The 72,089-nt window shown below is 43.2% G+C and overlaps 1 protein-coding gene and 1 long non-coding RNA gene across 2 annotated transcripts in view; both read right to left on the reverse strand.

Annotated features, from left to right (window-relative positions):
• Nucleotides 1-3,219: 3,219 nt before the first annotated feature.
• PXDC1 (PX domain containing 1) lies at nucleotides 3,220-26,160 on the reverse strand. Its single transcript, XM_035317587.1, has 5 exons — nucleotides 25,599-26,160; nucleotides 14,522-14,613; nucleotides 14,159-14,276; nucleotides 10,427-10,538; nucleotides 3,220-4,892 (listed from the first exon to the last, which is right to left on the reverse strand). The coding sequence occupies exons 1-5, from the start codon at nucleotides 25,852-25,854 to the stop codon at nucleotides 4,775-4,777; spliced, it is 696 nt and encodes a 231-aa protein (XP_035173478.1). The 5' UTR covers nucleotides 25,855-26,160; the 3' UTR covers nucleotides 3,220-4,774.
• Nucleotides 26,161-35,919: 9,759 nt separating this feature from the next.
• LOC118161880 overlaps nucleotides 35,920-72,089 on the reverse strand; it is an 88,634-nt gene continuing 52,464 nt past the window's right edge. Inside the window, exons 7-8 of the long non-coding RNA XR_004748206.1 lie at nucleotides 36,914-36,979; nucleotides 35,920-36,376 (exon numbers count right to left, since the gene is read on the reverse strand). This is a non-coding gene — a long non-coding RNA (uncharacterized LOC118161880). The remainder of the gene's footprint in view (nucleotides 36,377-36,913; nucleotides 36,980-72,089) is intronic.

Below are 72,089 nucleotides of genomic sequence, written 5' to 3' on the forward strand. Positions count from 1 at the left end.
TTGTTTACAAATTGACGAGAGAGTTTTATTTCAGCTACACTTTTCTTAAGTGATGACAGACTAGTTTTTGGAACGCAGTACTGCAGCAAGAACTGAATTCTGCACCATAAACCATGTCTGGATACTCGTTTAACCATTTGTTGCAATGGAAAAAAATAAGCACACTTCCAAAACATGCAGGACAAAAATCCTGACATCTAGCATCAGGGCCCTCCCCTAGGCTTCCCGCATGGCCCAAGCCCTCACACTGGCCCTAGGCCCATCAGCCCCTGCCCCATGGGTGCAGCAGCAGGGTTGGGCTCCAGATCCCCCCTGTCCAGGAATGATCCCTGGGCAGCCTGGCCCTGTCCCCAAGGAGGTGCTGGCGCTGCCCCGGTGCCCCTGGCTGCCCTGCTCCTGGTAGGGCAGCGGGATGGGGCCAGCCTGCCAGGCACCGCCATGGCCCACGTAGAGAGCCCTCACCTTCAGGATGAGAAATAGGAAATGCAGGAAGGAAAAGAAAGAATACCAAATGTGTTCAAAAAGGGATAAACAGTTACCGCACAGCATATGCTAAGTATTTTAGTAAAGGACTGCAAGGAATGTTTCTGCAGGATGATTATTAAACTGTTCTCCTAGCACTAGCTGCAAACAAACCCCAACGTGTTAGGTATGAGATCTTCCCCCAGGTACAAAACCTGGCATTAGTTCAGGCCTTGTAGCCCCTTTCCTACACCCACAACATGAGGGAAAACCTCTGCAGAGCAGCTGTAACTTCTCAGTCCCAGCAGCCAAGAAAGTCCAACATACACAGCTGATTTGGTGAGAAGTTTCTTGCCACTTACTGGGAATGTCACCGCACCCCAACACTAGGTTTGTACTTCAGTGACAAACTTTTGCCCATGTGTTTGAACTTGCAGAACCTCCAGAGGCTCATTTATATACAACCATATAAATTGGCAGTGTTGCCCTGCAGACAAATGTAATGTTAACTCACCACGACCATGGCCACAAGCCCTGTAAACTCCATCTTACTCCTTTTCATCAGGACCGCCCCATGGAAGTGATCACTTCCCATCCAGCTACTGGGAATCAGGGATGGGTAAAGCCTGCCTGTGCTCCAAGACCCCCCTGCCCTTGCTTGGGAATCAGCTCAAGTCCCTACCGTCCCTGGCTGAGAAGCAAGGCAGAAGCTCTGGTGCAACCACCCAGCCATGAGCTCCACAGACACAGCCCATGTGGATGTCAGGTGGCAATGAGCTCCTTCTGGCTGATGAGATCCATGAAGGAGTGACAGCAGCACAGTGACAATCAGCCCTGGACAGAAATTAAGGAACAGCTAAGCATAGATGTCAGGATGAATTCCTGTTTCTCAAGACTTTTTTTTTTTTTTTATCCTGCCAGAGAAGAAACTGCAAGACAAGAATCTTTCAGCCACCAAGGTGAAAGAAGAAGCAGCAAAGAAAGTGTTTGCTTTTTTTTTTTTTTTTTTTTTTTTCACCTCTGAGATAAATTCTCTTCTGTGAGGGATTGTACTGTGACACAAATCCGCTGACTTAAATATTCTCCAAAAGGGCTCTGTAAAATGGAAAAAAAATCCACATAAACCCTCCACAGCTGCCCCAACAAACACTTGCAAGGATATTTTGTGACCTAGAAGAGTCATTCCAAAAGAAGAACCACATTTTACCCAGACAGTAAGTACCCAGGACTGTACTTTTATTTGCTCCTGAATACTTGATGGCTCAGCTGAGGCAGGTCCCACGGGCCCAGGTCTCTTCTCACACTTGTGTAATGCCAAGGACATTACCTGGAAAGCCAAAAGGAGTGGCTCAAGCACCACACTAAGGCCTGGCAGGACACAACAGAACATAGGTGTCTTCTCTACCGGGGCCAATTGTAGGTGAACTGTGTGTCAGTCCGGCCCCATAGAGTATCAGAGTATTTTAAGACATAAGCTGAAGGACAGCTGGCCCAGAATAGAATCCTATAGAAATGCAGAAAGCTCTAAAGACTGTACCATAAATACACAAGTAATACACAGTAATGTCTTAGTAATCTTTTAACAAAACCTTGGGCACACATAATCGGCATCTTGGACTGGAAAGGCAAATTTATTTTTATTCCTCAAAGACAATATTGGTTCTACTTCATCACTGATCTATTTTGAACCTATGCATTGCCCATATGCATAATTCACACTCTGAACTTTTCCCAGTTGTAGAGAACTGGTCCGCAGGAGAAAATTGCAGTGGTTTAACCAAATTAGTGTTGTTTCTTCTTTTGTTATTTATATTGCTTTGATTTACCAAATAGCTAAATTTTAGATAAGTGAACTCAATTAGGTAATCACCTCTGGAAAATAATTGATCAAAATGTCTTTTGAAAAATACAAGTTAAACAGTGCAACTTCTGTTCATAAAGAAGTTCCTTTGCCTTACACTTCCCCTTCCTTGAACACTTCAATGTCCATGCAGCTTAGATGTTTTTCATGAGCAATGTGGTTTTACCTTCTAAAAATTAGCAATACTTTATTTTTATAACATATAACTTAACTACTTACCTTTTTCAAAGCACTTTATCACCGCGTTAAAAATTCATAGGAACATTCAAATGAACCAGGGGACAATACTGCATCAAAAGCCAATGACACTGCGGGGCTCTAAAAAACATTACTCTAGGAAAAACTCAGGCATAGGGTAACAACGCAGAATTACCCAAAGCACCATGGTAGGCTGAGAGCTGGGCCAGGAACTGTAATCAAATATTCCAACATATTTATTTACTAGATACTAACCCACTATGCTTAACTGAAAGCACTGAGAGAAGAGTTAAAAATAATGAGATTAAAAACAAACTAAAGCCCACAATTTGAATTCAAGAGGCTGCGTAGAAAGCCTTTGCATGAGTGAGGACATACACCTTTCTGTTCTAGAAGTGTTATGCACAAGAATCTGCTTTATCTTGAAAAAGTGTGAGTGCCAGGCGATTTCCCTTATAGTTGTGGTAAACTTAGTGGTATTGAGCAACATTAATCTATACGCAAGATCAACAGTTATGCTAAGAGGTTGCACATGAGTATGTGCCATTTCAGCATTATGGACAATTCATGGAGCAGCATAGAAAGAGTTCCCAAAACTCAGCATTTTTCCAAAACTACTAGAGAAAGAATGAAAATTTGGCATGACTGCAAGAGAGTCCCCAGAGAACAAGAAGGGGAGGAAAAAAAAGTAGCCACCATTTAAAGCTGCAGAAATTTTACTGAAGGCGAGTTATATTTTATTTCATTAAAATATATTTTGAAAACATACTGTGTAAAAGAATTAGGGTTCTCAATAATTTATTATTTACATTAGCAAATGCTGTTTGACTGTTATTCTACAGATAGAAATGAAAAGTCTGCAGAGGAATTGTACCAACTTCTTCAGGACCACACAAGCCCCATTACAAGGAAACACATCCAAAACACACTCCTCCCCATTTCAATCCTTTCAAATTCACGTTTGCAATTAGATCACAAAGCCCAGTGACAGGTCATGCTGGCGAGTGTTGAGCGCTGACAATGAGAGCTGGGAGTTCACAGCACTCCGCAAGAGAGATCCCTGAAGAGATTTTAACCTTGCACTACTCAGTAGCCAAGATGCTGCAGAGTCCAATCCCGCTCTTGCTCCCACTGTCTTAATGCCACTGAAACCAAGAGCATTATGTGACAAGGCCAGCACCAGGCTCCCAGGCATATTCCAGAAAGCTAGACAGACTCCTTGAGCCTCACCAGCCCAGGAGAGGGTGTATTTCCTACCACTGTAGACACACTGTAGCTTATCATTCTTCTTCAGTCCAAAGACGTTATAAATCTCATTGGCTTCCTCCCCATCCTCTGGGGAGAAATATGCATAGGAAATTATCTCTCTGATGTAAACAACTGTAAGCACCATTCACATTTTCTGGTCCACATGACAAAATTCGTATCCAAGTGCCTGTCATAGCCTTGACCATTCTTAGCAGGGCAGCTCAGCTTTCCCATCAGCTTTCCAGATCTCTGACATCATCCAGGTACCCAAACATTATGTGCAGTCCATTGCAATGCCAGCTGCTGTCTGCTTTACTCCTGGAAAGAGGGAAAGAGCAGTCATCTCTTCAGGGATTTTATAAAAACCCACGATTAAAAGAAGTAAAAGCAGTCAGCTCATGTGTCCTGTATCCTGGAGGCACTCAATGGTATTTCTGACATCTCATGTAAGGCACCAGTCATCCAGTAGCTGAGCAAAAAGTGACCTGCAAAGCCTCCATTTAGCAACCAAGGAGGGAACTGACAAAAATTCAGCCGGTTTGCTTGCCTTCTCACTTACATAGCATAAAAAGTGTGGTCGAGACATCTGGGGAAGTTTCTGGTGGAATCCTGAAAGAGGAAGCCTCAACTTGCACTGCAAGCCAAGGAGCACGGGTGACAGCACACCACAGCACAGCACAAGTTTTAATGGCTGTATCAGTCACAGTTGCTACAGACATTGCAGAGATTTCCTCAAGGCCCAGGAAGCCTCTGCTGCCTTGCTTTCAAGGAAAACGAGTTTGTTGTCAGCAGCGAAGCAGTTACCTCCTTACAAGATGTCTCTGCAAGACACACTGGAAGGCCAGACTCCAAAGCCTGCTTTGTGGTGTACTTGCTGCAACTTCTCTGCTGTTGGTCTTGTCTGCACAGCCATATTCACAGAGCTGCAATACTGGAGAGAGCAGAGAATTCACCTACGGACAAAGAGATCAGCTGGATGCTGGCTGACTGCAACACTGAACAGCCTCAGTCCAGAATATCAGTCTCAAATGGGACCAAGTGGTAGTATGTCAAGTTGGTGACATAAGCTGTTGGATCATCGCTGTCTTCTAGCTCTGAGGTAAAGTCACTCACACTCTCAAATCTAAGGAGAAATCAAAACAAAACAGAAGGCATTAAGTGATTAATATTTATTTTAAAAAGTCAAAGGAATATCAAGAAAAGTACTGGGAGAAAGGAAAGCTAGAATATCTGAAGACTGATCCCTAGAAATTTTGAGAAAAGACATTTGTGAGGAGGTCATTTAGAATAAGGGCTGCAGGCAAGAATGCCTCTGCTGGCATCTCACGTTAAATTTCTGAGTAAATATAATGCACGGACTTCCTTTACACCTGAGTAGCGTTACCGTGATAGTCATTCTAATGCTGGTTTGCAGCTTTACCTTTGCGAAGCTCAGCTTGCAAGGCACAGATCTAGAGTCCCAACCCTTTTCTGAATGAAATCATCATGCTCGCTCTCTCTCGGCAGCTTGAAATTCAAACTTACTCTAGAAGCTGTCAAACAAGGTCCATGAAGATCAACCATGAACCATAAAGTTACAGTTTCTGTGACATCAGCTTATGTATCATTCTGCTAATGTGGAGAGACCAGAAATGGCATCTTCTGCCACTTATGTAAACCCAGATCCAGCACTTACTAAAGAGGGTTGAGACAGAAATAGAAACCATTGCTCTCCATGTCTTTAATTACAAAGAAAACCTGCTTCTTTGTAACCTGTGGAAATGAATGGGCAAAAGAGCTTGCTTTCAGTAAAACAGGATGGCTATTCCCTTCTAAAACTGTCCCAAAGCACAGCTACCCAGCACACTAGGAGAGCAAGTTCCACATCTCTTTGGACAGCAGTCTTCAGTGGAAGGGACTTTTATCACTCCTCTCCCGTATGACACTGACCCTTCACAGCATTTGTCATGATACCTGAACTTATGACATCCGGTGACCATGTTGAGTTGAAGGTGGCCTGGATCTAAAACATTATTAATTGATTTTAATTTCCTAGGTCTCCTCTCCTACTAATGAATGAATGATTTCATGGGATGTAGCCTTTCTTATCAGGCAATTCTGAATACCTTTGAAATTGGATTTTTACAAGTCTAGAAGAGCTTTCACTGTGGTGTGGGAAGAGCTCCATAGAAAGTGCTCAGAACTTATCCCATCCACCTCCTCTTAAACACAGCCCCGTGTTGATGAATCGGCCACAGGACAGTGAGAACCGTGGTGCACACACAAATCATCTCCTCCTCTCTGATTTTCAAATCTAGTTGTGATGAAGGAAGGAAGCAGCAAGTGAACTCTGGTCTGAGTCATGAAACTGAGGTCCACATTCTTCCATTTTGTTCTCAGACCATTTGGCCGCAACATGAAATGCCTCTGTTCCCACACAAAAGCTGAACAGAAACTGCCTTTGTATCCAGACTGAACTTGTACCTATGAAGTGAAAGCCTATGAGTCCCTTCTCTCCATTAGGCTTTTCTATGAGGCCCAATGTTTAAGACAAATAGGAAACAATGACTAGAGCGTCCTTCCCACAGAGCCTTGCTGTCCTTCCCATGGCATGAGATTTAGATTTTGACAAGCAGAGGATATCTGAATACAGAGATTCCCAACTTTGGTTTCACTTGCCTTGGTATTTTCCTTCTCACTTCCTACCTCCTGTGTTACAACTCGAATTTCTGCAAAGATCACTCACCACCTCATGCCTACTGTCAACCAGAAGGCATCAACTTGTTAAAACCTACACTTTCCTCAGTGACACACATTCCAGTTCCAAGGAGGCTGTGATTTCTGCACTAAGAAAACATTTTACTTCTTCCCCGATACCCTAGCAGTTAAGGGCAAGTCACTTCAGACCAAGGATTAAATCTCATCTTAGGTCAGGCAAGGGACCTGAAGAACTGTCAAATGCCTTTTTCGTAAACTCTCTCTTTAGTATTTTGAAAGAACATGCATTCATTCAATACAGAGTGAGAAAACGGAAACTGAAAAACTGCACAAGATGGAAAAATAATTTATAATCTAGCTCTGATTATAGAGTGTGCCTGGTCATTCTCAACTCTTAAGGATGAGGACCACAACTTTTTGAACAGAAAAACATGCATTTTCTCCTGCAGTGCAGTCACTATGCTCTTTACTTACAAGGACATAAAAATGACACTGAACATTGAAGGTTTGTATGTTCACTCCTCTACTCACACCAGGCTGTTTGCTTGCCTTCATGTGTGTGAAGGTGTGCAGAAGAAATTTGACCTATTTTCCTACTTTTCCTATTTCACAGGTGACGTTGCGTTATCTTACAGACCACCAGTGATCCAGAAACAACAGGTTATAAAACACCAGTGAGGCAGACAGAATGACAAAGCCAGAAGAGGAGGCAAGAAGGCTATTCGTATTCTCCTTTCCTTCTCTTATTAATTACAGAAAAGTAGACTATTACAACTGGAAGACCCCACAGATTTTGTGGTTCATCAACCTCACCAATAAGGTACTGCAAGCAGCACACAAGGTACAAAGCTGTGGCATTCACATGCTGTGGGAAGGCAGAAAGGATTCCTTGCTGCTGGAAAGGAAACATGGGCACAGAGTTCTGCAAAGCTCTGCTCTGCAGTGCTCATTGGAATCCAAACCCAGGAAACCAGGGCTACAGCTAGCTGCTGCGTAAGACACGCAACTATCAACATTTTTTTCCCAGTATGAAGTTTACAAAATACTAACTCTGCAAAGTGTTGAGCAATGAGATCTCCTAATGGCCAAACTGCTGTCCTGGTCTTGCTGTTTGTTCTTCCAAGTACCTTGATAGACACACTGTCCTTCACAAGGCCTACGCCTTGTGCTGTAAGACAGCCTCCTTTGGTGGTTTAGCTCCAGTTAATGCACTAGTGCTACTGCCCACATTCATCAGGAAGAAGTGGGAAACGAGGTATGTAGAAGCTAATACATCTCATTAACTCACAGGAGTAACCCCAGTGTAAATAAGGTGTGAGACAACAGTCCAGCTCCTCTCACCACCTTACATTCAAGCAGTACCTGAACAGAACTCCATCTAAGACTAAAAAACACAGGGACAGCATTTTCTTTTCCTGACAAGAGTAGGACTTTGCTTTCCTGGAAGCATTCTGTCTTTAACTTGAGCAGCTCCACCTACTTTTGCATTGCCACCCATGAAAGCCTCTCCAATGGACAGGAAGATGCTTATGATGACAGCAGCACCATCCTGAAAATACACAGCTATTACTGGAGTGAGTTTGCCAGAAAGACAGCATGTCCAGCTCCAAAGCCTTTGCTGCCTGCTGCTGGCTGGAAAGACAGAAGTGCAAACAGTCCTCGCAGAGAGTAACAAAATCAGAGTTTGTACGTGCTTCTTTACCACCTTTTCTTTGAGGTCTGCAGAGTACTACTGTAAGAAGCTTATATAAAAGGACTGTTTATAGGACACAGAGACCAAACGCACTGGGTTTGCCCCATTTTGCAACAGTATGGTATCCTGGCAACTAAAAAAAGAGAAAATGATGGCAGCAGAAAGTGAGTACCTCAGAACAACAGAGTAAGCAACTCCAACTTGCAAAAACACTAGTTTCTTCCACAAGTTTTGGCCTTTCCAGCTGATGGGCTGCTTGGTAGGTAGCACTGTAGGCAGTCCAACAGCTGACCAGTGCAGCAGGGCCTCAGCAAACAAACGCTACCTGATGAAGATCCAAGTGCTTCTATCCAAAAAATACACGTTTGCTTTGCAAAATGTCTGATTCAAGCACATCAGCAGCCAAAACCCACATGGAGTTTAATGTCGCTGAAAGGAAAATGTTCCCATTTGAGGATATACAATTCCACAAGGAATTAACTAATTTCAGAATAGAAAATATGGGTCCCATAAATCCAATTTTACAGAGACCAAAGGGGAACTGAATAGGATTCCAGAAGATTTTAAAAATTCCTTTCTGGGCTACTAACTTACACTTAAAGAAACAACACAGAAAACCTTTTCTTAAAAAAAAAAAAAATCATAATCATTTTTTACAAAAGAGCTGTTTACACAAGTGTCATTATTTCCTAACTACTACTACCCAGCTTCAATATACAGCTACAGGAAGAGCAAATTTAAGGTACCATGCACAACAGACATCTAAAATTTAATAACTTCTTCATTTCTGATTTAACTTCCTTCAGGAAGTTAAGATACAAATCCACAAAGGTAGGCTGATATCCTGGATTTGTTTCTTCTATTTCTGGGAAAACAAACAGATCATCCAGTTGTTACTGTATTTTAGTATTTAGTATTATATACTGGCTTTAGTATCTTCTGACTTTCTATATAGAACAAACAATGATATGACAAGTAGATAACAGCAGTTTCCAAACCCAAACTAGTAAGTTTTGCTTGGTCCAGAACACATTTTTAAAATCAAGACTTTTTTTTAATAAAAACATTTTGAAATAGTAAAAATGGAAAGACTTTTGCTGCCTTTGGTAATCTGCTCCAATTATTTATCACTCTCAGCACTAAAACAAGATCCACTCTGAACCGTCAACATTAATTTCCAGAAACTGGCCACACAGAATTATCTCCAGATATCATTTCAACCTCATTAATATAAGCTTATGAGCTTAAATGCTGTTAGCAAGGTCTAGGTTCAATACTATAAGTGATAAAACCCTGGTTCTTATAAAAGTTAATAGAACTGCTTCAAAAAAATTACAGTGGAGCCAGAGATACATTTCAGCCCCTGACAAAATCTCGTCAAGCTCTAAACTCTTCTGCAGACTGGCAACGATCACATTTCAAATGTGGCAAGACAGAGCCTTGTATTCAAAGATAAAGCCTCTGTAAGGCTTTTAGCACTCTGTTTCCATCATTTTGACTGCTCTAATGAAAATGTAGGTCAATGTTTCTCATTAAAAATATTTAAAAGCTTCATTACCTGCAGCTCATTGAAATATCAATCACTTCCCATGACAGAAATTTCTAGGAGCTGGTTGCCATCGGTACCCATCTGTCAGTATAGTCACTGACTTTATACGTACATGAAAACCTTCCTGGTTACTGGTCTCTGACCCCAAAATACCTACATACATTAACAAGTAGAATTTACAAATAAGGTTAATCTAACTTCACCCCTTCCTAATGAAATACACATTTCACCAACTCAGAGCGTGTGGCAGCACCTAAGCAGCTGCTCAGCTTCCTTTTTTCAGGGATGTGTTCCCCCTCCTCTGAGGATGGTGTTTTGCTTCCCAAATATCTGGGATATTTAATCAGTAAGGATTCTTCAGCTTCCAAACCTGGGCTCAAGTCAGCTCCTTCACAGTCATGCAAGAAAGAAAATGCTCCTCTGTTTTCACCTGTCAGGGACCCTGTGACAGTCACAGCTTCCTTCATACATAGAGGATTGAGCTCCTTGGGGTCAATAATTTTCAGACAGCCATTTTACACATTTTAATGTAAAGAGCTGTGAAGCCTTAGCAACCATGCCCAGTAATCTTTAACCAGTCAGAAAGGAAACTGCACCAGTCTTGCTCCTATGCAGAAAATATCATTTTGCTGGCAAAAGGGTAGGGAAATAGAAACAACCAAAAACTGAGAGTTTATTTGAAGCTTGACAGCATGACTCATGGACAAACCACACTTACAAGTGTTCTGCTGAGTCTACGTCCAGGTGCTTTTCTTTTCCATTGGGTATACTGTGGTCGATGACTATTGTTTCAGTGTTTGCTAAACAAAATCCATTTGATCGCATGATTTCTGTCAGGGGAAGAAAGAAAAACAAGATGAGAGTCCAAAAAAAAAAAAAAACGGAAGGTGGAAAACAACTGCATGTCATATGTAGTTGACATGATTATGAAATGGGATATGCACGTGACATTGAAAATCTGCACAGGAAAGCAGAAACAAAGAGCTTGTTTCATAGCTTCTTACACCTACAAACTGCCAGCGCCAGCACTTAAGTAATTTTATTCATGTAATCAACTCCTGACACAGAGCATTTGAAGCAAGACCCAGTTTCAGTCCCACTAATGCCAGTAGCAAAATTTGCATCATTTTTAGAAGAATGGCAGCCCATCTATATAGTTGCAATCTACCACTTCTCGTAAGGATATTTTTTTAAGTCTTGTAAAACAATACCATCAACACCATCTTCTATACTGCCTGCAGCTCTGCTTACTTGTTTCTTACTGTGTGAAAAGCTCCAGTCCAGAACAGCTAACATTTACAACTAATTCCACTGACTTACCACCAAGGATAGAGCTTGTAACTAAGGAGTAGTATTTGACGCCAATGAGAAGTTAATCCACGCCTGTATGACATGGCAAGGCAAACTAGACAAATCACAGGGATTTTTCTTCTGGTCACACAATCTTAGATGAAGCTAAGGCCACCACAAAAGGAACATGCTTCTCTATTTAAATCAGCACTGGCTTAAGCAGGGTGACTGATCATTTGCTTACAAAGTAAGTGGACTCTGTTATATCCTTGTGTTATCAACACAAGCAAAATGAAATTCTTCTGTGGCAGAAAATATGGCAGGGAGAAAAGATATGTATAGGGAATAATGCCTAAGACCTTGCCTCAAAAAGACCAACTTCACCTACACAGTTCAAGCAATGAGCAGGAGAGGAGAGCAGAGAGAGAAGAGAGAGAATTTTTAGGTGTACATTTGCATACTACATAAAGTTAAAGCCAGAACACGCTTCCATATTTTTCTTGAGAAAGTAATCTTTGACTTTCAGCCTGTATTTTATTGCAACCCACTTCAGCAGAATATGTTTGGGGTGAAAAGCATCAGAATCACCCTACAGTCATGACTCATCTCGAACCAACATCATACTGCAGAATAAAATTTACATCATAAATTCAAATTCAACTTTCACCAAAGGATGGGGGCTTTCTCTCTTCCCCATCACCTACCACTCTGAACTGGACCACGCGAGGGACAGCTTTTTTGTTCAGAGAGCACAAAATGTGTTTGCCTGCTTTTCTGAGTCTGCAGCCATGCAGAAAGCTGCACTACGGCCAACATGAATACCACAGTGTTTTCCTAGTGTCCTTGACTTGACCTAAAAGTTACAGCATTTCATTGCAATGCAAGCTGCTTTGGACGTTAACATTTACTGCCATCTACTGACAGCACTTCGAGGCACTAAAGCCATTCCCATTGCACAACGTTCAGATGAGGCAAAGAGCAATTTATTATCAGATTTCCGCCTGTGTTTTAAAAATTTATTTGCAGCAGCCAGTTAAACAATAAAACAAATTACCACACGATGCTTTTGAATAGCTGTATAGGTCTTTCTCCAATCTTCCTCCAATTAATTAGGTATGACTCGACTACTAAAATTAATTTAGGATTAAAACAAAACACGTTATTGTTCAGCTAACATGGTTTCCACAGCTCCTCTACACGCAGGCTGGCAGAAGGCCTCCCTGTACTGGTAGCCTGTCCCTCAGCCAGACGCCCTCACTGTGAATTTAGATTCACCTCCACCATCTTCTCTTCTGCACCCAAGAGTGGCATTCTCAGGCATGCATAGTATGTGTGTCCCAAGGGGTTACACGCCCTCACAAAAATTAAAGGAAACCTTTCCAAACAAGAACAAAATAAATCATAAACCAAAACCAACCAACCAAACAAAACCCAAACCAATCAAGCCAGAGCAACAGTGCAGTTTTTGACCAATGTAATTCCAAATACATCTGTTCTTGATGATTACCTTTTTGCAAAAGGAACACGGCTTAAAAGTGTGGCTGCTCTCAGTGGTACATTTTTACAGCACATAGTTTGGGGATCCTTCATTTTATAATGGGCAGGTGCTAGGACCCACTTTGCATCCTCTGTTCTCGTGGAGTAGCAACATATTCCGAACAAAAATAGTGAATATGCTCTCAAGAGCCAACATTGAGAACATGTCCGGGTGTTCAGAAGCAAAGCGCATAAACCACGTCCAGCCTTTGAAGGATGACTGACGTTAGGAAACGTGCACATGAGGAATTTCCCCTGTGTTTTCCATATCAACTCAAGACATCACCCAAACCTCCCTACTCTCTGACAGAGCGTGAGACGCACTTGTTGGCTCCCATCTCTTATGCCCAGGGAGCCAGACCCACATTCCCCCCCCCATTGGCTGTACGACCCCAGGGGCTCTTCTCGACAAGCTCAGTCCTGTCCTGCACTGCAGCCTGGCCCTGGGGGCCCTACAAGAAGGCACCAGCCCAGATGGGCTGGCAAGACCACGCTTTTCATCAAGGCTCTGTGTTACGTGGTACTTTTCTGAATACTTATTTCACCCACCAAAATAAACTCTTCTGGTGACACTAAAACTGCCACCTTGTGGGATAGGTCACAGACTGCAACCTTCAGAGAAGTCTGCAGTTCCCTCTAGGCTCAAAGGAAACTTTTCAGTGTAGTAATACAAAACCATGAAAGCCAAATATCCGCAGACCTTTCAACAACAATCAGTAGCAGATTTCAGGGGACGGACTGAAAGGATGGACAAGTATAGAAGTGATACTGGTCTCCAGTTTACCCTCCAGGTTTAGAAGCTTGCTGTCTCCAACTGTGACAGGTCTCAATGCACTTTTGCTCCATTTGCTTGTTTAATTCTTTTTTGAAGTCATTTATGTTTTCAGTTCCATGATATCCTGTGACAATTACTTGCATTCTTTAACCTTGTTCCAGATGAAAACAATGTAATATTATAACCTTTCTTTTGTTTGTCTAAAGCCTGTTATCTGCCAACCTACAATTCTTGTTTGGTGACAAGTACAGAGTAATCAACCTCCTTCCATTCACAGCTTTGTAGTCTTCCATTACATTCCTGCTGCTATGTCTTCTCAAAGTTGAAACGTATTTCTTTATTTAACCTTGTTCTTAGAGAAGCTGTTCAATTATTTGAACCCCTGTCCTTTATTTGTATGTTTTAAAATTTAATTATGTCCTGTCTGAGATAGAGAGACCAGAATTGAGCACTCTGTATTCAAGATGTGGTGGTTCTCCTTCATTCTTCCCTAATAATTCAGAATATTCTCACTGTCTTTTTTGCTAGCCTCTTGGCAGTGAGCTTACATTTTCTCAGAACTATATAAAGAGCTCAAAATCTCCTTCCTAAGCAGTAACAGCACTATTATATGCGACAATAGTGAGGATTGCCTTTTCTTCATGTTGTTTCTCTGAATTCAGCCTTCAGTTTCACCTGTCATTTTATTGCCTAGTATGTCAAGGTTAATTATATGTTCTGTGTTATAAAGCAGACGATGGAGAACTATCTTTTGAATTGCTGATGGAGAAAGAACAAAGGGAACAACAACATGCAGTCATTTTCATTCTTTAATTCTTGTCTTGACTGTAGGAAGCAAACAACTCTTACCTGATATTTTAACTGGACTTTGAAAGCTTGGCTGAATTTTATGGACATTGTCATTCTTCAGAACTTGGTCCAAAGGAGATCTCTCGAAGAACGTGAGGACTACTTCAGACCTTGAATACTAAAAAAGAGAAAGAGATGTCCATTATTTTACCAGTAGTTCGCTTTGTTCCTCTTTTTCCCTTTTCATCCCACTGCCTGGAGACGTCATCACATGGTTCTGGCACTCAGCACTGCTGCAAGATACTCAGATTGTAGCTTCTTTTACCGTTTGGCAAAAACCTTTGCTTTCTAATCTGCATGAGAGTGTGTGTCACCATGAAGGAGGAGTCAAGCCAGGCTAAACGTGGAACTTGACTTACTCACCTTCCATGGCATGTTTATAATAGTCTTCAGAAGCTTTTCCACTTCATTGAGTCTGGCTTCTATGTCATGGGCTTCTTTTATTGTGATGAGCCCTAGAAACAAAATAAACAGATAGTAAGCATAGGCAAAAGCACATTTTCATGTGTACACACACTTCAGCACCCAAAAGCAGCTGCTCAAGAAGATGTGGAAAGACCTCAAATATATTATGCCTTCCAGAAATAAGCATTTTAACCCACACTGATGATAAAATGTGTACCCAAACTAAGGTGGGTGTAGTTACTAGCACAGTCGCAGGCCTGACACAAGTTCAGCTGTTTATGATCACATTTAGGAGCTGCAAAACAAGCAGAAGTAGAACTGCCTACTCCTTCACCCACAGTTTCACTACACAGCATTCCCGGCAATGATAATCAAAATGCCTGTTTTCTTCTTCCCAGAACCATGATTCATCATTTTTCTGTCAATAAAAAGCGAAAGAAAACCCAAAGAAGCCAAAAAATGCAACCCACAGATCAGAGGAAAAGACTAAACACAAGCTAAACAAAAGCCTTTGAGAGCACTTCTGTATTTCTCCGAATGCAAATGCCAATGAACAATCCAGGGAAGATACCTCAGTACCATGTTCTCCAAATGCAAAACAACTGTTTGCCTTTTTTTTTTTCCCCCTTAAATCACTGAATTATCACAGAGCTGCAGGAGGGATTAAAGTGGAATTTTTGCATTCTAGCGTCCTGAATGATGCATTACAATGCTTCTAATTTTAAATTGCTCAGTACAGGGATGTTCATGTGTAATACTGAAGAAATTTCATATTTATAATCTGCAGGGCATCTGTAACTTCTGTCTTTCTTGGCAAGCTCAGTGAAATCTAGCACAGGTCATACGCACATACAGGAAAAATGAGAAGAAGCCAACCCCAGTACTTCACATCCCTCTAACAGCCTTTTTTATTTCTGGTCTTTGTAACTTACTTGTTCTAACCTAATTATCATTTTCTTCTACATTTGCACCACTTTTCCAAAGAACAAGATACATATGTGAAATGAAATACCTAAGAGACCTAAATTCAACAAGATTCACTGGTTTAAACAAAGAATAAAATATTAAAAAAAAAAAAAAGGAGCAAAAGAAGACCCAATAAATCAAAACCATCTGAATAAAAAGAGAAAAACATCCAAAAGGCAAGCTGTAAGAAACTACCTCAATATATTAACACTGTAAGCACTAAGCTTTCTAAATGCAGTCTTCTACATGTACCTACACCTCCATATTTAAAAGACAAGAAAGAGCTCTCATATACACACAACCTGGGGCCAGCATTCACGAAATGTTTCCGTCTGCATCAGTCCGTGTTGCGTTACCGGTGTGACGTGACCGCATACAAACTTTCCAGACAAAAAAGCGTGACTTGGAAACTGTCAGCTCTCCTCAGATTACAGCGATAAATAAAACAGAGGTTGTCTCTGGAGCAGCCAGGTTTACTTGAAGTCTTTCTATTGCTCAATAGTCCCTCATTTTGCCATTTTTGTCACCGTCACTGCCACTTCTTCCTCCGGCACAGCTCTCTCCCCCTCCTGACTGCAGAGCGGCGCGCACCCATAGGCATGTAAGCATGGCAGCAGCACATCCTGCTTCGGCTGGTGTATGCCACAGATGAGCAGCTTTGCATGGGAACTCTCTGAAAGGCTGTAAACACAAATTAACTCATCTGCATGGGTCCACAGACTGCGTATTAGCAGGGCTCTGCTTGGCGCCTCAGACCTGAATTGCAGACCAGCACCCTTCATCTTCCTAACTGCTGGGTGTGAGCGGGCCTGGGAGGATCCGCGTCGCCCCTTCACAAATATGTTCCCAGCCCACATCTGATGGGAGCTCAAACCTTTCAAAAAAAGCAGCATTTTCACCCTCCCTAAAAAAGGCTGCCAACAGCCCCACAGCTCAGGAGCCCGCGTGTGGTGTTCGAACCACGCTGTTGCCCTGCCACGGCCCACGTCAGAGAGAACTGAGGGACACAGCCCCCCTTGCCACCGACCCATCGGGTATGTGCTCTCAAAACCACCCTTGTCCTCAGAGCTTTCCCCAAATAAGCACCTGTTGGTGAAATTAGTATTTTGCTAGGAGGAGGGATGCTTTGAAACAAATGAAGATACTCATCAAATCAAGACAAAATAAAAAAGAGAGAGAGAAAAAAAAATGAAAAAGTCCACCTCATCAACAACACTGCACATTCCTACTCAGAGGGAAACCAGCCAAGCAGTGAGATTTTCTCTCATTAGTAATCAGGCAAAGCATCTGCAGCTCCACACAGCCTTTTTAAGCTTCAGCGAGGGAAGTCGGACAAGACCAGCAGCCTGTGGCACTTTCACAGCTCACCCAGTAGGAGGTTTTACAGCTTCTTGCCTTCACCAGGGATTTCCAGCCCCTGTGTACTCCTTGCTCGAGCTGCTGGAGAGGCACCAGCCATGCAAACCCACGGGAACTGGCACGGCTGACTTCTAACATCTGACACAGTAAGAGCTGTTCCTTACCGCCGCTTTTTACTAATACCAAAACCAAAAGGCAGACAGCGTAGGAAGGAGAGCAAGTGATACATCTGCCTGGACAGACGCCTCTGTGTGTGCTTAATGACCACGGCTGCACAGCTCTGTTGTGCAGAGCTGCTGACCTTACACGATCAGTTGCAGGGAATTGAGCTTGGCAGGGCTACAGCTTTCCTTTCCATACGTCTGCAGACCAAATGCACAGAAACCACTTGACTTGCTATATATAGAGAGAGAGAGCCCTGTAATTTCTTCTGCAATAGCTACCAAGTTTTACAAGGCCCTCATTTATCATAATTCTAGAAGTCTCATTTTTAAGAGTTAACAGATGCCCTGGTGGCTTTCAGTTCGTCACTGGCTGCGATCCCACACCCTGAGGGATTGCTTACAGCCCAACATCTGCACTACCCTGAGCAAGACACTGCCTGCCCATGCAGCCGGCAGAGACAGAGGCCTCAATCCCTCCTCTTGCTCCCTTCCAGGGCTCGCTGAGTGCTTGCTGTCATCAGCCACAACACACACATGCCTGGGTAACAACAGCGTGGTTTTCCAAGGTGAAGTCTCTAGCGGCAGCACTGGTTCAAGGTGCTTTCACCCTCCCCTGCAACTCATTTTCTCTCCCGTGCTGCTGTAACACACCGCTGCCTCTGCTTTGCCAGCACAATTAGGGGAATACCTTGAACCAGCCCTGTCAAAGACTTCACCTCAGGAAATCCCGGCCTGCAAAGGAGAAGTAAGAGCCTGCAGGCCAGGATGCCCGCTGCAAGCTCCCTTTTCCCCCAGGCACCACGCAGCCAGCTTGAGCAGGAACTGGGATTCGTGTAAAGAAAGGTCACAGAATTGCACCAGAGCTTTCTGTCTCTACCCCTAACTAACAGCTTGATTAAGCACAGAAGCTGCCCTTTGAGGGGGGCTTTCTCCCCTGACTGCCTTCTTTTTTCTGTTCTGAGGCTTTGACAAGGCAGAGGAAAAGAAGGCTAGAGACGTCTAGGATCTCCAGCCGCTGGAAACGTCTGAACAAACAGACACAATGCACGTGCCAGCTGCCTTCATAAACAAAGTCCTGCACCTCCAGCACTCGTTAATCCTGACACGAACGCTCCACAAGCTGGATGCATCTGGAGCACACTGCACTCACTGCACAGGCACTGGCCACGTATGCAGCATCCATACGGCAGCTACATCACGTCCTGATGCCTTTGTCTCTCTGCCCATAGAGCTGAAAGACATGCCTATCTTTCCATCAGGGGCTTCCTGACCCCGAGAACCTTCCTTCAGGCAGCTCGTCCTGAAATAAAGAGAAAACATTAATAAAGCTACCAGTAGCCTGGAACCAGTTGTGCTTTCTTCCACTTGTTCAGTCATGCAATAGAGCTGAGCTGAAAGCTAGGAAATCTCTTAGTGAGGTCATGGTGAAATGCTGTTCTCATGCCTTTCCCTCTGCCCTGGCTGCTGGCTGACTGCTAATTGAAAACATGTGCAAACTCCTCCCAGGAAAACTTTGCTCTCTGTCTTGTTACCCATACCGTGCTTGGACAATTAACTATCATTTCAAGTGATTTAAATACTATAAACACCTATGTTTATAGGGCTTGAGGTAAATTGGAGCTCTGCTGGCTCCTTTTTTTTTTTTTTTTTTTCTTTAAACCACAAAGCCTTTTGTTGCCAAACACCACAAACCTCTAAGATTTTTTTTCACCCTACACACAAGGGGGACCACACGCTGGGTCACAGGAGGGACAATACAGGCACACCGTGTGACCAAGGGTGGCACTTGCCTGTACCTGGTATATTTGGTTTTCGCAGTGTGCTGCTGTGCACACAACCCCTGTAACTAGCAAGCTGATTTTAAGGGAGGAGACAATCATTTCAACATCTCCCCTGCCCCTTTCCTGATCAAGAACCCCAAGCAGAGTCCTGAAGACGGGGTGAACAGGATTTGCCCAGTTTGAGACCACGCATGTGTAACAACAACACACCTCTGGAAAAACACAGCACAAACAGCAGCTCGGGCCTGCAGCATCCTTCCTGCTCAGGGACGCTGGTGCCAGAGCAGCTGCAGGAGACTCAGGGATCAAGCATGCAGCTGTGTCCCTGGCACGCTGGGTCACGGCGTGGGAGAGAGGCCCAGAGCTGAAAATGAGCAGGAAACGAGTTCAGCTGAGGAGCAGAGTGAACTGGGAGCCAGTTAAAGATGTCAACACACAAGCCTTGACAGCCTGCCCTATTGCTGCCATATGAGCCACCAAACCTGCAACTAATGATATTTTGACAACCATATTTAAACACACTGCATAGCTTGTAATGAAATCACGATGTGGTCCTGACAGCTGATGCCCATGATGACTGCTTTGTCTCAACAGCCCTCTAGTGCCTTCCAAGGAAGAGTCACTTCATGCCTAAATGAAATTTGTCTCATACACCATCCCTCAATGATGACACAAAGTCATCTGTTTGTCTGGAGACGTGTTGCTGTGTACAAGTTGCTAGGTACGTGATCTCAAACTGCGGGCAAACCCTGTCCCTCCTGGCTGAAGGACTCCACTTGAGGCTTTTGGTTGGGAGACGAACAGAGAATGTCCAAGAGATCTCCTGCTTTCTCGAAATTAGCTCAACAAGTAAAGGAGACTGAGTGAGGACAGAGGCCAAGGTGTACTTTTTGGAGACGTGTGCAAGATGGAATGATGATACTACAAATGACGATACTACTATTTCAGTACCTACATGAAGATTAAAACTTTGCACTGAGCCCTTCTCACCCAATCCCCTCTCAGTCACCTGCAGGAAAAACTGCAGAACAGATATCAAAGTGACAAAAGGACTAGAAGATAAATAGAAGCAGAAATCTTACTGTGTTTTGCTAAATCCACACTGCAATAAAGATTTATGACCTATAGATGCTGATCCTGAGCCCACCCTTATCCCTTTGCACAAGTCAATGAGCAGCAATTAGGGATCCCAGATCTTCAGGGAAGATGCATAAGCTGGCTTGCACAGACAACTCCTACTCTGCTAGGAAGATAGGAAAAAGCTCGTTTCACACAACTTTTCAGTAATTCTGCAGAAACAACACCACAGGAATCCTTTCAGTCCAAAGGCTTGATAAGACCCAGAGAAGAGCTGATAATTAGGGACAATCAGGGATATCAGCTCTCCAATTACCAGAGACCAGGACAGCCACTTTTCTATTCTCTGCTGGTTATTTATGATGTCTTCTAGGGCATCTGGCTCTCATCACGATGGACAGGATCCCAGAGCTAGCTGTGGCTCTAGTCTTAGTCCACCAGCACTGGCAGCTCCTCTTTGATGCCTCTTCCCTAATTCTTCTGCACCCCACTCTTAGGGAAGACACACTTGCCCCTTCCCCTCATGAGGAAATCCATCTCATATGACGAGAGTCACTATCTAATACCTTTACAGAGGGTTTTCTATTCATGGAATATCACTGACATGATACATCTTGGTGGCATTGCTCAGGGAGCAGTGAAAAGGATATGATGGGAGTTCAAAAGAGGGGTGCAGGGGGCTGGATGTTTTGTAGTTTTTTGCACATTTGCTGCTCTTCTTAACCTGGATTGCTGAGGAACAAAATAGGGACAGTTTTTCAGAGAGAGAGAATTTCACAAAATGCAAGTAAGCCACTCCATGCTTTTATAAGTCTTACTAGGTAGCAATGAGCATATCAAAGACATTGATATAAATCTGTTAAGACACTGAAAGACACAGAGCTTTCAAAACCCTGCCTGCACTGTGTGCTTTTAGCTCTAACACTGAGCACTTCCTTGGTAATTCATACATAGCAGGTGTGAAAATACGTATGGCACAAAGTACCATTCAACCAACTGTCTGACTGAAATCGCCCAGAGCAGGGCCTGTGACTGTGACCACTTGAGGCCCCTGGCACGCTCAAGCAGCCCTGCAAAGCACAGGAGATGAGTTAAAAGCTGAGAAGTCCCGACCTCCAGCTGACAGGTTTTCCACACCTGTGTTATTAGACATGGGGAAACGGCACCTCCCAGTGACAGAGCCCAGCACAGACCTTCCCCACAGAGCTCCCTGCCTCGATGCTTGATGAGCCACGAGAAGATGTCAAAGAAGCACAAGATGAAAGTGAACAAAGCAGTCAAAGCCTGATGAAAAATGCAAGCTCCTACAACCATTTTTAGTGCCAGCTCCTTATCAGGTGAGAACTGTCACGAGAAAACAGCCTCATTTCCATTCCTTTCCACCAAAATCCTCCCAGACACACTGCCCGGCTGCCTCAGTCCACCACAAAAAGGCAACTTGTGCCTAGCTTTGTTACAACACAGCAAGCTTCATTTATCTCCATCATTACCAATGAACCATGAAATTCAGCTAATAAAAAAACAAATGCAGAAGCCCCAAACTTAATTTCAGTCATAGAGCACTGCTAGAGCCTGATAACCGAGAGCTGCATCCTTTGTCTGCCAGACAGAAGCTCTGAGCAAGCTCCACTAATGAACTGTTGACAATGTCAACAATGAAAAGAGCACAATAGATGCAGTGTATTTATCTGTATTGTCACAGCACCGAAACAGCTGCCGTCTGTGGAAACCACTGTGCTGCTTGTGTAGAGCTCCCTCTTTGCATAAATCACCCTCCCAGACGGTCTCGTAAACAACAACAGCACAATGCGGCATATAGAAAACTGTACGTTACGAACACAACATCTACAGCGAAAAGCGTGGCCAAACAAAGTCCCGGGGACAAGTCCTTCGAACCGCAGCCCTGGAGGAGCTTCCCATGTGCTTCCTGGTGCACGGCCACTCCGACACAGAAAACAGCTGGTCATCTGCTTCCCACATGAGGCAACCCCGCCGCAGGGCAGGCACGAGCCTCAGAGCTACAGCTCAGCGTTAGTCACCCGGGAAGGACTGCCCAGCGGCTGCTACGGATGACGAGTGAACTCCTCTGTGCTACGAGGCGAGCTACAGGCACAAAGTTTCCATGGGAAGCCTCCACGGCTGCTGGGCGGCTTTTGTACGGTTGGACAAAGGTTGAGTGCCAGCATGGCAGAAGATAACTGAGAAGTTCTGGAGAGCTTTACGAAGTAAACACCAGTGGCAGCAACCTGGCGAAGGTGGAGAAGAAAAGGGAGTGCAGCTGGAGGAAAGCAAGCGGAGAAGCAGATACAATAACAAAAAGGAGAGAGGGGGAAAAAAGGCCACAACAGAGCAGAATGAGTCAGAGGAAGGATGGAAAGAAGAAAGGGGAGGGAACGAGCACTTTGGAACGGAAGTCCATCTAGGAAGGAAGAAAAAATGTGTAAGGCTGAAGAGCATTTCTGACTTGACAGCTCGGAGTATCAGAGCAGCACCAGGCACGGGACAAACAGCCGTGTTGGAAGAGCATCTGAGCTTCCATCCCGATCACGAAAGCAACAAAGCAGTGCTATGGGGCAGCACAGTCCCAGCAGAGCAGGGCTGCCAGAGAATACCCCTCCACTCCAAGGGCAAACCAAACCCAAGCTTTGAAAGGTTGCTAATGAGCCTGCAGGTGGATGACTGCACTGACGTTGGATCAGGTTCCAGGATAAATCTTAACCAAGAATCCTTAGAAATAATAGGTAGAGAAAACAGAAGGGAAAAATAAAGAAGTGCTTTTCCAGATTTATGTTTCACTTCCAGCACCTACTGGCTCTGTTGCAACTACTTCTAAATCACCAATATAAAGTCAGCTCCTAAGTCCAGGGGCTGTCTTTCTCATAAAGCGATTTAAATACAAAAGTTGTTTATTCTGCATACAGAAAGGAACAGACAGATTAGTAACATCAAGAGTGAACTAGCCTGTGTTTGTCTGTGATCCTCTTTGTGCATTTGCCTACAGCAAGGGATGGGCACGGTTCAGACACAAATAAGATACAAGCAAGTTACTGGTAACATCACAGTGAATCATATTTAGTCACCCTGCAGGTATGCACATATCTAACCTTGTTTACTAGCTCACTAGTAAGAAGCCTCATGTTGTTGAGCATCCCTGGCCCTCAGCATCATAACACGCTCCAGATGCGCACACGGAGCGCGCTGTGCCACGTGCTGTTAGTTAGCAAAGACAAGACCAGACTGTGTGCATGCCAAGCTCCCCCACGGGGACCTCCTCTTTTCCCATGCCAAAGAAGGGGTGAGACGAACAGCGAACGCAGAAAGCAGTGCCTCCCATCCCCTCCTCCGGAACCGCAAAGCGCCCTGCGGGTCTGAGAAGTACGGGAAGGGAGAGATTGTGGAGGGCAGGGCAAGGGGGCAGGGGAGGAGAAATGGAAGGAGAAGGCAGTTTGCTCTGTTTGCTCTGGCTGAGCAAGAAAAGGAGCACACCACTGCTCAGTGTTAGCCGTTTGCTGAAACCAACAGTAATGGTGACAACCAACTCTTCCTAAAATTGCTCACATTAAAAATATATATATATACATCCTTAAAATAAGTTAGTGACATCAAGTAGCTCAACCTTGCACTCCTCCAGCACATCCCTATACTGTAACATACCGCAGCATGACCAAGCCGCAGCATAATTCTAGTTCTTTTAATGCTCCTTAAGCAAATCTGTAGGAGCACTGGATTCTTTCAATGCAATGCAAATTTGGTTTGCAACATTTAACCACTTCCTCCAGATAAAAGGCACAGCTAATATTCAGGTTCTTTCGGAAAGCCTAAGATAAACACACAAACAAACACACATACATATGCATATCCATCTGTATGCATATAAAAACACACACACACACAGATCTATATGACTGAATGCTAACACGCACAAGGCTGTATCTTTGTCAGGTGTTTTTGCTGGGTTAAATACATTGAGCTTTACTGCGTGCAGCAGGCCCTCAGCTTTTAAACAGGACATTTAGAAACTGTGCTTACCCCAGGAGTTTTCTCAAGACCGGACATGCTCCACGCAACCTGTACTTAGAGCCAAATCTTTGCATCAGTGTCACTCTGTTAAGTGAGATTTTTATGTTTCAGCTTCATCAAGTTACACAAGGCTGTGGCCACTCAGTTTAAAATGCCAGCGTGATTAAGTGTTCTCTATGCAGAGAAACACACTTGACAAAGTAATTTTCTTCAGCACAGAAGCAGCTTAATTTTAAAGGGTATTACTGAAATCGCAAACTGTTCTGGGTTTTGATTCCGGCTCCGCTGCAGTAAACCTCCACCTCCTCACCAAGCCGAATAGATCACGATCTGCCTGCCTTAGCCTTCAATTTTTCAAACCCTGGCCTGATGCTTTGGCTCATTCCAGGTCCTACCGGGGCTGGTACGTCTGTTCCCGACATTAAGGGCAAGCGGAGGCTGCTGGCTCCGGGTCTCAGGCAGGACCTGAGGACGCTCCCTCTTTTCCCAGTTGTTCACGGACCAACTGCGTGTGTTCCCTGGGCCTGTCGAGCACAACCAGTGCAAGCACTGACTGTAACCACCTGGCTGCACCTGCCCCGACGATACCTCGGCGATGCGCGAACCCAGCTCAGCGCTTTGCAAAAGCCACGAGGCTCTTGCAGGAGGCGCCGAGGGACGAATCCAGCGAGGTGCCGGCGTCCGGGACCCCCAGGGACCGATCCTGCCTGCCCCCAGCTCCCCAGCGGGGCCAGGGGCTCCGGTGCCCGGCCCCCATCCCCAGCGCCCGCCGCCTGCAGAGGGCACCCGGCCCCCGCGAGAGGCGGCAGTGCCCGGCCGGGAAGCGACACCACGGCCCCGGGATGCCACCGGCACCGGGAGGGGGGGACACGACCCGGCCGGGGGGGGGGCCTCTGGGGCTGCCTTACCGCCTCCAGCCAGCTGAGGCCCGGGGATAAAAGCAGGCAGCCCCCGGCCGCAAAGCAAACGGAGGGAACCCCCCCAGGCTGACAAGCGGGTGCAGCCGGGGCTGAGCAGGGGGAGCCCCCCCGGGCCCGTTCCACCCGCAGCCGAAACGGGAAGGGAGAAGGAAAATGGCTCGGGCTGCGGCTGCCCTGCTCTGCACGAAGTTATGGCAGGAATTACGCTTGCTCCCAGAGACGCTCCGTCCACTGCCAAGCGCCGATGACGGCTTTTTTTTTTTTCTATTTTTTTCCCCCTTTTTCTCTCTTTTTTTTTTCTCTTTTTTTTTTTTACTTTTTTACCTTTTTCCCCTTTTTCTCCTTTTTTCTTTTTTTCTTTCTTTTTTTTTTTTTTTTTTCCCCTCCCCCTCCTTTTTTTTTTCTCTCCTTTTTGCCGTCCCCGTACCGACAGGCTGGGGGTTCCCCCCTCAGCCCCTCTCCCCCCAGCACCCCCGGGGGAAGCTGCGGGGTGCCAGCAGAGACCCGGCGCCCACCTCCGCGGGGAGGGGGGCTGCACATTTACAACCACAAAAACACGCCCCAGAAACAACCCAACCGAGACAAGGACAGCCCGGGAGGGGCTGCCGACCGCCAAGTGCCTCCCCCCCGTCCCGTCCCGTCCTCTCGCCCCCCTCGGGGGTGGGAGCCCCCCGCCGCCACCATCCCGGGGCAAGCAGCAGCTAAGAGCTGGAGGGTGGGAGGCACCCCCACTGCATCCCCCCCAAACCTTGTAGCAGCGGGGAGCGGGACAGCTCGGGTCGGTCCTCGGGGAAGGAGTCGAGGAGGCGCTTGAAGAGGCGCCCCAGGTCGGAGTAGCTGCGGTGCAGGTAGAGGACGTTGCGGTCCGACCACTCGGTGCGGATCTCGTAAAACTCCTCCTCGTCGCCCCGCCGGCTGATGACGAGCCGCCGGATGCCGTTCACCCAGCAGCCCCGCACGTACATGTTCACCAGCGAGGTGCCCTCGAACACGGCCGAGGCCATCCCGCCGCCGGCGGACGGCGAAGCGCGCCGCCCCGCCCGCCGCGCCCCACTTAAGGGGAGGAGGAGGAAGAGGAGGAGGAGGAGGAGGAGGAGGAGGAGGAGGAGGACGGGGGGTGCCACCCGGCGCACCCCCGGGGCGGAGGAGCAGGGCGGCCCGGCCCCTTCTTCGCAGCCGCCGCCAGGGGGGGAGGCTCCAGGCGGGGGGCGGGGGAGCTGGGTTGCGGCCCCCCAAATCCCCCCAGACCTCCCCAAACGCCCCCAGACCCCCGCTCCTCCGCCGCCCCCGAAGGCCCCGCGGAGGGCGGCGGGATCCTCCTCTTCCTCCTCGGGACGGTTTCGCAGACGCCACAGACGTGACGAGGAATTTATTTTTCCCCTCCCAGTGACCCTAAGAAGTCTTTTCTTGTTTTTCCTCTCTCTTTTTTTTTTTTTTTTTTTTTTTTCAAACTTCCAGGCCAGCTGAGGAAGGAAGGGTTTGGGGAATAGCTTACGCTGCCTCCGGCTGCTGCATGCGAGGCCGTCGGCAACCCAGCACCCCACAGGGCTCCCCTGCGCCGTGGGGAGCCCTAAAGGAGACATCTCTCAAGGGAGGCCCATGACACGGAGAAAGGCAGCAAGGACTCTTAGTAGCCCTAGGAGCCAACATCCCCACGGGAGACCCAGCTGTGTTGCATGTGATGGGAAGCCCACCCTTGCGCAGGGGTCCCCTCCTTCCAGAGTGCCCCCAAGCAGTGCATTAACACACCCCGGGGGTGCCCGCGGGGTCCTACAGCAAGGGAACGTGAGGGGAGATATCTGGGTGCCTGAAAATGCCTGGAAGCTGCAAAGAAGACGTGCACATTCCTGGAGGTGAAGGGAATGACAGCGTGGTGATGTGGGGTGTGTCATCCGGGATGGGCCTCTGCGTGCGGGGCCTGCGGCAGGGAGCAGCACCCTGTGGGACAGGGGCTCGGGGGGACGTGGGAAGAGTCTCGTATGTAAAGAACGCAAACAAGGGAGCCCTGCTTCTCCAAACACACACGTGCCTGCTCGCCGCAGCCTCGCTCTGCAGCACCTGCAGCCATTTCTGTAGCGAAATCTGAAGGTGTAAAACCAGGGCTCGAGGTGTTGAAGCGGATGCTGGGGCGCTCAGAAGCTGTCCACACCAGCGCTGGGCCTGGAGCTGCGCTACAAAACCCGACAAAGCAAACAACCTGGGGGCACATGCTTTGCAAGCCCAGCTGCATCCCCCTGCGCGTAGTGAAGTGTGTGGCACAGGCCCACCCACTTCACCTTGGCTCACCACAAAAGGGTTTTCGCAGCCCTGTAGGGCTAGACATCCCTCGTGCCGCGGATATGGGCTGCTCGGAATATGCAATGCGGTTAGCAGGAAAGGAATCGCCGCAAACCTTTGTCCTGCAGGAAGATCTCGACACAGTGCTTTTTGTTCGGAACGGGCTTTTGTGATCTCTCCTCTTGTTCCAGTACATGGTGGTCTCCCCAGCTCTTCCATGGAAAAACAAAACAAGAAAATAAAATGCCTTCTCTTCTGACAGTTGCTGTGGCAACCTGAAACAGCCACATATCTCAAGGAAGTGAAACTTTTAGGAAGAGAGCTGCGAGACTAACCTACCCCCCCCCCCTTCTGAAAGATGTCAGCCTTGAGTTGCTTCTAACTATTTACGTGCTTGACTTCTGCTCGTTCCTACTGGTATTTTTTGCCTTTTCTATAGAATGAGTTTTGCTGTTGTCTGCCTGCCCACAAAGCGTGTGCAACTCCACCGACCTCCGAGGCTCTCAGCATCTCACCAAAGCTCTGGCCTCAGCTTGATTCTGCAAGACCTCAATTAGGAGGTTTTGCAGACCCACTTTTGCTGGGTTATGGGTGGTGTGCACTGTCCTCTAGGCTTGAGTCATTAAACGGTTGGTTCCATTTTTTTCTTTCAGTCTGACTGGTGCCACCCTTCCAACTTTATTAAAAAGTTCAGACCCTGCTAAACCCCCCCCCAGGTCCCCTGGGAAACTGCTCTTGAAGGCCTCGATGTCCACCAGAGCTGGTCATTCTTTAAGCGATGCCTCCTAGAAGCACAAGATCAGGCAATTCCTAAATATCACAAGTCAGGCAGGCGGGGCAGGAGGCCGGCGTGGCTGACCAGGGACATTCTAATGGAGATTAGGCGGAAACAGAGAGTGTTTCGCTACTGGAAGGAGGGCCAGGTGTCATGGAAAGAATACAGGGATGCTGTTCGTGTTTGTAGGGAGAAAGTTCGTGTGGCCAAAGCACGCCTAGAGTTGAAGCTGGCTGTGTCTGTGAGAGAAAACAAAAAGGGTTTTTTTAGATATGTGAATGGAAAAAGGAGAACTAAAGAATACATAGGGCCGCTCCTTGATAGGGAAGGTCTCCTCACAGACGATGACATAGGCAAAGCAGAGACGCTTAACGCCTTCTTTGCCTCTGTCTTCATTGCCGATGATGGGCTTCGGGACCCAGGGTGCCCCGAGCTGGAGGACCGGGCCGGTGGGGATGAAAAACTCCCAACCGACCCTGAACGTGTGCGGGATTTGCTACTCCACCTCGATCCCTACAAGTTCATGGGTCCGGATGGGATTCATCCCCGGGTGCTGAAAGAGCTGGCGGACGTCATTGCGGAACCTCTCTCAATTATTTTTCAACAATCCTGGGAATTTGGAGAGGTCCCGGTAGACTGGAAGCTGGCAAATGTTGTGCCGATTTTCAAGAAGGGTCAGAAAGAAGACCCTTGCAATTACAGGCCTGTCAGTCTCACGTCAGTGCCTGGTAAAATCATGGAGAAGATGGTTCTCGAACTTATTGAGGTGCACCTGGGGGACAAAGCAGTCATTGGTCCCAGCCAGCATGGGTTTGTGAAGGGTAGGTCCTGCCTAACTAACTTGATTTCCTTTTATGATAAGATCACCCATATGGTGGACCAAGGGAAACCAGCTGATGTGATTTTTTTGGACTTCAGCAAGGCTTTTGACACGGTCTCCCATAGGATCCTACTGGACAAAATGTCCACCATACAGCTAAATAAAAACATCATACAATGGGTGAGCAATTGGCTAACGGGCAGGGCCCAAAGGGTTATGGTAAATGGGGCTGCGTCAGGCTGGCGGGTGGTCACTAGTGGGGTCCCTCAAGGCTCCATTTTAGGGCCGGTACTTTTCAATATTTTTATAAACGATCTGGATGTAGGAATAGAAGGTATTTTGAGCAAGTTTGCTGATGACACCAAACTTGGAGGAGTCGTGGACTCGAATGAGGGTGGAAAGGCCTTGCAGAGGGATCTGGATAGGTTGGAGAGCTGGGCGATCACCAACCGCATGAAGTTCAATAAGAGCAAGTGCCGGGTCCTGCACCTGGGACGGGGAAACCCTGGCTGCATGTACAGACTGGGTGATGAGACGCTGGAGAGCAGCCTAGAAGAGAGGGATCTGGGGGTCGTGGTAGACAGCAAGTTGAATATGAGCCAGCAGTGTGCCCTGGCAGCCAGGAGGGCCAACCGTGTCCTGGGGTGCATCAAGCACGGCATCGCTAGTAGGTCAAGGGAGGTGATTGTCCCACTCTACTCTGCACTGGTGCGGCCTCACCTCGAGTACTGTGTGCAGTTCTGGGCACCACAGTATAAAAAGGACATGAAACTGTTGGAGAGTGTCCAGAGGAGGGCTACGAAGATGGTGATAGGCCTGGAGGGGAAGACGTACGAAGAACGGCTGAGGTCACTGGGCCTGTTCAGCCTGGAGAAGAGGAGGCTGAGAGGAGACCTCATCACAGTCTACAACTTCCTCGTAAGGGGGTGTCGAGAGGCAGGAGACCTTTTCTCCATTAACACCAGTGACAGGACCCGCGGGAACGGGGTTAAGCTGAGGCAAGGGAAATTTAGGCTTGACATCAGGAGAGGGTTCTTCACAGAGAGGGTGGTTGCACACTGGAACAGGCTCCCCAGGGAAGTTGTCACTGCACCGAGCCTGTCTGAATTTAAGAAGAGATTGGACTGTGCACTTAGTCACATGGTCTGAACTTTTGGGTATACCTGTGCGGTGTCAAGAGTTGGACTTGATGATCCTTAAGGGTCCCTTCCAACTCAGGATATTCTATGATTCTATGATTCTATGAAACCCTATGTGACTGTCACTGCCTGCTCATGAAAAATAAGCCTATGCCAACAAAAAGGCTTGAAGCTGACATACAGATACCAGATCCTGATTTTTAGGATTATGAAAAGTTGAAGTATTCCTATAACAAACGCTGTACATGTAGAACTTGTAGGATCGGTTCCTTATTCCCCCAAGAGTACGATGCTGTTCCAGAAAAAGCAGTCTTGATCCCGTAAGTTCAGAAGCACAACATCCCCTTTTTGGAGTGAAAGGGTAAGCTGTGGTGCAGCTTTGAAACCTGCCACTGAGTACTTCTGGTGGCTACCTCGCTGCCTGTGGGCGAGTCCACAGCCCACTGGAATTTAATCTGGTTCTCACCTCAGGTGGCAGGGCATGTGTATAATATATATGTCCTCTTGTCGACCCGGTATGTGTAGCAGTGTAATGCTGGCCAGGCACTAAATCTGGGCAGAACTGCTGTTCGGGAAGGTTGGCTTAGTGATAATTATGTTACTGTGTGGCTCTGTTAAAGTTTCACTGGAAAATGCTCACGCACAGAAAATAAATGTTTGCATTAGAATAGCGGTGTGCTGAGGAGGAAGGCAGCTCTTGCAAGATTTTCTGCACTGTGGAATGTAAAATGGATGAGGATGGATAGTCACAAGGGACACAGACATCTTGCAGATGAAAGTATCTCCTATTACCAGCACCTTCTATTGTTGCTATACTAATTGTATCTGTCATGCACTTTTAAAAGTACATAGAGGGCAGTCATTTGCATTTGACTAGTTTTTCACGTGTATGCAGCATGGCAGAGGCACTGTGCAGCAGCTGCTCTTCAGTAGAAAATTGGGAATATGTTTCTGCCCTTTTTTAAAGACGGGCTTTTATTGAAAGACGTTTTATTCCTTTTTGTGTGACACTTTGGGTTACTATTTTCCATATTTAAGTTTGGAGACATAAGTGCCAATAGCACCTGACAGAAGAAAGATGCTGGTTGAGTATGTATTTTATTCCTTTGCATATTTTGTGCTCTTATTATTTCACTGGAGTCATAAAATACTAGTGGGATGCATGTATTCTCTTGGACCACTTATTAGCTTAATTTCTACCTAAGAGTTTTTCAGTCCTGCGTTTAGTTTCACAAGCTGGTAATCAATTTCATTAAATTAAAATACATGCAGAGCACCTACCACATACTGTTAATCACCTTGCTGAGGTGAGTGACCCAAGCTCTTTGAAGATTGGTGTGGCCAAAAATTCACCCCCAAGTCTTCAACAGATGCAAAGTGATGCAACAAAATCACCTGAATTTGAGAAGAGGCCAGCATCAAACCACAGGGTTTAAGAAGCCCAAGAGCAGGTAACTCTTCCCTCTTACATTTACATAGTGACCTATGGCTAGAAACACAAACGAAGATGATTGAGTCTGTGGTTCTAACCTCATACCGTGCTGTGACATCTGCCAGCCCTGCTTTTTCAGGTTTCTTCCTGAAAGAAATGTGTAGAAATGTGTACCACATGTAGTGGCAGCAATAGGGATACTTGCTTTCTGCCACATACAAACAGGCTATGAGGACTTCTGAAAGTCATCCCCATTCCACCTACCTTTTCTCCATGTGTCCTACACCCTCCAGTCCATTGCAGCACCTTCTTTGCCCTTACTGGTTATAGTCTCCACTAATTATTGACTCCAAGACTGCATCTGCATTTGGGAGGAACTTTGTCTAAACATCTGAGAAGATCTCTCTGTTATTGTTTGAAAGTCATTAGGGTTTCCTTTTGCTATTAAGCCTTCAACCCCCTTACCTGAGAGGCATGATGATTCACACTCTTTCTGTTCATATCCATAATCTATATAATTCGCAGGGTAGGGAACTAGCTTTTGTACTACACACATAGATAAAGTCCTCATTTTTTTTTGCAATAGACCTTATAGTAAGCAATAAGGGCCATCCACTACTGCAAAACATGGCATAAAAAAGTAGCTTTCACCTTAAGGAAAAAACACACCGTCTGAACCAAAGTGTCTTTTGTGAGTGCAGCCACTGAAGCTGGCAGGTTTCACTACCTTGGTTTAGATCATTAGCCTTCCTACAAGGAAATACATTGCAGAAATAGCAGCAGCCACCAAGCAGGCAACGCTCATCCCCACCTACCAGGTGATCTGGGTGAAGCACGCAGTATTCTGGCATGGAGCAAGAAGAACCACCCTGGAGCAGAGAGAGGAGGTATTTCCTTCAGCTGACACTGCCACCAGAACTCAAGCATAGGAAAACACCCGTCTGAGAATGGAGTCTGAATGGCTTTGGTGTATCAGGCTGGAAACAGTCAGAGAGAGGCAGGAGGGGGAGAATGCCTGCCTTGGGGGAAGAGGCTCTCCGGTCAAGTCTTCCCTTGCTCAAAGAAGCTGACTTTCTTCATTCTTGTAAATAAGCCAAAATTGCACTCAGGGTGCCTGGCTCCGTTAATCATTTCTCTAACTGGAACAAGTATTCAAGACCCCAACATTTCAACAAGCCGCTTAACACAACAAAAAGCAGGAAGAAGCTCCCAAGCCTGCAGTCACCAAAGACCTCTTGCCTGGGGAATTTATAAAATTGTTCCTGCCGGGAAAACATGGACTGCCTGGACTCTCCAGCGAAAGATGCAGTCATACTTCCAGCCTCAGATTTGTTAGCACAGGAGACCAGAACCTTTGCAAAGATGCTCGGCTCATTTTCCTCTGTTACCAGTGTAGTACTGGAATGAATAAAATATTCAGCTATCCGTCTTGCTCAGCAGTACCAAAACAATTTGGAAAGCAAGAGGGACTGGAGCTTTATCCACTTACATGAACAGTGAAAAGACGATGATGAGCTTTGAAAAGCAGCCCACACCTCTGTAATGCTCGCAAACAACGTGGAGTGGGCCCCCTTCTTCTCCTCTCCCATGATGCACACCCTTCTGTTAAATCACCTTTTTTTTTTTTTTCAATGTGCAATCCGAAGGCCAAGCAGCTCCTTGTGTTTTAGCCTTTAGCTCACAAGACAAGATCGTCCCTTCTGAGCACCTCTGGTGAGAGGAAGCCCTCATATAAATGAGCTACTGACTGAAAGATCCTTTCATGCTCCTATGGGGAGGTTTGACTGCACAGGGGTTGAACGCACAGCCAGAGCACTGCTGGGGCTCTGTATTCTCACTTTGTTCTTCTCCTCTCTCCCCCAGGCTGATCCTGTGAAGTGCTGAGCCCTCCTGGAGCCAATGGGAGTTAAAAAATGCTCAATATCCTTCCAGCTTTGGCTACTTCGTAATATAGCCATTAATGTATGCACAGCCTATTTTTACAGTCTGTTACATGTTTTCTGGGTAAAAAACTGCTTGAAAGACCCTTTCCTCTCCCCCAGAGTTGACATTGAATTTGATTTAATAGAAGAGCCTGAAATTCTTTCCATTAAAAAGTGTATTATAAATGCTCATGGAGCTGTAACTGCAGTTGAAAGCTAGGTATATTCCTGCCAAAGGGTAAACTAGCTTCATCTAATAGGGGAATATTTCTAGGGGAACAATTTACCCTTTACGAGCCTTCTTCCTAGAGACAACATAGAAAGTATGTCTTCACTATGTTTTGAGCAGAACAAAATAAATTAAATACACCTGCAGGTACACTAACAAAAAGCACCAGCATAAAAATAGCCAAGACAAAATTTATCTGCGTTTTCAGTCTCTTAGCCTAATGCAATCAGCCAATTGGGCAATAAAAGGTCTGCAGCGCTGGGATTTGGTACGGTTTGTAATGATCCCTTGTATGGCCTAAGACTGCAAATTCGTATTACACATCGAAATAGAAAGCCCTAAAGTGTTCAGCAATGACAAGCATTATTATTCTGAGTCTGCAGAAGGGGAGACAGCCACAGAGCAGAGAAAGCAGCTTGCCTAAGCCCACAAAAAGAGGTTGTCCTAGAGGTTGAAATATTTGTAGCACTTGGCACATGGACTTGTACGCAACCCTTAGAGAACATACTGTTTTGCGGGGAAAAATAATAACAATAAAAAAACACATTGCATGTGTCCACTAGACTTATAAATGCAAAAGTGAACCATTTACACATGCTAAGAAGGCATGTATTTTTGTTTTCCTTTTTTAAAAAAATAAAAAATAAAAATAAATCATGAATTAGCTCTAATGTTCTTCCTTTTTTTTTTTTTCCTCTTTGTAGTGAAGAAAAATATCCAGTTTAAAAATGGTATGCTGAGGGTAACAAATACAAACTGGGCATTTTTTTTTGCTACTGTTGTTAGTAACTGGAGCAAATTCTTCCTTTGCTCTCCCTACACCGCCCCAGGATAAGTAATTGGCCTTGTTTTAGATGCTGAAACCTCTGGCTGTATCCTAACTGGTGATAAGTCTCACTGAAAACATGAGCCATCCAGCTGAACTGCAGTACCCTGCTCTTGCACTTAAAATTAAGGGCACGTTAAGTGCTTAGCTATGTGAATATGGAGCCCTTCAACACCTGCCCATGGCAAGGAGAAGCTCTCAATGACAGAAACACACGAGGAAGTTGCAGCAACAGGAATGCTGAGTATGAAAGAAATGCAGGATTGGACCCTGAGCCTGATGAACAGGTATTACTGAATTGCATTCGTTCACATAGCTGCAGCCATAAGATACAGCTCATCAGTGTTTGCTGCTTCAAATACTTCAAGTCAAAACAAGCGTGAGTGATTTGATGTGTCTACATGGCGTAATTAGAGATGTAAACAACGACTGCCGTTGCAGAAACTGGAGCAATATGCTAAGTAACTACCTGAGTTATTTCAGTCGAGCTATATTCTGCATCATTAGTGTAATTACAGGAATAAAATCCGAGCCCATCATAACTTTGGTAGTTCAGCTTGCGTATAACAACCTGTTCTTCAATTTTTATGATGTTTCTTCCCCTATCACCGGGGTGGCCTATGCTCTCCCCCATTTTTATTTGTCTAAACCACAAAGGAAAGATCCACTAATGAAAACAAGGTTAATTATGCTTTCATCAGAATGGTTTCAGATGGGATTCCTTCTGTGAAACACTAGAATGGGGAGTCCATTCATTCTGCTCCCTTCTGCCATAAAAAATGAAGTAAAACCACACAATGAATGTCTCTATTTATGTTTCAGAGTTCTTTTCATGCCAAATGTGTCTATGTGAATGTACCAAATACAAATGAAGCATTAATAATATACGACTATTTTTCCTTTTTTTTTTTTTCCTCCTATATTGCTCAGCACTCTATTTTTCTAACTCTTCCCAAGAGCAAGAAGAAAACCATTTCCCTGTCCCCTACTTCTTTGTTCCTTTTTCATCTTATTCAGGAAGGGGCTTGTAGTGAATCTGTTAGGACTATTGTGCTATATTCATCGCTGTTACTTAGCACAGCTCGTGTAAGTCAAGGCTCTTTTCTCTATGAGGAAAGATATTTCCCTTTATAGCATTGTAAGTCAATTACTGTGTTAGCCTTACATATTTTTCCCTTTGAATCAGACATATAAGTACTATCCCTAAAGCCCTTTTATTATTTATCATGTTATAAAGACCAGAGTACCTTGAACATATGTATGGTTCATGTATACACTGACACACACGGAAGAAGGTCGTGAAAGGTAGCATAACACCTTCTTATAAACAAAGGGCAAGATCCAATGGACAACTCTTCTTATTCTCAATATAAGGAGGTTCAGAAAACACCTACAAATTTTTTGTCTTTACATACGTCAGTGATGTTTTCTTCCTTAATACATAAAATCATTAACTTTGACCAAGGGTTGACTCTCAACTGAACACACTGCAACGCCTAAAAGGAACGTGAAGAATGATGCAAGAGGCACATTATGGTTTTAGTACAGATGATTTTTGGAAGAACAACCTCTATCCATACTAAAAGCCTTTGGCTTTGATTGTACAACTGCTCCAAGCATAAAAAAAACATAGGGTTTCAACACTAAAGGTATTTTGTTTGTTTTATTTTGAAGAAAGTGGGATGGAAAGCCAGTAGGAATTGTTCCCATACAATTTGGGTATATAGCTCATTGCACACCAGCTTCAGTTTCCAGCATTGTCAGGCTCAAATTAGGCCAGCTAAAAACCTACAGAAGCCTCCTGGTTTTCAGTACAAAATATTGTCACGTCCCATGGGACAGAACCAACAGACACAGTAACATGCTGCAGCGATCCAACTTATTTTGTGGGACAGGAAGGGTCTTTGCAGTCCTTGTCAGAAGTAAAAGTCCTTGATTGCTGCTGCAAGCAGAGGCTATTTTAATGCAATATCCTACTGCATGATTACTGTAATTCCACTGTCGATCTTCTTTGGGCCTCTCCAGCACATTTTTAGCCCTAGTCATCACTTATGAGCCCAATGCAGTCCTTAGTCCTAGACCATCTCTTCAGTTGCTTCAGTGAAACTAACACAAATATAAATTAATTGTATTAGAAGTTTGCAGTTGTGCATACAATCATTCCCCACGGGAAACAGCTGGAAATTAAGAGAGTTCAAGCAGCTCTCCCCTAGCAGGACTAGGTTTTAATGGTAGCAGTTCAAGAGAATGTGACTTAAAAAATGCAATATAATGGGTAAGCAAAGAATGATGTCATACAGATGTCTCATGGAAAATACATTTTCAATAATCAAAATAAAAAGTTTACAAAAGAAGAAATTGTAAATATATAAGGATAAAAGAATAAGGTTTTCTGAAGAAATCTAGTAGGGAATTTGCCCATGAGGTCTGAAAGTCTTTCTTAGCTTCAATTCAGGGACTGAGTCAAAGAGATCTTTGCAACTTCTGTAGATGGGAACCTCTACATGAACAGAGGTTCACTGCTGCAGGAAGAACATCATGGTGCCAGCTGCTTCTTTTACCCCAGACTACAGCAGCTTACACAGTATCATGATTTAAATGATTTAATTATATACAAAATAGGATAATAAAGCTGTATCTTACTGTAAATATGGTATAAATTGCATCTTCTGGCTGGTTTGGGGATCAATCTGGTTCTTCAGTTGTTGCCTGGAAAAAACTTAGGCTTGTTCTTCTCTTCTACTGCTTAGGTTTCTCTGCTTTCTAATCCTCCATTTGCATAACTGAAGCAGAGGTGACAAAAACTGCCTGGAGTGGTTACTTGTTGCTGCTAAACCAGGACTCACTTTTTTTTCGTCTAATATTTAGTGAACATCCTATGCTAGTTCTTATGTTATCTCAAAGTAACTGCTATACTTAGGCCTACTAAAAAAAGTTAAGATAAAATGAGAAGTATATACAATTAGCTGGATGTTACTTCTCCAAATGAGATGTAAATTCCACTATTAAGTGCAATTTTCCTTGAATTGCATACTTTTGGAAACCCATTTGACAGTGTACATTCCCAGTGCACGCTTTGTTTCAAAAAAGTAATGGCTTTGTGAGGATATGTTCTCTTTGCCTTTCAATTGCTTTCCCATAACATCTGTGATCCAAACAACACAATACTGCTTGTGGAGTGCACCTCCCAAACAAAACAATCTAAAATAAAAGCACTGCTAACATTTTAATAATAGTGTTTGCTCACCAGGTCCCAAATGCAAAGAAATATTTTTTTGTTGTTGCTGCAGGAATTTTCTAATCATTCAGCCTGCAGGACTGGATGGGAATAGAGGAGGAAACAGCCTTCGGGACTGTACGCAATGGAAAATGCCTTCTCCCTCAGCCATAAAGATATTCCCCTCAAGAACTGGAAGCTTCGTTGCATCCAAGCATTTTAGAGTGACATAACTGCACAAGCCCAACTTCAACAGTGCAAATCTGATTGCACCAATGTACAGGCATGTGTCAGCACAATTATACACAGGTGCCAAGTAAGCCCATGCAGCATAACTATCTGCCATCTGCTTGGGGGGAGCATGATTTGCAATAGGTGCTGGACTGAAGCAAGCCTATCCTTCTGGCAGGTGGGGCAGCCACAAGCTTTTGTTCCCACCTTGTCTCAGCCCACAAAAAACACGTCCTTTCAAGCAAGAAGTTGAGCAACTTCCCTTTTTAGAATGGCTTGATTCCCACCATGTGCCAGGAAAAAAAAGTAAAAATAAAAGTTTCCAAAGTAGCTAGGAACATAAGTATATATATAATATAACCAGCCCCTTGCACAGCAGCTAAGTAAAACAAGTGAAACTCTTCCAACTTCCTCTTCTCCCCAGTTTTCATTTTAAAAAGGCATGCGTGGGGGGAAAGACTCAACTGCCTCCTAATTGTTCCCCAGCTTCCTGTCAAAAAGATCCAGACCTAAATCCCAGGAAACTTGTCATTCCCTGTCTGAGGCAGAGCTCAGGAGAACAATAGCTGGCTACAATCAACAGCAGCAGAGACTTAAACGTTTGCACTGCAATACACTACTGAGAAGTGCCACTGTGTAACAGCAGCACATGACACAGTAGAAATGTATTAGTAAGTCTAAGTGCTGAAAATCACTCACTAATTTATCTTTTAGCTTCTCTGATGAATGCTAGTATGAATTATCTCCCTTTAAAAAGCACTACCACCAACAAACAGATAGAATAAAAAGGTCTACAAATAAATTTATCATAGTACAGCTCAAAACCATGGCACAGTGCGGTTTAAAAAAGCAGCGCTCACTATTCCCAAAGCCATCATTTCTCATCTTCACCTCAGCTTCAAGGACTGATGATGCTATAATGTCTAAGATGGTGAAAGAGGGTGGCCCTTGAGTCATTATTCTTCATATCCTTCTCAATGCTATCTCACAACTTCAAAATTTTTTAGATTAGCAGTTTCTTTTGATGTAAGCCCAAAACTTATTTATCCTAAGGCACTAAAAGTAGTTTTCCTAGGCCATATTCAATACTCAAATGAGTTGGCCTGATATTCCCAGAAAAAACAACCCTTCTTTGTCTCCAGGAGAACTGAGAGTTGTCCGGGCCTGTGCAGCTATCCCCTCAAATAGTTGCTACTGCCAGGCAAGAGACCATAGAATATGACCGAGGGAGATAAATATCAGAATACCTAATAGACTCTATCTTTCTATAACGTTGCCATTGTCTTGAGCTTACTTTCCACCACTGTCAGCATAAAACTATTAAAAATGTGTAATTTATTGCAGATTGCTTCAATATAGCTGAAAAGATCATCCCTGTAAAGGTCTCCCTCTTCAAATCCTGCACAGATTTCCTCTAACAGCAGAGGACATTAAAAAATTAAAAGAAAGAAGTAGGAGATTTGAGACTAACTTCTTTGAAAAGAAAGTGAAGTGTCATCTCTTATTTTTCTCTCGCGTTACTGACACTCAGTTGAGTCTCTCACTCTACACTGGGAACATCCAAGATGTCACACATTTGGAAACTTGAAAAAACAATTCTGAGAACAATGAACAGGACTGGAGGCCCAAATCCTCTTTGATTGTCTGGCTTTAATGAAGAACTGCACGTTGAATCAGTTCTTCATTCTGCAAGTCAGCATGAAGTATAAACGTGGTTGTATAAGCATCAGTGGCTTCCTTGGGGAGATCCAGTCAAAACACAGCACATCAGGTAAATTAAGAGGTCAAGCAGAACACAACATTCTTTGTCCTGGTGAGAACTGGGAGGTTTAATGATCAAACAATCTCAAAATCAGACTGCTTACTAGAAGCATCTCTGCATATGAATGTCTAGTGTCTACCCACAGGCAATCAAGCTTGACCAAGTCATACAACTTAAAAATGTCAAGATCACCAAGGAAATTCTGTGGGGGAAAAAAATAATAAAACATTTATTGTCCTATTATTACAAGGCTTTCTTTCTTCTGTTGTTAAAATAATTCATTTTGTACAGATTTAATAAGCTAAATCTTAAAGTCCCTCCTAAAACAGACTTGGATCCAAGCTACCCTGTGCATTAGTTGGTGTAACCGAGATCAGAATTCAGAATTCATTCTTCTTCATTCCATACCAGGCAGGCTCCCCTCTCCTTCAGAATAAAGCGTAGGTGTTAGATACAGAATTAAGGATTCATCTCTCTGTAAGTAATTAGCAGTGCATTTTTTACAGTATCTTTTTCCTCATTAATGACACTATGGTATTTCTGAAAAGTGATGGTGACTGTTACAGCTAGGGACCACTTTAGAAATAGAAGTATCACTACGTTGCTTTGCTTTCCCTAATAGGATCCCGAGCATGCAGTAGAAACTCCCTGTGTGCATCTCAGTCTCCCATGGAGATCATTAACAGACGTCATTATCGTCTTCAATAGAAGCACGTCACCACCCTTCTCTTCTCAAGGACAGGAAAGACCTTTGGAAGGATAGTAACTCATCGCAGTTATTAGGCCACAGGCTTCTTATGCTCAGAAAGGGTCACTGAGCTCTTAACTTCTTAAAGAAAGGGTCCACAGAAAGCTCAAGGGGAGGAAAAGTGGCGGCTGGGGTTGCCTGGACAGAAGCTGTACTGCTGTGAAAGCCCTGGGGATGGTGGTGGGCTGCGAGCTGGGCAGAAGGCCCAGCATGGCAGCCAGGAAGGCCCACAGCAACCCAGGCTGCACCAACAGCACCCCAAGCAGTAGATCGAGGGCAATGGTTATTCCTATTTTCTTGGCACTCCATTAGACTAGAATATGCACTCAGTTCTGGCCCTCAGGACAAGAGGGAGGATGATCATGTAGGGCAAGTCCAGGTGACTGGGGCACGGGCCAGTGAGGAGAGGCTGAGGGACCAGGGCGTGTTCAGCCTGGAGAAGAGACTGTTTCAGGGACCTGACAGCAGGCATCCAGCACCTCTGAGAAGAGACGAGAAGGAAGATGCACAGCAGAGAGACAGTAGCCACTAATTGAAAAGGGTAGAAGGGGGGAAATTCCCCACAGTGACAGTCAGACAGCAGCTCAGTTTGCCCAGACAGGCTGTTCAATCTCTGTCCTTGGAGGTTTTCAGGACCTGACTGGACAAAGTCCTGAGTGACCCAGTCTGATCTTATCGCTAATCCTGCTTTGGGATGGAAGTTGAACTAGAGACCTACTGAGGTCCTTTCTAACTTAAACCATTTTATAGAAAATTACAAAGCAATAAAAGATGCAAGATATCTACACAAACAAGTAAAAATCCACCCCTTTTCACAGTAGATCTGCAAAGTTTTAGGAAGCAGGACTTTTCAGATGTGATATATAAAAACAAAACAAAAATACTGAGCTATTACATTAAAATCTACTCCAGATATCGTTATCTGACTTGTAAACTTTGTTCTGACTAGTCGCTTCAGAGATTAATGCATTTGGGATTCAGAAGAAAGAAATCCCTCCTTTCTTCTGGCAGGTATTCATAGCAAAGCAAAGAAGGGAGTATATTATTAAAGCTTAACTGCTGTTTAAGCTTTTGAAATAGGACTTTTGCCTGTTTCTCCAAGAAAATCCCTTCTCCCTTGTTCTACAAACATAAAAAACAGACTAAATCCACCAGTGTCATCCAGAGAGATTCTTATCCTGTTTACACTGGCCTGAGTCTGAATAGCTCCACAAGAAAGAAATTAATCTCAATATACACCACTGTGACTGAGAAATGCATGACCTAATGAATTTAATCATAAACAAACATACAAGAAATAAAAAAAAAAAAAAAAGAAAAAGAAAAAAAAAACAGTCTAGGTGTTTTTTTAAGAAGACTGAAAAGACATTAAAAGAAAGCAATTAGTGAATATCATTCTTTGTTGGCACAAGGCAAAAGTAGGAAGCTGCATAACACTCTCAGCTCCTAAATCTACATGACACGTAAGCCAAAGGGGTCCACGGCCAAAGGGTTCCGGTGGGACCTCATCCAGGGAAGTGCTCCACAGGGACTTCTGAAGTCCTCTCAGCTACACAAGAATAGGCATGAAATGTCCAAAGTGCTTATTGCATGTCCCATCAAAGGGCCAGACAAGGTACTGCCTTCTTAGAGAAATGAAAGGAGTTAGAAACCACTTGCAAGTCATACTGTTGCATTAACTCATTTGACATTGAAAACCGTGGGCCTCGTTTAATTCTTTATAATGACCTAGACTGATGATGACCAACTTCAGAAAGATGTTCAGGATCTGGTTCCACATGAAGAAACGTTTTTAACTGGATCTGGGGTGTATTATAGGTTTTTGATCTAGAATGAATGTTTTTATGGCAACTTCTAGGGTGAAAAGTAAGGTCTGTCTGAAAACCTACCTCATTTAATGCTTTGAAATGCTATACTCTGTTTACAAGTTAACTTCTGCTCCTTTTGGGTAATGCACGTTTAAATACTCCTTCATATTCATCTGTATAATAAAAAGGATTCCAGAATGAATCCCTCCCCCCTTCAAGAAAAAATGCTTTGGGGAATTTGTAGGAGGATTAGAGCTTTAACAACATGTACAATAAAATATTAAAATCATATAATGCCCTTTAAGAAACCAGTCTTTCAAAAAGTGGCATTTTCATTTGTTCTGGTCTTTGGAAGTTCTGTGGTAGAAAACCCTGCCCATGAATTTTCTCTGCTTTGAAGTCCTAGCACTTTTGCAAAATAGGAAAAATTGAATTTGGAACATTGGGACTATAATTAAATGCCATCATTCAAAATAAGGGGGAATAAAAAGCACATGCTTCCTTGAGTCTTAAAGCTGTAATGGCCATGATCATAAAGAAACTGGTAAAGCCTCAGGATAAAATTCCAGCTTTGCTGAAGTTGACGGGCTCTACTACAAGATTTTGCCCTTAGGATTTCACTTCAAGGACTTGAACCTGGCCTTGTGTGGATTTAGGTCTTCTAGTTTGAAAGATGGTATCAAATTATGCACAACTCCCACATTTCAAATGAAAAAGCCCAGGTGTAAAATTCTTCTTTTCCTCTGCCTCACACGCATAAAAAGAAATGTTCAAGTCTTTAGCTCAGTAAAATAATATGGAAATTTTTGATAAATAGAAAATAAATATCTGTATAAGAAGTTTTTTTGTTTTGTTTTCAATAGAAAGGATTTTTTTTTTTTTTAACTTCAGAGCAAATGGGATATTTTTCACTACAACCAAAGTTATGAACTGGGCTAATGAAGAAACTTATTACACGTATGGACTGCATTCTTTTCAGAAGAGTGCTGTTTGTCTCTAATATACTGCTCTAGACAGGAAAGGATATTCCAGAAACAGATCTAGTGTTCATAATGAGGGAAGAAGGCCAATCATCACAAAAGACTGTGTAAAACAAAGATTAAGAATAGTAATTTTTATGTATTATAAGATCCTTGAAAATATAAGAAGAAATTACTAGCACTCAGCAGGTTTGATTCTTCTCTTTCTTGGAATGTTTCCAGCGTGAATTTTTGGAGTTCCTACTATCAGTCAGTGACAGAAAGTAAGATAAGGAGTAACACTGAAAAAGGGAAATCCCATTGTCCGATTTTGCTTGTCTGCAATAAATGTATTGCACAAAAAAAGGAAGACAAAGGAAATCAAAAGAGAAAGAGACTGTGTCTCTTGTAGTGGTGGGAAGCAGAAGAAAACTTAGTGTATTTGCTGGCAACCCCTTATATACCATCCCAAAGCATGATGTAATAGCAGATCTAAACTACATTTAAGAACAATTTAACCTTCACTATACTGAATCATGAAGGGTGAAAACTTCCGTGAATGGTGCCTCGTTCCAGCATACCATATAGGCATGCATAGTGATGCACTGAAGATCAGTGATCCAGGTCAGACATGATAAGTATTTACCACCAGCTTCAAAAAGAAGCACATTTTAACACTACTGCTATCTAGTCTTATCACATGTATTTTGTTAACCATTCATACCTTGTTTGCAAATTATGTTTTGCGTCATGCCTGTAACCCTGTAATTCCAGTTGCATCAGACCATCTGCCACAGATTGTTACCATGACCTGCCCAGAAGTAACACGGTTTTGGAAAAACTTTCTTAGAAGTCTCCTAGGTCATTCCCTTCCATCTCTCCTCACTTTTGATATAGAACTGTAACTACAACCCAAGTGCACCTCCTGGCACATGGCATGTTGTGTAACACCGTACACTGCACTTGATGTATAATTTACCTACTGTTTTGCAACAGGTAATATTATGTTGTGCCCTGAGTAAACCTCGGCAAGATATTACAAACATTTCAATATTAGATTTATTCTTAAAGTTGTTCTCCTTGGGTAGTTATCATGCCCCATAACTTGCTTTCGTTTTAAAATATTTTCAAGGATTTAGAACACAAATGTCCTTGTTGTACCTAAAGACAATTAAATGTACCGGAAATACTAATGCCTATAACATCACCATCTTCTCTTTTGCCATGTTTATGGTCATTCCCTGCCCTTTGATACACAAGGGATTCATTCCCATGAAAGCAAAGCTGAAAGTAAAGATTCTCTTGCAGTGCTTTAAATGACACACAACTATTGTGGTCAATGACTGTGAGTAACAAGGTAGTCATTTAAGTGGCAACAAGCCCTATTTTTGGACAATGTTAACTCTTATGTGGCCATTTAGACTAATAAGTGAAGTAAGATCTTTCCCAGATTTTTTGGGGGGAACAGATAAGACAGATTTTTTTGTTAGACAGGCACACTATAGAATTATTACAGAATGTTGCAGTGGATCATCTAACACTTCCAGACTGCTGTTCACCTTTCCCATTGTTGCTCCAGTCTCCTCAGAGAATTGTTTTAGAAGTAAAGGGACCAAAAATGCCTGGGTTCAGGATCTTCCACTCTGTAGAATACATCCACAGAGTCTTAAAGTTGATATCTGACAAAGCATCAGTACTCAAGAACCTCAATAATTTACTGTAGTTCAAAATTAGTCTTTATACCACGTAGTAGCCAGACAATTTGGTCCAAAAGATGTTAGGGAAGAACAGTATCTACTGCACACTTCTTGTTGTTGTTTTCACTAAGACTGTGAGGATTTATTATTTGTTTTGCTGTAGTGTAAGACATTCCAAGAAATAATAAACAGATCAGTGTTTAAAAAGGACAGAAAAAGACTCTTCTTATTTGGTGTGCCTAATTTAAAATAAGAAAACAACAACAAAAAATGCTTAAGCATGCTCTTTCCTCATCTTTCTGACATCACTGGATTTTGGTTCATGTGTTTTTTAAATCCAGCCTGAAAAAAAAAAAAAAAAAAAAAAACCACACACACACACACACACAAAAAGAACAAAAAACACTTTTCTAACTGGAACCTAAGTAGTTCAGAAGGCAAAAGTGAGTGCTAAAACACAGAGGTGAAATTTCAAGCATCTTGTTCTTAGGGAAAAAAAAAAAAAAAAAAAAAAAAGAAAAAGAAAAAGAAAAGGAGACCAGAAGACTGAAGGTGCTCTGGAGCCCCAAAGCTCTCTTGGTGTCCCCTCAAACCTCCACTGTGATGTGCCCTCTGCAAATACAACTGGAAACAACATTTTTAGATTATTGGAACAGAACAGCGTTCTGCTTTTCTTCACCTCAAGTATTGAGCATAATCAGCCTATTTGTCCTGCTTAATTTAGTCAGTCATAAATGCTGGAGTGAAGGATGACATCTGACTCATTTCCACAGTAATTAATTGTGATTTCATAAAAGCATCGTTATGTTATTTATTCTGGCAGAGGAAGTTGAAATAGATAAATAATAGTTATCAATTACACATATCCCAACTATAGTCATGCTGTGTACTGGGAAAGCCCTTCAAGGAATCATCCAACATCTCATTAAATACGACGATGGAAGATACGTAGAAAGCATATGTAACAACATAGTTTAACAGAGACTAGCATTCCTACTTGCTAGGAATAAGTATAAGCTATAATTTGAGTACAACACCAGCAGGCTCTCCAGAAGGTTAATTCAGAATAAAACACTGAACTAGGATAAAGAAGATCCACCTCCAATTCTCCTCAGGAACAGAGTTTCTCTGGAAACTTTTAACGAGTCTCTTCTGATTTGTATTCTGTGTGAAATGTTTCTCTCTAGTCTAAGAAACTCCAATGCTTCAGTATTTCCTTATTGTATATCAATGCCAAAGACTCTTCTCTGGGTTAGCAGAGACCAAGCCTGAGTGCCTCGATTCAGATCAAGAACTTAAATGTGATTTTCGGAACTTCAGGATATTTTGTGCAGGTAGAAATGACCAGTTTGGCTACAACATTTTGCCTTTGATAATTGCATTCCTTCATGAGAAATCTCATCCCAATAACATATTCCCACCTCTAACATTTTAGAAGCACTGATAGTCAGAAGTCACTCTTCAGTTCAGTTTCTCCAGATGTAGGTAACATCTCTTTTGGTGTCTTTACAGTGCACAGCACCATGAAGTAGGCATTTAATTGTGCCAAGTCAAAACACTCCAGATGTCAGCATGTTCAGGAGTCCAGGAATACAGCCCCACTTATGCTGTCTGCAGAGCAGAGCTAAGTTTAGGACACTATGGTCCTTTTTTGCCAATATGTAGCAGTTCATTAATCTGTAGGTTATCTTGGTGAAACTGGTTGAGAGACCAAACAGTTCTCTGTCAGACCAAACTGCAAACTGGATCAGGTAAAAGAAGAAAGTATGTTTTTGTAAAGAAGGTGGCTTCACCTTTTTGGTTTCATAGCATGTTTCCACAAGCAATTGCATCTGGCTCCTGTTTGGAACAGGAGGGCAGCAGAAACAAACCACACTCCAATTTAGTGGCTTCATTGCTGGGACAGATCCTGTATTCTAATTTTGTTTTAGTCAGCAGCAAATCTCCCATTTACGTTATCAGATCTTAGGTTTATACGTGTTTGCTTCTATTTGTCACTTCAAATGCTCAGTTTGTCATAACTGGTTCCTACCCTGAGTTTCCCCTTAAGCACTTCAAATGCTCTCTGTCTAGACATTACTTCTATATAGCAGGTCAAAATTATTTTCTCAGTTGTGCTCAGCTCTGGGCAATAACACCCTCCTGTGTGGTAAATTCTGCAGAGCCCTACCCCTTCAAAACCTGAAAGGACGATAAAGGCAGTATTTTTCTCACACAGAAATAGCACCCACCCACCCCACACATACGCTGCAGACCCAAAGAAAAGTGTTTCAGTGAAAACTGTTTTTTAATCTCTTCCCACTTCCATTTGCCTACTTTTACATTTTGAAATGGGTTACAAAAAGAAGCAGAAAAACGAGTTTCTGTATTTGGTTGGTTGTTTTGAAATCCATTTTCTCCTCATTTTCACATCCACTTTCCAGGAAAAGAACATAAGTAATAGACAGAAAGCAACACCAGCTTCTATTCTCTCCACCAGGAATTAAAAAGAACCCTATGAGGAAATTATGAGCTCTCTACACACGCATACACACTACCTCTTTCATCTTCTCCATTTGAAATCTAGGACATTTAAGAGCATTTTATTACCCGAAATATATTTCCCTTCATGATTTTATTCATCTTTGCAGAAAATGAAGTCTATTTTCAGTCAGCAGTCCCTAACAGCATAAACATTTTAAGAGCTCACTTGGCAGAGCACCTTATCAGAAGTTGCTCCACGGGAGTCAGGCATGGCATTTGCAGGCATGGAGGTACCTGGCTGTGTGAACAGCTCCATAAAGAAAGATTCAACTTTGCCCATTCTTTATTTTTTCCCCTCAATAAAATTGAAATTTCAAGGGTTGATATGTCTTCAGCCAAGGTTAGCAGGGGACTTTTGCCTTCAGCAGCAGTGTTTAAGTCCACCCTCACAGAGTGTGATAGTTACCAGCGCTGGAAAGGAGACTGGAACATCTTCAAAGTCAGACTCAGCCTTTAACTCACAGATGCAAATCGAGCAGATTCCATGTATCCATGGAATTGCATTAAAGCCCCATGTTGGATGACTGGATTTGGTCCATGTACATCAGTAAAACTATTCTCAAGTTAAATCTTGGTTACTGGGGACAACAGAGGTACTTGGGTGCACCAGGAGTGCAGCGCAGAACCAATCTGGGCATGCTGAGACATAATGAATGCCTCAGTGAGGGGAAGAAGAAAAATAAATACTTTGCACATATACAAACCAGACTTTTATCACTTGAAAAGGGTTCTTTTAAGGACACTCTCCAAGGACAGGTTTGGGAGTTTTTTGATAGCTGCTATGTCACTTCCTTCTTGTCTAGCAAAAGATGAATTAATGCTTTTTGACAAACTCATACAACTCAGATAATTCACAGCCTGCCATCACATACCATACAGTTTAAACCAGCATGAAAATAAAATAATACGAAAGGTTTGGAGTTAAGAACAACCTTTTACAAGTTCAGCTCAAACTTGCTGCCACCAAAGATGGTTGGTGCTCTGGGGCTTTCAGTGGTGGCAGACTTAGCTTGCAGCTCTGGACACTTGATCCAAAAAGAGCTTAATTTCAGATCAGTAGTTCTAAAAAAAAAAAAATAATCTAAGTTTAATGGTAGAGGACATGACTGCTATATCATCTTGTAAAGCCAATTTGCAGTTATAAGCTTAAGCTATTTTTTTATAGGAAATACTGGACAATAACTCCACTGCGCTTGCTGGTGTATGCATTTGGAAGTCTGAACAAGGAATAAAGATATGAAAGATCTCTTTTACTGATGTATATTGGCTTACTGCCTTTTGGGGAATTCTGCAAGCTGAAAAACTGCAAATCACATTGAGTGCAAACCTGGACTTGGTAATTTCCATAATACAAAGGGTCAGCAAAGCTTACAGCGTAAGAAATGTAGGAAAGAGGACACCCATAGGAAACAAGACTTGGAAGATTAATACAAACTATTAAAAGGTATTTTTGGTACTTGAACATTCAGCTATACTTCTATAGCAAACGTAAATGGAATAGTTTAGTTACAGGATATCAGAGCAAGACCATGGAGACACCTTCTCTGAAAACTTTACTAACAGTGAAGCACTTATTCTAATACATTCTGCATGTCCTTTTCAGACCTATTATCCATTTCAGACCTATTAAGCATTATGTCCTTATTGCTGCTTTAAAACTAAAAGGGTTTCTCCATGAAGGCTTAAGATACCTTAAGTAATGGAGACTGACCAAAGTGAGAACTACTAATGCAGAATGGACTAGAGAACCAAGCTTCAAATGCTGGAGACATTCAGCTTCAAGCTGGAGACTTCTATGGGCAGAAAGCTGTTGATTTGTGTTGGAGTGGGTTTAAGGTTCCCTGCTGATCATGGACAAGATGGTGTGAAACTGAACTGGTGGTATCTTGTTGGCAGTCTGAGCCACATCTGCAGTAGTACAGATGACAGAACAGCAGGCATTAATACTCTGCTCTGCCACTGCTCCCTCCCAGGTGGTCTCCTGATGCAATGGAAAAGGTGACACTCTGAAAGGTTAAATGGGGGTAGGGAAGAACTGGGACCATCACAAGCCCCTGGCAGGATGGAGCAGGGAAGAGAAGAAAGGAGAAGTGAGAGGGAAAACACACATGGTCTCCCCACATTGAAAGTACAGAGGAGACTGCTTTACAGAAAAGCACCAGCACCCACAACCCCTGGCAGGCAGCTGTGGGACAAGCACTTTGAAAAAGAGGATGGTAAGAAGAAGAGGATGGTAAGACATACAGAAAGTTTGCAGTTGCAAGAACTACTGGTATACAAAAATTCTTCTGAGTGCAATGAAATACAGCCTATAGGAGCAACAAAGCGTGTAACATTGCAGCTCAAATGAAAAGCAAGTTATGTCAGTTCTTAGTAGGTGACCTCTCAGATGTATGTACACATGCATAACAAGATGAGACAGTTGTGTGCAAACGAAGAGCCAGCACTGGTGATTCAATATAAAATGACAAGCCTTTTCAAAATAATGGGTTTGTTTCAGATATGGTTTATCTTAACAGGCTTTTAAGGCACACTGTTGCAGTCTGACTAGTCTCACCAAGGCCACAGAGTTGTAGAGATGGAAATCAAGGATTAAATCTGAATGTAGTTCCAGGTCAGTTTTGACAAAAACTTCCAGACAACTCTTCAGAGGTGGCAACAGCCACTCTGCAAAGAATTCCAGACCTGTGTCAAGATTCCTATCAAGTTAGTCTCCAGCCTCAAGAGACAGATCATCTTCTTAGAGCTTCAGGTCCTACTTGGAATGATCAGTTGCATCTGGGGATTGACATCTGGAAAATACACACATATATGCAACAGGGGAGAAGTACAGCGCACAACCTGACCTTCTCTTCAGGGGAAAAGAAAATAGCAAGAGGCAAGAAAAATAAGAGATTCCATGCAAAATAGGGAGGAAGTAATTGCAATAAATGTATCAGCCCACGAACAGCACTTTCCAGTTTGGAGGCAAGAGAAGTGCAGTCATGACCAAGATTTAAGGCATGACACAGAAAGTCAGAGAGGTTAATTGCCAAGAAGAAAAACACCAGATGTGAAACGCCAGCTCACAAAACCAAGTGAGTTTTGCCATTGATTTCAGTGCAGCTAAGCCTTGCTGCAGGTTTCTTTAGGGCAAGCTACAGTAATTTCCTTGTGCTGCAAAGGAAAACGTGGAATTTCCTCTTTCCTTTGCCCGAGACTTTTTCAAGTTTACTGAATAAGGCACAATGAGGACTTTGCATAAACCAGGGTAAAGCACAGCCTTTGTGTAACTTCCTCTGAATTTGCTGGAATGGTATTTACACCAGGTCTCACTGGTAACCTCAGTGGATGTCTTGCTCGTGTTGACAGTCCCTCACAGAGTTTGTTTCTGCTGCAGTGTATTACCTAGAAATCTCAGGTCTCCATTAAAGACTGGTTTCCAAACATCTCTTATGTCACATTCATTATGCAGCACTACAGCGTAGGACAACTGAAGACAGCACATTTCATTAGAATGACTACATTTTACAGAATATAGCACAGGCATTCATATCTAGGACTGCTGCATCTCCTCTCCCAAACCCATCCCAAATTTACATTTACCTGATATGGAAGCTCTCAAAGTAGAGCCCAATAGATGACACAAAAATAACTGTTCATTTCAAGCCGCGACCCCATGCATCTAGAAGTTGTAGCTATCTTTGACTGTAAAATAAAGAGAACTTCTGGAAAAGGAAGAATTATTGGTATAGTCCCACTGCCCTTCTGAGCCCTCTTTAGTTCCTCTTCACCCACAGCAGGTATCCCACTTCTCTTCTGAGCTGCATGCTCACTCTCTTTGGAGAAAGTCAGACACGATTTCCTGTCTTCTTATCTCCAACCCAGAATAGTTGCCTTTCAGGACAACCTCGAAAGTCCACAAGTCCTTCTCTCTGTCTCTGGGCTCAATTCCATTTTGGCCCTCCATGGTCTAAAATAGCCTTTCTGCTCTCCCCAGGCAATGTAATCTCTTTAATAAACCTCCATCAGGGAAACATTTCTTGCAAAACTTCCTTGCGCTTTCCTGCCCTGAGGCAGAAAACAAAAGAAACTTGCACATTTTGCCTGGGCTCGTAGTTTGGAGCCTCTACAACAGGATTAGTGCCCACACCACCACTGTGTTTGTTGTACTAGCTTTTCCTCTTGGTATGTTTTACATTGCTGCAGGGGTCTTTCCCTTCCCCTTCTCTGGCTTGCAACCAGCTCTCTTGGATAATTTCACAATTATCACCCCCGGGGAGCTGTGACATTTCTCTTAAGGAAGTTCCACAAAGAAAGCAAAAAGAATTGTGCATTGCACGGTCTTGCATTCAGCAGTCTTTGACATATGGCCTCTGACATGAGCCTCTGATCAGGCACTCGAGATCACATCCTTCCCAAATCCTTTGCTGTAGGCTTGTTCAGGTGGTTCCTGTTTTGTAGAAGATGAGAACAAGATATCAGCCTGCTGACATCCTCGTGATTCATCTACAAACACTTCCAAATCAATACAGATAACACTCGGGTAGTATAAACTTGTGTAAAGAAGCTTACATAGCATCCAGATATTTGATGAAAAAAATTTAGAAATAGACGTGAAAACTAAGCTCTGGAGAAACCCTGGTTTTAGTATTCATTCCTCCTTTGGGCTCCTCTCTGCTTTCTCTCCTGTTCTGTGTGGTTTCAGATCTTTCGTATTTCTAGGAAATGCTCTCATCCACAGCTCCTGTCCTCCAGCTTCGTGTTTTTTTCTGTTTTCTTCCCAGTTTTAACACCTTTAACTTCTGAGGACACTTTCCTTGTGGCTCTGGATTCTAACCACAAATCCCATATTTTCTGTGAAAGAAAATAAACAACTATTTGTTGCTCCTGAACAGCTTAAAAGAGCCTGAACGTTGCTTTTCCAACAGAGATAGAACAGTATTTCCACAAGGGAGGAAGAGAAAGGTATAAGTTAATACTTGAAGATACCGATCAAGCAGTAACATCCAATTTTTTCTAGGCAGAAATGAAATCTAAAAGAAATTTCTTCCTCACTGTGTCACCTACAGCTTACTAACTCACATACACCAGTGAAGGCACAGAACTAGGAGTTTCCACAGGCCCATTCATTAGGAAATTCTTAATATGATTATCATATCATAACGTGAAATTGCATCTCAGTAACAAAACACACAATTAACTTTACACTGCAGGTTATCAGAAGACCTACATACTGCTTGTTTTTACTACAGTAAGGAAGAGTCAGAACTGCATTTGGGACTGCTGTCTTGGCTGAGTCTTTAAATGTGCTGATTTTTTTCCTTCTCTAGCTAATTTTATTTTTTGTTCAAGACCACTAACCTTTGAGGAAAGGAGTTTGGCTACCATTATATTATTTACTGCAGTGTCTGCAGAGCATCGTACAGTGTTGGCAAATATAATGCTACAGTGACAACAGCAATCCTGCAATTGAAAGAGAGTCACAAGGGACAACTATAATAAAAATCAGCAGCACAGACCTCTGGGTCAGCCAAGCTGAATTTCTTCAGCTTACAAGGACTTCAGGAAACTCTGCAGAAAGAATTTTGAGAGGTGCTTGGTTTTAATTTCTCTGCATTGCCCAGAAGTCAACTAAATCACTGCTAACTGGTGCTGGAAAACCCATGTGATGCATAGTCAGCTTTTTAAAAATCTGATCTCTTCAAACCTCTGTGATTTTTATTTATTTATTTTTTGCTTGCTGTGTCTCTCCTTTGGAGTTCACATAAGTTTCAAAGAATCACAACCCTCACTTGAGGCTTGCAGGTGAAGAGAAACAGCATGACCATGTCGATCTTTTTTGGGCAACAGCTGTCAAGTGAAGAAAAATATCTTCTGTTCTTAAACATTTTTTCTCTGCCTACTGTTTTAAATCAACATCAGTGACTCAGAGCCAAGTAAATAGCATAGAAGGTCCATCAGGATGCAGCATTCATGCTGTATCTTATAAAAAAAAAAAAGAAGAAAGAAAAAAGAAATTAGAAAAGACTGTCTCCAGTCAGTATTACTACTACACAGTCAACAGCAGGGAGTCAAAGTGCCTGCTTCTTACCTGGAGGCTGAGATAATTGTATCGTGTGATCTTCCTGGCATTTGCCAGCACAATGAAATAATAACCCAGAGCTGCTCTTGCACTCTTCCATGATCTCACGGGTTTAGTCACCAACTAAGCTCTTGTTTTGACTCATGAGGAATAGTGTTGGTGCCAGTCTCCTTCCTTTGCACTGACCGTGAAGCAAAGGGAAAGCAATACGGTCTAAACGCATCAATCATTAGAGACCGCCAGGGTTTCCTTTCACTTTAGACTGCAATGCTCAGAGTTAAAAAAAAAAAAAATATTGCTATCATGTCAACATGCAAAGCCTTTGGTCCGTGAAATCATTCATCCTCCCAGAATTTCCTCTCCTGGATTTATGTCCTTCAGCCAAGCCTATCTTCCAAGAATTTCACAACGTTGCAATTATCACTGCCTCTCAGCATCAAAGCGAGCACACAATGATGAAGCCTGTGCAGGTAACCACAGGAATGGCTCAGGAGTCAGCAGAGCCAAGTTTGATGAGCAGTGCTGAGTGACATTACCTCCTAGAGGAGCTCAGCTGCCTTCCCAGCCTGCAGTAAACACATCTTCCCCGCTGGCAAAAAGGAGGAGTCATCAGTAAGTGTTACCTACTTTTGCTGCTATTTGTGAGCCTAATATAAACTTTGAGGCAGCTTCATAATTTGCACCAAGAACTTAATTAACTTCAAGTGGATCCAATTACAGGAGGGAGGATTGAGCACAAAAACAGAGGAAAGCACCACAGTCCTGTCTTTATTTATTTATCGTTTCATTTATTTGTTTAATTATTTTAGGGGTAATTAGGTAAGATGTCCATGGCATTAAGAGGCCTAAATGTAATTTTCCAGGAGTGGCTGGGTCTGGAGGACAAAGTCTCAATGATGTGCGAGGAGATTTCAGTTGGGTCACAGCCTGAAGTGAACTTCAGTTGTCCGCATCACGCAGGCCTTGCAAAAACTGGTAAGACACCCAATAATGAGTAAAATCTGAGCGTGGGCCCCCATTTACTGTCAGCACTATCCACCTGAGCAATCTGCCCTTTATTTTCTAAGGGATTCTCCCCTTTATTCGTCCATGGTAGGGGGAACAAACCACTGGCTAAGTGATAAACCTGCTAGACAGTACTTCAGAAACACACGGGCTAATTATCTGATTATCCACCAGATCCACCTGGATTTGAAACATAAAGGCAGAGTGGGCTTTTCAAATAGTGAGCCAACTAGTAATAATACAGAATATTTACTTTGGAACTACAAGTGTTTGGAAAGGAAGTGTGATTTATCTTCATGTATCCTTTAAATATCTTTACATATCCCTGTTGTCTCCGAAGACTCCTTGGAAAGCATTCCTTTATGTGTCTGGATGAAAGAAAAAGGCGGTGCATGAGAAATAATTTAGTCACTTAGGTGAGCAGATTATTCAATAAAACATGAAATAGTCAGTAATGTCAGGAGAGTTCTGCAAGATAAACAAAGCATGGCTGTTTTGAGAAAATGGTTGTAGTTGGAAAAAAAAAAAAAAAGTTCCTTCAAACATAAAAAAATGGCCAAAGCATGTGATTTATAATAGATGAGTCTCAAAACTCTTTTGAGAAAACATCTGACTACAGAAAATTTGCTGCGTCTGTGGAGGAATTTGGTCCCAATTTCCAGAGGCACTGCTTCCACAAGAGTCATGATTTCAGGGCTCTTCTACAGCAGGTCATACATAAAGAGCAAGAAGTACGATAAAATATCTCTCCACAAGTTTCCCAGTAATTGTATGAAACATTGGAGGACTGCCCACAGTTTGTCAGTGGAAGCCCGAAGCCCCTTCGAGGCCTCTTGTACAAAAGCCCTGCTAAAACAAAGTATAAAAACACATCCTTTGCAAAATGCTGGGCCCTGAGAGATGCAGGCTGTTGCCTCAGAGGAACACCCTCAGCCATGGGCATTCACAAGGTACAGGCCGTAATCAGGAAAACACGATTAGGACTGCAGTGAAGCACAAGGACCAGATAATATGATACGGCTACAGTTTCATATAAAGGCCCGGGCTTTTTTCAAAGCATCCTATTACTTCAAGCATATGCTGAAGTCCTGAATAAAGGCCATTTGAGGCAATGAGGCAGATCCTGCTAATGGAAATGCCACGAGGAAGAGGTATCACATGCCTTGGAAAGGATTAGTTTCAACAGAAAAATGACAGCAAAAGCCAAACAATACTCATAAAAAGTGAAACTGCCAGAATACAGCTTGTTTCCCTGGGAAATAAACTTTTTATGAGTGCTTAGAAGGTTCATGTATTTCCCCAGCTCCAAAGCAGTAGGGCACAAGGACCAGAGCAAAATGATTGCAGTCATGTAACTCTGCTCCAGTCCCAAACAAACCATGGCAAAGTTATTCTGGGTAGGGACTTTGCTATAAAACATAGCCCCATATAAACAAATATATAAAACAAATATAAAACAAATCCAACCCGACACAGGTGAGTTAACTTGAATCAACTATATTTGCTCTAATTATATAGTTCTGGGAAAAGGCTGAAGGATACCACTGACCCTACATCCAAGGGAATGTCAGATCTGAGGTGAGAATTGTTGTGAGCAACCTGCTGCTTGGCACCAAGGGATGGCACTAACCTAGGATGCCTTTACCTGTAGTCAGTAGGCAAAACATTCTGGGACAAGCTTCAGAATGACAAAGGTCAGTCTATCATAGCCATGTTGAGAAGAAAAATTAGTTAAAAACTTAAATGGCTGCCAAGCACCTGATAGAAGCTCAGTATTGTTATAGCAGTCACGGCTGCATTGGGGACGCAGGTTTTGCAGTCTCAGAAGGCCTGCAGTGTATTCTTTATAGGAAGCATTGCATGTTTCAGTGCCTGGGGAGAAAGCCAGTTGGATCAAGCCAAGGCATGTATGTGACAGTCAGGAGCTTCACTGAAATTTTCAGCTCACTGCCTTTCAGATCCCTCTTTTGTAAACTGGGGATGAAGTTTCTGTAGTTCATAGAAGTGTTTTGAGAACAAGCTAATGTTTATGAAATACTTGGGAAGTAGAGTGGTCAGAATATTATTTTATTGCATTCATCTTCTCACTTCCTGGGAATTGTTGTTTCATAACAAGACCTCAAACACTCTTTTAACAACTGTTTCTTTACATGCACATAGCTGTTAAATACGGATACGTATATAAATTTGTGCTGGTGAAGAAAGTTGAAAAGTTGTAGCCAGATCTTCATCTAGACCATTATATGGCCACTCTTTCAAGCAGAGATCTTGATGCATTCAGATTCCTCTGTTATTTTAATCCACAGCCCAGACTGTGTCTGCTGACAGCACTATAGCATAGGCACATAAGGGAAGCAAAATTGTTCTCTGAATGTTCCTGTTAAAAAAATTCAGAACAAGCATGAAGTAATGAAACAAAAAATATGTGTGTTTGCCCACAAAAGAATTTTCCTGGTTCTCTTAAAAGCATTTCCATGGGATTGAAGCAACTCAGGTTTGGGGCATCTGAGCTGCCTGTCCACCCTCCATGTTCAAGCAGATGTCACACATTACTCATACGAAGCAAAAATGTACTTTCTAGGAATACAGAAGGTGTCTAACAGAGCTGTGGGAATGAAACTGAAGCTACCAGGAGGTAGTAAAAAGTCTATAATGCATTTACAAACAAAAAAAAAAAAAACAGACCGTAGGAAATACTTTAAAGTCACATGTTACTGTCTGAGAGAAAGGGGCAAAGCTCACTCATCTGGCTTAAGGGTCATGTAGCTAATGTTTCCTGCATTTTTGATGCCAACGATACACCCAAATAGAACATTTTTTCCTCTCCCACATACACACTAATTAAAAATAGTTGTGGTGTTACAGGACATCTGTAATTGGCCTTGTGTGGAAGCTTTGTATTCCAATGGTAATTACAATTATTCTCTTATTGCAACCGACTTCAGCTCCACTAAATCAGCCATTTATTTTCTCAGCTGCCAGGGCCATGGATGAAAACACAGGAACCATTCAACTTCTATCCTCCTCTTTCACACTGTTGTTTACAGGAAACATCCACATATTCTTCAGTTTTCATAACACATTTTACTCCTTTAACTCGGAACAGATTTCCTCCAATAATGTACACATTCAAGGCGAAATCCAGTTCTCTTTGGATGGCAAGCTTCAAATGAAAAATATTTAGTTGCTGTTTTTTTTCTCTTTAGTTACGTCTCCTCCTTCAAAGTGCTGTTAGAGCAAATCCCAAAATGTAACTTGTAACACCACTGAAAATGTCCAGCTTCCTTATCAAGACCTAGTCTTAAATACAGGTCAGACATTCAGCCTGTGTCAGGACTAGGCTGTTTCACAGGAGTTTCTTAACAATTGGAATAGCTCTGCTTTTAGGGACTTCCCCTGAAACAGATTTTGCAGACGGAGTTCTAAGTTTGGTGTCAGTGTGAGCCCACAGAGTTCTTTAGAAATAGCCTTCTTTACCATTCCCTGCAGAAAAGAAAAAAGACCTGAGACTCTTTGGAAATCCAGATACTTGTAGGCAAGGTTTGAGATTTTTAAAGCAAAGAACCAAAACAGTTTGTTCCTGGGAATTTCACAGTGGCTGAGTTTGCTGAAGACAAAAAAAAAAATAATAATAAAAATAAAAAAAGGCATGAAGCATGTATAGGAACCTGAATTCCTCTTCAGAAAAAGGTGACTAAAGCAGAGGAATGATGATGATGCTTGCTCACACCTGGATCTGGGCACGTATTACATTTAAAATAGTCAAAATATTTACATATATATAACATGCTATATTTATATTTGTTGCATGTTATATTTATATTATGTTGCATGTTATAACAACACATATTCATGAAGTTTCTTGGGGGAGAGAAGTGACCTACACATTTGGAACAAAAGTCATAGAACAGTTTAAGCGAAAAGAATGAGAGAAAAAATAGGATAGTCAAAATCATTATTTGGGTATCTTCAAATATCATTTTTTTTCTATTTTGAAGCCTGACCAAATGTGATTTTGAAAGGGAATTAAGGGAGGTTCACACAAATTTAAATGCCTCAGCAAAACTTGGATGCTGCCAAAATATTGTATCCAATCAAAACTGTTTTTTTAGCTTGCTTATTTTCCCAAGAAAGAAGGAAATGAATTGCTCTCCGCATAGGAAAACAAGCCACTTGCAGCATGTGCAAGAGTCACCAGTTAATGTCACATCTTGTGACCTGACGTGACTAACCCACATAAGGTCTGGTGGTTTCTGACTGGCTGCTGCTGCTGTGGGAGCGCTCACTGGTCCTCCTGTGCGAACTCTTGGAGCTGTCAAGGAAACATCTTCACTCCCCTCCCACACACAAAACCCTCTGCTGCTGCAGTGTTTCCCTCTACTGCCTTTTGCTAACCTGGACTGCTGTAACCTGAACATGCGCCTTCGCTGACAAAATATAAGGCTTTAATTAAGGCTGTTTTAAACGCTCATCATTCCTGAGATTTCCTCCTGGTGAATCACTGGTTTATTTTTGTGCCCCTGAGCCAGCCGTGCCCGCTGCAGCGGCACTGGAGCTGCTAGCAGGGAAAGGACTCATGGGGGTGTTCACCTCTCCTCCAAAAAAAAAAAAAAGACATTTGCTCCTCTCCTTGCGCTACCTTTTTCTTCCCCTCACTAAACCACACCTTAAAGGCAAAAGAGGAAGTGCAGTGCCTGGGGCTGCTCCTGGGCACAAGGCAGAGAGGCTCCGGTGCCAGCGGGTGAGGCTCTGAGGGGGATGGCAGGGTCCAACGCCACCACTTCCTCGCTAGGCCTTCCTCCTGCAAGAGCATCCTCTCCCTGCAGAGGCTGCCTCGGCGACGGCGGGGCCTCGGCACCAACCAGCTTCCTAAAATACGTTTGGCAGGCTAAAACAGGGCTCTTTCAGTCATTCCAACAAGAAAATCCTAATGCAGAAAGCAGAACTACTGTGGGGTTGCGAAATACGTTCTGTATTATGAGCTTGTTGTTTTACAAAATGTTTTTTCACCACCTTGTCACAAGGTGTGTTTTCTTAGGTCAGTAAAACATCATTACTAACAGCAAATATGCACATGTTCCTTAAAAACTGTACGCATTGGACTAGAGTAAGCAACTAATGGAGTAACAGTGCTGGTGCCCCCTACATTTATGCAAATCAAGTTTAAAAAAGAAAATATTTTAACATGAACATATACTTGATTTTGTTGCCATCAATGTACGTCCCAAGAATCAGGCACTGACAGATTTTTGTGCTGTTCTTGCATTGTAGCAGCTGCAGAGACGACCATTGTCCTAGGCACTGAGCTACAGCAATGTGCTGGATTTCACCGAGTCTTATCAGCTATGCCACTGAGTGGTCCTTAAGCCAAAGCCCCACTTTGAAAGGAAACTATGTCATTGCAAACATGCTGCTTTAGCATCTCAAGATTTTCAGCTAATCTCTTACGTGGTACCAGAAGCACAGTCTCAAGAACCCAGGGATAGAGGATATCTGGCTGTGATGAGTGTCTGGCGGCTTCCTTTTCATTATCCTGGAAAATAAATAATTCTTTGCTAGCTTTGTGCTTGCAGAGTACACAAGAATTGTCACCTAGGCATAATCCCTACTTTCAAGAAATAAAAATAAGAAAATCCGGCCAAGCAAACCTGTGCTGGCAATCGACTAGGAAATATAAAGAAGATCAGACAATCCTTACAGTTTCTGTACTTTTTACAGACGCACAATCGCCCATTTCGATGGGCTTTTTCATCAATACTTTCAGCTATTTCTCTTGCTACAATTTACATACCCATATCTCCCACTTGACTCGTCGCTACCCATACACCTTGCAAGACCACAGCTGGTGTTATTTTGCAGGCCAGCCAAAAAATCAAACTGCTTCTGCCTGAGTATTGCTCCGCAATGCTTCTAGCAGCAAGGGCTGAGTTTTTCAAGGCCCGGGACGGGATGCCGAAGCACTGATGTCATTTGCCTGAACCGCCAGGCCCTTCTTTTCCTGTTTCCCTTCGCTCAACAAACTCCTGAATCATTCCAGCTCCACCATGTGATTCAGAGCTTGTTCCATAAATAATTGGAAGTAGGAGAGAGCTGAGAGCAATAAAAACAGAACCTGAAAGTACTGGAATGAGACTGGTTGCCTTGGCGTTGTGTTGTGTGTTTTTTTTTTTTCCCATAAGGAAATCTGCTCTTTAAAAAGGAAAAAAGATGACAAGCCATTGGCTTTATTTAGCAGGAGTTAGCAATACATGCTTTGTTCCCTGTTAAAGGCCAAGCTGATGTCACCACCAGCAGCTGGCTGCTGAGTATTTTTCAGTATAGCTTAACCTACTCCTCAAACCCTTAGACTGAAGTTGGGATGTGAGGATCCCAAGCTGATTTGGATGAATAAAAGCCAGAGGAAAGAAGTTCTTCTGATGGCTCCATTTAGTGCATTTGCAGGTATTTATTAGGCACCAGATACCTCATTTGGAATAGCAGGAAGACCTTGCAATCCCCTAGCACATTCCAGCCAATACTTGGTAAATATTAATTACATTAACCTTCAAACACTCCTGTGAAGTGAATCTGAATCTTCACCTTTCTTATCCCTATTTTAAAGACCAGACAACAAGACAAGGGCAAGAATAGCTATTTATGCCAACAGCCAATAAATCTGAACTTAAAGATGAGTAAAATAAAAGGGCTGGTTTTTCACATCTGTCACATGATGCATATTAAACTAAAAAGGTTATGTACGGTTAGTATAAACTAAAAGTAAAAAGGTTAGTATAAACTAAAGGTTAGGTGGATTGGATGAACTACATATAAAATTGTATTACCTAAGCACCAGGAGCAAGGAGAGGTGTCACAGAGTTCTGACAGACTGTAAAAAATGTGGCAGCGATATTGCAAGGAAGCAAGCAAGGAAATAAACTGCATTCAGGGCCAAATACCTCACCGATCATTTAACATGGTGTGCTCCAGAACAAGAACAATTTAGACCTGCGAGAGATTTAGCTGGCCTGTTTTCCCCTGTACACCACTGATCTGGACAGTATTGATGATGGAAGGTTACTACACATTTGGGGCAGGCTGGGAGCATCGAGATGCCCCATGACACAAACATTCTCCAACTCATTATTGATTACACCTTGATATTACTCCCATATCCCAAATTGGCCAATACTATTTTCTTGGAACACTGACTTGTGTGGGCACGGTTTCTACTGGACAGGTCATGTCTGAATGTATCATGTAACCTGTTCTGATCTCTGTTCTCTTACTAGTTTCTGTGTTGCCCAAATGGATTAACCAACCCACAGCCCATGGCACATTTACAATACACGTGCTCATGAAAACAGTTTCAAGACTGGCAGGGCTATGTCTGCACCACAGAACTGCCACTATGGGAGCACGCTGTGGAAAACAGCTGTGCCTTTGGACAGCTATACCTGAGGTTCCCCTTTTCCTTTAACATCTCCAAACCATCGCTGTCATTATTAACTCATCCATGATTGCAGCTCTCTCTGTTGTCCATTATTACAGGTTCCAGAGCAAAACGGGAACTGATGTCAGAGCATCACTGGTAAATCTCTGCTAGGGAAGAGTTCTCCTTGAAGTGATTACAAGAAACAAATATAACAAAATAGTAATGGAGCAAGAAAAATACAGTAAAGACTCTCTACAATCTGTATTTATTCATCACAGAGGTCTTTTCTTCAGCTATTTTGCCACTGAGTGCTTTAAGCCATTTCTTCCACTTCCAGCCCCCAAGCAAAGTTCTGTCATACAGGTCTGTTGTGTCTCATTTGCTCACAGCTTGGTCATTACTTGTGAGTAATGCAGCTCCATTCTCCACAGAAAGGCACTAGTCTTCACATCTTCTAAGTCCAGGTTTTCTGCCAAACTGTGACACTGACACCCTCTGGGTGTAATTCAGCCAATTTTCCCATCCACTTCAAAGAGCCTTGACTCCATATTAAGAGGGTAATTTCTTCCCACAGCTTCAGGGAACATCAAATGAAATTGGACTGTAACTTACCGGAACCCATCCGTCTTCTTTTTAGGGCTACCCATGTCTCCAGTGTACATGATCTGCTTCCTTTTAATTTCTCTCAGCCTGTATCAACTTACCCTTTTACCTCTGATTTCTTCCACTACACAAAATGATCTGTCTTGTCATCATCTATGGCTGGAAATTCACCAGCACGGTTTAATCTGCAGAGGAAGAGGTAATCCCAAATTTCCCTTGTGTGGAATATTTCAGGTGCACAGAAGACCTGCTTTCTTGAGGATGCTGCTGCTACCCTACAGCAATTCTGCTTGCTGGTAGGAATATCTGTTTGAATACCCAGGAGTATCTGTTCACAGTGCATTCTACGTCAGGTTTCTTCACACCCATTTTACTACTCCTCTGTAACTGTTCTGGCCAACTCAGCAGCGGAGCTTCTTTGCCCCTGCAAAGCTAACCCACGGAAGATGGACTAAAAAAGGTTTCTCTCCCACAGAAGTCTTTATGGGACCCAGGACTTGGATCTGACTTCATCCTAATGAGGTGGGTCAGGACCAAAAAATCCCCTCAGCTTGTCTTTGCTGTCTGAAGCAGATAAATGCTGTCCTCAAAATGTTTCAGGCCCATCTCTAGAAGGATTAGTATTTTTTACCCAAGGCGAGCAGTCAAACCAGGAGATGCTGCAATCCATAGCAAAAGACAATTTAAAATAATGAAGAGAACCTACTGCTTAGGAAGGAAGAAATCTGCTGGATGTGTGTCTCACTGTCATCGTAGTATTATCTCCAAGATAGTTTTTCAACACATTAATGGTAGGAAGACAAAACTAGCAGGGACCTACCAGGTCATTCAGTCTAGCCCACTGCTAATAAAAGCACCACACCAGCCTTTCCCATTTGTAACCACAGCAAGTTCTATCTTAAAAGCAGTCACGAATCCCATTTGTGGGACTACTGTTTGAATGCCTGGAAACCATTTTCTAATTTCAAGCCTGAATTTATTCCTGGTCATTTGTATTCTGAAGCATCCATGGCTCCTTTTCTCCTCTCTGGTGTTTACCCACCTGATACATTTCCAGACAGCAAACATATCCCATTTCTGCTTTTGTTTTGCAAGGTTAAACAAATCTTTCCCTTCAATTTCCTACTGTAAAGTAGGATCCTTGTCCTGCTGATGTTTCTCACTGCCCTATTTTGCATCTACCAGTTCTAATTCACCTTTCTTCAGTGAGAGTGATCAGAACTATTCACGGTATTGAAGTTAAAATTCATTAACTCAAAACATGGAGAAAAGGGATCACTTTTGAAGACCAGCTTAAAACTTGTAAAAAAAAAAACACCACAAGTTAGAGCTAAACTCTTTCAGTCCTTGCATTTGTGGAGAAAGACTCGAAGAACAGCATTATGTGGCTTCTTTAAAAAAAAAGATTAGATGGTCTAATGGTGACCACTGCTAGTATCCTGTATGATTGTGTTATAATTTGATGCCAGTCTCAAAAATAAGTTGGCAGAAGATAAATTGTAAGTTTTGTGAGATATCTACTGTGTCATGGTAACATTGTTCCTGTCCCTGAATGTGGGGATAAAGGCTTGAGGAAACAAGAACTCAAGTGGAAGTCTGTTCACTGATTTCAGCTTCAGATAAATGATTCCAAATTTCCCAGCCAATGGACTTTTTTAAGTCCACAAATTTTCCCTTCTTCAGACAGCAGTAGAGTGTGGTACATGGCCTACTAAACAGCTGTAAGACCCTATACATCCTTGCAGCCCCAGTGTTGGTCACCTGCTGAAATATATTCAATGTAAGTCCTCACATGACCCTTGTGACCAGCTGAAACTATTTTCTGTAGTCTTCTGCCCACAGAGGGTACCCTGAAGCAAAAGGGGATGCTTCCCTAGGAGCACCCTTGGACATGCACATAAACTTTCAATGAACGTTTTTGAAAGACTACTGACATAGTTTCTCAGGCCAGATGTAAAAATGCCCTCATACTGAAAATCAAAAGGCTCTACCTGGCAATTATTTCAGTGACTTTGTTCCTGCAGTCCCAGGAGGGATTCCCATCAGTTGTGAAGGCAGCATAATGCAACCACAGCAGATACTGTCAGTTTGCCACAGTAGGAGTCCTTCCAGGGAAAACGTGTATCACCTTCTGGTACCATCCTGTCTTGCATGGATGCGTTCTGCAAGCAGGGAAAGAGGAAAGCCAAGAGATTCCCACCACCATCTGCTTCCTGTCCTTTACACCTGAAAATTTATGTTACGAACAAATGAAAGAAATTTATGTAGGCACTAGAGCCATAGGGCCAACAACTTCCTCAGAGTATTGGCCTGACCTTCTCTGTAGGCTGTCTTTGAAGCCGTCAAAAAACAGTGAGATTTCTTCCATGCTTTTAACAGAAACGTTCATAAAAGAAAAATATGTCATAACTGACTCAAGCAATTGCTTCACTTCAGCACTTATTGTTTCCTCCTTCTCAAGAATAGCTATTGTCCTTGTTTGACCAGGTTCATTCCAATTGTACATATTTTGCAGATTAGAATTATGCAGGCATAAGCTAGTGTTCTACTCATATAGAGTAGAAAGGAACAACTCCTTTGGGCTTTAACTTTTCCAGCTTGCAGCCTTTCCAAGGCCTGTAGTGCACGCTCAGTTGGGTTTACATGACACTGGGAACAAGAGTTGTTTGTTTCTAGGTTTATCGTTTGGAGATATACGAAACATACATTTTGTTTATAGCACAAAAGATTTTTCAAGGTGTCACATGAGGATCAATGAAACACTTTGACCAGTATTGGCTGAAGTCATAGAGAATTCACTGTCTCAAGAGAAGACTTTGGCTCTCATGCCTTCTCTATTTTCTTGCAAGACACTCTGTACACGTTTATTCATGGGTGAGAATCGTTACAGAAGCAGAAAACAAATTTAGTTTCAAGTTTTCTCACTAACACTTTCTTGACCTAAGGCCTGAAGTACTGGGTATTGCCAGAGAGAAAAACATTAAAGGAGCTGTAACTACAAAAGTTCTGGCAATGGGATGGAAGCCAACTCAAAAGGCTGAGCCTTTCCCGCAAGAAGTCTCTAGCAAGCTACTACTGGGAGAAGATAGGGGTCATCTGACAGTACTTGATGTCTCAGGAATAGGTTCTTAGACAGAGTTTAAACCTTCATTTCTCATCACAAAGATTTGTTAGCATGTCTGCCTTAGACCATAAAACTCCGCAAATAAATTCAAGCACACTCATCATGTGCCTATGAAATTCCAGCACGGTTACCTATGCTAATGAACAGTGAGAGTTCACTGGCATGAAAGTAGCCTGCTCCAACTAGTGCTTCCCCAAGCAACTTCTGGACCTGTTTTGGTAGCTGGAGTGTGCCAGGAACCACACCCAAGCAGCACTTTGCTTGCAGCCACCTAGCACAGGCAAACCCAGTGCACCACCATGGATGCAGGCTGTTCCTCGCCAGTTGGCCTCAACGGCTGGGAACATTCCCGTGCATGTTTAGTTTACTGGTATAAACCCAGCATAAGTCCTTTTACAAAATTACAAAGTCACTGAAAAGCTGTTACACATATGGTTTTAATAGTGTACAATTTTGCAAGTGTCTGGCATTTTCTGGGCTCGCTCGAGTAAATTGCGTGCTCCAGTTATGTACACTGATAAAATTTTATGGTGAACAGTGGAACTGCTGTGTTGCAGAACACCGAAAGGCTGTGATGAACCGGGTCCTGTAGAATGACTAGGGTGAAAGAACCTAAAAAAAAAAGACTTTTTGAGGTCAAGTTTGGCCGTGACCTAAGTTGCTATCACTAAACCTTTTCTACATGTGACAATCTCATGACAATTTTCTGCTGTGTCATTGCAATTGCTTCCCACGGCTAGGCACCATCTGAATCAATTCCAAGAAAGCAACTGCTCTCCTATTACGAGAGAGCAAAGTTGAAAACTCAGATATGATCGATTGGAGGTCTGAAAAACTCTAGAGTATATTATTTTTAACTCCAATCACAAGACTTAAGGTTGTCCCATGAAATTACTGAAATAAAGACATTACCTTATTTTCTTCAAATACAGCATGTAATTGTCCAGGTTGTAAGGCAGCTCCAGAGGTCTCCAGTCCAACCTCCTGCTCAAAGCAGATCCAGTTAAATCAGGTTGCAGGGTGGCTTATGCAGCTGTGCTTTGAAGATCCCCATGGGTGAAGAGTTTACAAGTCCTCTAAGAATGGGTTCTAATGGTTGACCACCTTAATGGGAAAGTATTATCTTCATATGAAATCATAATTTCCCATGTTCTACCATTTGTTTGTTGCCTCTTGTCCTGTCATGGTACGCCCCTGAGAAGAGTCTGGCCCCATCTTCTCTCTATTGTATAGGTAGTTGTAGATACCACTAAGATCTCTCTTCAGCCCTCCCTTCTCCAGAAGGTGACAGAACCAGCTTTCTCAGCCTCTTATCACACATCTTGTGCTCCAAGCACCTAACCATTTTTGTGGCCCTCCATTGAACTCATTCCAGTATATCAATGTTTTTCTTGTACTGGAGAGGCCAAAACTGGACATTGTACTCCAGATGTTGCCTCACAGGTTTCCCTGTTCTTCTCATGGACTGAAGGGAGTCTGAGCAACCCGTAACTCCCTGGATCCTCTTCTTGAAGCCAGGGGTGATGTTTGTCTTTTCCCAGTCATCAGGAACCTACCTCAATTGCTAAAACATTTCGAAAAGCATAGAGAGCAGCCACACAGTGACATCGGCTGGCTCCATTCTCACCTTTTGGTGCATCATGTGTGGTCCTATGTACTTCCATATGTAAGACTGGCTTTGTACTCCCTACCGTATCTACAGAAAGTAAGAATGTCCACATTCCCAGACTCCGCTAGCAGGTTCAGGGAAGCTCTAAGCATGAAATTAGATGATTTTGGTTTCTGTACCTTTTAGACATATATCTTGTCAGTCACGTGCACTGAAACTGTAAGAGTCAACAAAGACTTCATTCTACTCTTTATGCCAAAATGGGCCAAATTCAGATTGCACTGCAGCCGTAATTCTTGCTCTTCTCAGTTTCCAAGGGCAAGACTTCGGCAATATTTTTTTTCAATGCGTGATTTAGTATGTATTTGAAACATGCTGTAGAATTCAACATCGAAAACAAAAAGCTCGACAGCTAAAGGCCAACCCCTTACTCTCTCAAACTAGATACATGGATGAGCAAAGCCCAAACATTATTTTTTCCTCTTTGTGTCTATATCTATGTATATGATGCCACCTGTGTAGATGAACACCAATAAACACTAATCACAATGTGCTGCATTCTTTACCAGAGGAGTTCATGAGATATGCTTTGGCCTTTAAACACTTGGTCTGGGTCTTTCATAATAAGGACAGCTGAGCTCAGTTCAGCTCAGTGTGATTGATGATAATTATGATTGCTCTCGTTAACAGACTTCCTATAGCAGTAACCATCAGAATAAAACGCTACTACAGCTTCATTGGGAGAACCTACACACCATTTAATAAAACACGAGCCCATTAAACTTATGTGTCAGAAGGGTTATTCTCCCTGTTAAAACACTTTGTTGGGTCAGGGCAGGAGACTACACCATTCACTGAGCATTTAGGCCAGCATAGGCAGATCCCATTGCATGAGTAGTCCACTAAGCAAGGCATCAAGGATTAACAGGATTAATTACAGGACTTTTTTATTTCTAACAAAGGTTCAAAACCTTGTGACAGAAGATACACTGTACCCTGACTACTACTGAATTCAGTCTTGAACAGACTGCCAATATGAACTTTGTTATTCGGTCTGTATCTTTTGCAGTGACTCATGTTGTGACACATTTGTCAGGGGAATACTCATATATACAGAAATACAAGCAGAGGGCAAGCAGGCACAGTATAATAAAGGAAGGTCAAATTATGGTTCCATTAACCTTGAGAGCATCTTTTAAAAAGGAGATGGAGAAACAAAACAACAAACAACTAAAACTAACCTCCAGCTAAAAATAGGAGCTCTTCAGCTGAGCTCTTTTGTACTAGAGCAAATATTTATAGATTGCTCAGAAATCCTGAATAATGGGGGTTATAATGGAGACTGACAGCTTCTTAGCTAAAATAGTGCTAACGGGTACCATGAGGAGGATCCTCTACCCTCTACCACAGGGGCCATTGTGCAAGGAACTGTTTGTGGTCTCCAAAACCATGTATAATTCATGCTACATAATTAACAACTCCTCAGAGTAAAGCAAATGATCATTCCAGGAGCTTAACAGCAAAGCAACTTAGTAAATAAATAAATAAATAAAACTTACAGCTTTCAGATTTCTGTCACATCCATCAGGAAAGTCTCAGAATAAAATGCAGAGAAAGATCTGTTAAAACCAAAATAAAACAAATCTAAAAGCATGTTTCTGACTGGTATCCATCTGCAACTGGAAGTGATGAGGAATTTGGGGTAAAGGGACAGAGGAATCGAATTTTTAAAACTATGTTTTCATTTAAGAATTACCAGTGCCCATTTTCAAACTTTCCACTGGAAAATAAATGGCTCATTGTAATGCCAAAAACTGTCAAGAAACAAGCAAGACTCCTGCAAAGTTCTTTATCCAGCCTGTGGAAGGCTCTCTCTGGTGACAATAGATAACCCAGACCATGTTTAGATTACTCAGATGCTAAATTCTGTGGAGAAATGATGAATTTCATTTATGACTAGTGGTGATAATAAACAACCTCATTTCCATTGTTTACAGTCCCACCCTGGCTCTTTTTAGGGCATGGGATTTTACATGGGCCAGATGGGTAGTTGAGGTCTCAGTGTCAGTCCAAGAGACTGAGATATTTGGCTCTACAGCTTGGATTTGGCTAACTATAGAGATGGGGCAGAGCATCAAGGACCAGAACCAAGGCTAAACCTGGACATCTCTGGTACTCGGCGTGCCCGCACTCTGTAGTTGGAGCATCTGTTCACCTCCACAGCAGAACTGAAGCCTGTGGCATAGAAGTATTAACAGCTACAAACGCACAAGGTCTGTATTAATCCCTGTGACTTCTATACATCCATGTCCAAGTGATTTTCCTTATGACTCAATCACTAAGATAATTCTGGAACCTTTCATTCTGGTGATTCCAAAGCATTCTTTTTCTCTTAAGAAAATGTTAGCATTTCTTTGGGGTGTGGCATATAACTTGGCTATAAATCTTGGCTGGGGGCTAAGGCTAACTAAGGAGAGTGGGAATGACATTTTACAACAGAGTAACTTTCTTCATTTATCTCAGTAATTAACGTGAACACCTCAGATATTTAATTTTGAAACAACATAATCTGAAATACATCTTAAAATGCTCTAATAGACATTGAAAAGTACTGATCCTTACAATACCAGATTTAGAAAAGTTTAGTAAAAGAACTGTCTTTAAACCAGTAAATAAACAATGACTCTTATTTTGCTTCAGATAGCTGGAGGGGGTGGCCAAATAACAGTTCAAAATCAGAAAAAAATAAATAAATAAATAAATAATCCAGCTTTTCTTATTTTTCTAATAAAATAGATGGAGTTTTGGTGTTTCATCCTCTTGGGTGAACATTTCACAGTAATGATTGCTTAAAGACTTTGTTAACTTTAGACACAACACCTCTTCAATTTTGCATATCACTAGATTTTCTCCAAGTGCCAGCCACAGTAACAATGTGTGCCAGCTACTGTCCCTTTCCTCACAAGTGGCTGCCTTCCAACAACCTTGGCTATATATAACTTCTTGAGTGTTTGAGGAATTTAGGGAATGAAAAATCTCCAGCAGATTAAGTTGTACAGGTCTGTTGTAGAAGCTTGAGACCTATCCCTGCATTTCATAATTGATAGTAACTCGGGAATATACATTTTGCTGGGCCATGTCCAGACCATGGATTCTGGATGACTCCTTTGGTGCTGGTGTGAATCTCCATCAGCTCCCATCCCCTTCACAGCTATTCATTTCCAGTACTCCACCACCCCCATAGTGGAGCCAGGACACTTCTTGAATAGCAATTCATATTTAACAAACCTCAGGTGGTATCACTTTGCTCTTAGGAAGCATTTATTCAGGGTGTGGTTATATAACCCATCTATAAAGAGCACAATGTGAACTGATCAGTGAATTGATCCAGGTTTTACATCGGGATATTTTTAATCCGAATAAATTCCCTGATCTGATTCACCTGTACAATGAATGAAACAAAAATTAGGAGACAGGTGGACCCAAAGCAGGCACTAGCAGCAAGAGAAACATTTGTAGATATATTAAGCTCTCTTCCTAGGTCCACAAGCCTCTACCAAACAATTTTATGCCAAAATTGATGCCTTTATCTCAGCTACTGGTGCAGCATTTTGACAGCTTTGTGATGAAATTTGCAATGCTTACATAGTTGAAGTTGAGAATATTAATAGATCCAGAGGAAAATTCATAACGTCTGTAAACAATACACGAAATAATCCAGTACATGTAATTTCTTTTGTTAACAAGAGATTCTAACCCTTGGAGATCTGAATAAAAATGGGTTGAGGCAGAACTGCATGGGACAGCCTTTCTCTCTGGCAAGCCCAATGGCCTGGGGGAGTCAGCCCCAGAACAGGGGCCCTCAGACCCCCCAGCCTCCTCCTTCCTCCGCGTGAGGGCATCTTCCAGGCTGCTCCCAGCACAGCTGCCTTTAGGCCACTCATGTTGGGCATCACAGAGGCTTGCTGAGGTCACAGTGGCCACTGCTACCCCGGCTTTGCCCCGGGCCCTGTAAAACAGGACCCCTGCAGCTGGCCCGCCGCTTGCTCAGCTACTCGGTCCTCTGAGAGTCAGTGTATGTGGTGGGAAGAAGGCCAGAGAAGGAGCAAGGCGAGCAGCAGCCCTGGGTGTGAGGACAGCGAAGCGGTCTGAGGAAGCACCGAGAAGGATGGCAGCTAATGACAGGAGGATGTGTCATGGGCAGAGGGAAAGCACCTCCGGCACAAAAGACACCAGTGCCTGGGGAACGTCTGGTGCCCGGCCCACAGACACGTATCAGCGATATCACTGGCACCGCAGCGATGTGGGGAACAGGCCAGCCCCTCAAACATACAGCGGCAGGGGGCCTGGGCCTAACCAGGGGTGCAGTGGTGGTGTGGAGCGAAGGCGGGAGCGTGAGGCAGGGAACCACGGGGAGCAGAGGTGTGCCTGTCAGCCAGAATACAGTGTGAGACCCAGCCATGGCCGTAAAACAGACGGCAGCATTGAATCCATGCCTGGAAATGAACTGAGCAGTGGCATGGGGCCTAAATGTGGAACTGGACGACCCCCTGGTTCGGCACCCTGGCCTGAAAATATTCCTGATGGAAGGCATCCCGTGTGGGCAGTCCCAGGCAAGGACTGGCTTGTCCTCCTGCCTAACGCCATGGAGGTGGGTCCACAAGAAGCGGTGGAGGAACCCATGGAAGTGGATCCACCTCAGACACATCAGACCTCGGACTACCCCGGCAGGTCTTTGCTCTGTGCCATCAGAGAACACCAACAGCTTCGCAGCAGGGCCCGGCGAGCTCCCTACTCGTCGTTACTCAGGCTCTATCCCAAGCATTAGCTTGGAGCCACCAAACACCCGGCAATAAAGATCTCTTGCCAATTCTCGGGGGTTGTGTGAGTGCTTCTTTCCCATATGCCAGCCCTCGTGCGAGAGGTGGCAGCCCTTCTGCACGGAGCCTCGAGGAAGAGCACATGAGAGGACCCAGCTTCCTTCAGGCTGCTGCGTTGGGGTAACAGGAGGAGTCCCCAAGGGCCACCATGCACCTCTAACATTTGTTAAAATAGACT

Source organism: Oxyura jamaicensis, chromosome 2, assembly GCF_011077185.1.
Source record: "Oxyura jamaicensis isolate SHBP4307 breed ruddy duck chromosome 2, BPBGC_Ojam_1.0, whole genome shotgun sequence".
NCBI classification, from domain to species: Eukaryota; Metazoa; Chordata; class Aves; order Anseriformes; family Anatidae; genus Oxyura; species Oxyura jamaicensis.

Coding starts and splice junctions, on each gene's coding strand:
- PXDC1 (XM_035317587.1), bottom strand. CDS start 25,854: ATGGCCTCGGCCGTGTTCGAGGGCACCTCGCTGGTGAACATGTACGTG. Junction 14,614..25,598: donor CCGCTCCCCGCTGCTACAAG/GTTTGGGGGGGA, acceptor TTTTGTTTCTAG/GGCTCATCACAATAAAAGAA. Junction 14,277..14,521: donor TTATAAACATGCCATGGAAG/GTGAGTAAGTCA, acceptor TCTCTTTTTTAG/TATTCAAGGTCTGAAGTAGT.